Here is a 72,089-nt window from a genome sequence, read left to right as displayed (position 1 = left end):
TTTCATTTTGTCTGAGAAGGTGTTCAAAGGTCTCCTTGGTCATTTTCCCCGTGGATGTTTTGATGGGGAGGCGGATACATGTGAAGTCACAACCCGCTAGTACTTGCAGACGAGCCCTGGCCCGTATTATGAGCTGCGCCATCAGCTCTTGTGGCTTGGTGATACTTTTGGACTGTCAGTGGCCAAGGAACACCCACTCTATTATCAAGAGGGGGTCCTGTTGGCCCTTGTCCCACTGGAATATTATACCGTATAAATGGGGTAACTCACCGAAGATGATGAAGCGGAAAGGCAGCCCTGGTTGACAGCAATGGGCTTGCCTACTCGCGATGGTGGTTTGGACCTTCTCGAGTGCGGCTCTGGCCTCCCGGGTCAGGACTCTTGGGGAACTTAAACCCTCATCCCCCTCCCTTTCTGCTAACAAGTCAAAAAGAGGGGATAGTTCTCTCGTGGTGAGTCCCAGCCATGGCCTGATCCAATTTAGTGATCCACACAAGCGCTGGATGTCATTCAGCGTCTTGGGGTTGTTACTTATATGAATTTGTTGAGGCCTAATCGTTCGGTTATTAATTTCTAGGCCCAGGTACTTCCAGGGTGGCAGTAACTGTACCTTCTCTTTTTGTAGTTCGAATCCGGCCACCGACAAGGCCCTAACAGTGTCCTCCAGAGCTGCTTGTAGGACCTCGCTGTCAGGGGCACAAATCAGCACGTCATCCATGTAATGATAGAAAATACAGGATGTCCACTTGGCACGCATTGGGGACAGAACCCTGGCGACATACCACTGGCATATAGTGGGGGAACATTTTAGCCCCTGAGGTAGTACTGTCCAGTGGTAGCGCTTCATAGGGGCTTCCCTGTTGATGGAGGGTACAGAGAAGGCAAAACGGGGAGCATCATCCGGATGGAGCGGGATTTGAAAGAAGCAATCTTTAATGTCAATTACGGCTAAATTATAACTTTGGGGTAGCATAGATGGAGATGGCATACCCGGTTGGAGAGAGCCCAGATTTTCTATGGCTTCATTAATTTTCCTTAGGTCATGGAGGAGTCGCCACCTGTCCTTCCCTGGTTTTTTAATTACAAACACCGGAGAGTTCCAGGGGCTGTTAGTTTCGACTATATGTCCCTTTGCCAATTCCTCCTCCACTAGTTTTGTGAGCGCCTGTAGTTTTTGTTTACTTAGTGGCCACTGCTCCACCCAGACAGGCTTATCAGTGAGCCATGTTAATTTCTGTGTGGGGCGCTCCTCAGTGGCCGCACCTAAAAATGTTGGGGGGCTGGAAATTCCAATTTGGCTCCCCACTGGGACATGGCGTCTCTCCCCCATAGTGTAAATTTACAATCGATCACGAACGGACGTACTGAGGCTAGCAGTCCGTTCGGACCCTTAATTTGGATAATATTTTTTGATTGCTTTGCTGGCTGGGGCCCGCCTAGTCCTAAGACTGGCGTGGCCATGCTTTGCAGCTCCCAGTGTGACGGCCACTTATGTGGTGGGATGACCGTCACGTCTGCCCCTGTGTCCAACATCCCCTGAAGGTATGCAGAATGCCCCTCGCACTTGAGTTTACACCATACGAGGGGTTTTTCCTCTCCCAACTTCCCAGCATAAAAGACTGAGAGTTCCAGGTCATTACACAGAGCACGAGGAATAGGAATTGCCTGTGCAATAACCTGGCCCTTAGGCAGGAAGAAGGGGGGATGGACACAGCGTGCCACGAGATAGAAGAGCCTCGGATTAAGGGTGGAAATTACCAGAGGAACCTCTATCTCCAGTGGGGTGCTTTTTGTGTCTCCGACCACGAGGTACCTGCAGTTCAGAAGGTCCTCCTTCCTCCTGGTTTCACAGGGGCAGATGTGCGATAGAAGCTCTGCATCTGCTATGAAGAAATGCCAGTCCTGGGAACGAAAGTGGACAGAATTGGTGAGTCGGAGCCGATAAGGCTCCCTGATGTCAGTAGTTGAGAGGCAGCCGCTTATAGATGGGACTAGATGGTGTATCGCGGCTCCTCTTGCGGCACCACGACTTGCCTCATTTTTATCAGCACGCGAGGCAAGCGCGCGTTCCTTTCCTAGTTTTTTGGGATTGTGGGGTTCCCATCCCTCCTCCTTCCTCCCGCAGCCCCGGGTGGTATAGTCCTTAGAAATGGGCAGCGATCCTGAAAATGTCCTTCCTGATGGCAGTGGAAGCACCGGCGTGTGGATGGAAGTCGCTTCGGAGCTGAGTTCCTTGGAGGAGCAACAGCAGATGCGACCAGCTTGTCTTTAGGTCTCTTTGGGACCTCCTCCTCTATCAGGTGTGATTTCAGGGTGCACTCCTCGATGATCTGGTCGAGGGTTGGCGCTGGTGAGGCCGGCAGTGACAGGATGATTCTTTTGCACATGGTGTTGGCGTTCATGTGCACCACTTCTAGGACTAGCCCGTCTTGGTGTTCAGGTCTCTCCACCCGTCTCTCGACTGCTGCCCGGACCCGGTCTATGAAATCTACAAAAGGCTCTGCGACGCCTTGTTTGATCGCTGTATAGGGAACCATCGGGTCCTTGGTGGGCATGCCCAGGAACGCACGCTCTGCTGCACCCCTGGACATGTCCAGCACGGCCGTTGGAATTCCCCGAGCTTGAAGTTGCCCTTCACTCCATTCTCCTTCACCCACAAGATGGTCCAAAGTGATTGGTTCTTCCGCGAAATCCAGGCTGTAAGGCCCTTCTAGGATTTCGGGAAGCAGGTCTGCTGCCAGTTTCTTCCACCTCCTCTCCCACAGGCTGTATTCTGATGGGAGAAGGAGGCAGCTAAACAGACACTTAAGGTCTGCTGGCACTACGGTTCTAGATGTTAAAGTCGCTTTTAAAATGCCTTTAAAAAGGGGGCTTTTTTGTCCAAAATCACGTGATGTTTTGCAGACCCCTTTTATGGATTCATAGGGAAGGGGTGTCCATGTAGGGTTTTCCCCTCCCCTGGCGTAGGAGGCTGGAGTGCGGAGCGACTGCTCGACTTCATAGATTGGGCCCGGTCCCCTCCCCTCTCCCCTACCCCCCCCTCCCCCCCTGGGTATCCGAGGAGCGGGAAGATGTGGGGGCGCGGTACGTGGGACAGGGCGGGGAGAATCTTCTCCCTGGGACAGCGGGGCGGAGGTGACAAAGCCCTCCCTGTTGGGGGAGGGTGGGGCTGATGTTGTGGCAGGCAGGACATGGAAGAAGGGAGCGCCCACCCGAGGGGGAACAGGGGGAGGGGTGGCAACCCGATGCCTGGAGTGGGCTGTGCCCACACCCACAGGGAAGCAGGAAGGGGTGGGGTCAAAGGTGGGGATACAGGGAACAAAGGAGACAAAGGGATTATGGGAAGAAGAAACCTCTCCACGTGGCCGCCCTCCATCTTGGGAAGACAGAGGCCCTAGCCACGTGGCTGCGGCTTCCTCAGGGGGACAAAGGAAGGGATTCAGGGGAGCAGAGCAGCGCGGGGTAGCGCCAGAACTAGGATTTCTAACTGGGAAAAAGGGATTGGAAAAGGGGTTTGGGATTAGTTCCTCAGCAGAGTAGCTAATTCCACCAAGGCGGGGGTGCCAGGATGGCTCGGGGGAGCCAGGAGCACGGTCCACAACTGTGGAGCTGCCCTGCGCCTCAGAGCAGCGGAGCACTCCCCTCTGCCTACCCGGGTTAGGGGAAAAAGGGGTAGGAGAGGATGGGGAAATGGATTCAGGGGGAACAACAGTTTTGCCCGATGGCTCTTTCCTTTCCTTGGCCGCTTCTCGCGCGGACCTCGCTTTTACAACCTCCGAGATCAGCAAATGGAGCTTTGGGAAGCAATCTTTCACAGAGGGATCCCTGTCCATTCCCTCTGCTAACCTGGCTCCTACTTGCTCCCAGAACTCTGTTCTGTGAGCATCCTCCATGGTTACACGTGGAAAGGAAAAGCAGAGCCATCGTACAAACTGCTTGACTGAATTTTTGGGGTAGGGATGTTTTACTGATAAAATCCCCTTAATTTGGGTATAGAATTCCCTTTGTTGGGTAGATAGCGTGGTCCCCATGCTATTTCTACCCACAGCCTCACCCCTGGTGCAGAAAAGTCAAAAAAAAAAACCAAAAAACGCGAAAGACCCCGGCGGCCCACCGCACACGCTGCGCGCTGCGTGATCCGTACCCCCGGAAACGCGGCAGAGCCCACCCACGTGAAGTATCAGCCGGGTACCCCCCGCGGCTAATCACTCACCAAACCGGAATCTTCGCAAATAAAAGCTGCTACCAGGGTCTTCTTTCCCGGGAAGCGTCCGTTCTTCGGCTTTCCGTAGCCGTGAATGGTTGCACTTCCAGTCCCACGCGGGAAAACACAGCGTGTTTTCCTGTGGGTGGCAGAGACGTCACTGACTTACTTCGGGGGGGCACTTGCTCCCGTTTTCAGTCCGGCACGGAGCACTTTTCTGTTGTGGACCGCGACCCTGCGGTGGCAGCGGTGGTTTTCCGCGCGGATCGCGCTCGCTCGTCTCGGCAGCGGCGCTCGCTGGTCGGCGGCACGGCGCTCTCTCTGCGCGGTCCCGGGTGCTCTGTGGTGACTCTCTGCCTGCTCTGAAGCCTTGCGCTGGCCGTGGCCTGAACGTTGGGCGTCACTCGCGGCTGCTCTTTACTTTTGTCTGCCCCGGTCAGCTCCCGAATGCCCAGCTTGGGCTTCTCAGCTTTTCGTCGGGGACGGGGCTCGCCGCAGTTTCCGGGCGCTTTTGCTGTCGCGCTCCGGGGTGGGCTGTTGGCCGCGCTTTGCCGTCGGCGCGAGGGAAGAAACAAAGAGGCAGGGAATTAGTCCAAATCCGTCCGCGTGGCGGCTGGATGCTTTATTGGCTGCGAGAGCTGCGATGGAAAGGCTGCAGCCACTCCCAGCTTCGCACGGACACAAATGGCCTTGAGCATGCCGAGGAGTGGGATGAAATAGGGAAGGGACAGGGCGGACGGGGAGCCCTCCCGCCCAATGGGTACAGACATCGCGGTGATGACGTGTACTACAGCGACCAATGGGAACACGGCAGGGGCGGACACGAGACTTTGGGGTGAGTGGGACCACGAGAACGGGGAGACGGGCACGGAAACCACAGGAGTAGGGGAAAACCCGGGGGATGCACGAGGGTACAAAGAACTGGAAAACTAACAAAGAAAAAACCCATAATGTGAACCCAAACCTGGGATGCAACACACATGTCTACAAGCATAAGATTTGTTTGCATGTAGTGCTTTGAGCACACCAATGTATGCAGTGTTATACATATTAATACATGTATGTCTCACACAGAGCTATGTTCACACTAGCAGAACCTGTGCTTACTCACAAGCACAGAGCTGTGCACAGACCCACTCACACTTGAGAGTGTGTGATTTAACACACGTGTAAACAGCAGTGTACACATCGTGGGTATGCTTCAGTGTATCTATGTGAATAGTGCTGTGTACACCAGTATACATGCACATTGTGTAAAGCAGGACGTGCACACCCACATCTGGGCACACTAGAAAAACACATGTGCATACAGAGTTGTACACACTGGTACACACGTGTTCAGCACCCTATCAGAGCTCTCTTGGCTCTGACTGCCCTGTGGGTCTCCCGTGTCATGGCAAGGATGGGGACAGAAGAGGGGAGCTGCGACGTTGTGGTTTAGTTCAAAGATCACTTTCTGTGCCCTTGGGGCAGGAGCAGACAGGCCTGTCATCTCGGACCAAAGGAGAGAAAGGCATCTGTGTCCAAACCTCTGGGCACTTAACACTCTTCTCCTTGGCAATCACGAGATGAAAAGCTTGAAGACAAAGAAAAGCCCAGAGGTTCAGCAACCCAGAGGAGGGCAAGAGAAGAGGGAAGAGGATCCTCCCTTTCCCCCTGGGGACCCCCCAGTAGCAAACTACAGGTCCCCGCAGTAAGGCCCACCCTCTTAATTTGCTAGAAGGAGAGAGAATGAAAATAAATGAAGAAAGGAAGAGCTTACTCAGTTCTGCTCCTCTACGCTCCCTACAGTAGGGTGAGAACATTACTCAGAGACAGTTAGGTGTGTCCGTGCTCTTTGGTTATGCTGAAAAGTGAGGAAGACAAGGTGAAGAAGCAGGGCAGAGCTTGGGGGTTCTAGCCAGCTCCCTGACTGTCCAGGAGAGACTAGCTGTTACTTGCTAATCTTGGGTACTAAAGAGGAAGTAACAGCTAATTATTGCAGTGTTCAAATATCCTGCTAGCCAAGCCTGTGTGATCCTGCGTGGCTCTTGGTTGTCAGCCCACAACAGGACGTGTGCTCTCAGTACAGATGGGGTCTGGTCAGAGCTCAAGAGCTTGTGTGCTGCACTGAGGCAGATCATTGAGGCAGACCTCAGGGGAGGGTCCCCCTGCCCCAGCAAACAAAGAGACTTGTAGAAAAACACTGAGTAGATTTTGCCCAGGGAGGTTGTGGCTGCCTCATCCTTGGAATTGTTAAAGGTCAGGTTGGACAAGGCCTGGAGCACCCTGGGATAGAGGAAGGTGTCCCCGCCCATGGCAGAGTGTCCATGGTAGGAGGTGGAACAAGATAAGCTCCAAGGCCCCTTCCAACCCATACTATTCTGGGGTTCTGTGTGAAGGCATTAGCACAGAGGGGAGAGACTTCCCAGCACTATCACAGACAGACATGACTGAGTGGGGTACCCTTGTGCCTTGGGGAGCAAGAACCGGATGCAGCACAATCCTGGAATTGGGAAAGGAGCTATTCACTAGCTCTGTATTAGCCACAGGATGCTCTACCTGGAAAGACATCCCTTCTATCTAAGGCAGGATAGTCAGGGCTCAGGCTTTATCTCAAGCTGTGGTTTTACTGAATCAGAACAGCAGTTTGAATCACAAACAGGATAACAGCTATAAAACATCTCTGAGGGTTGTTAAATGTGAAAAATGCGTATTTTATGATTGTCTCTTCGCACATATTAAATTGAATACTATATGTATTATGGAGGGTTATTTTGTAATACTGTATTAATCCTTTTTAAGTAGTGTGTTAAATATAGTTTTAGGTTAAAACACAATGTTAAATAGAAACTCTGTGATATAAGGTATTTTTTACTAGCTCAGGAAAAGGGATAAGATAATCAAGAAACTCTTTGCACAGAGATAACAGCAACAGGAAATCTAAAGAATTACGGCCTTATCAGAAAAGACAAACATTCTTCTACCTTCTCTCGGTCTATATGGAACCACCAGGTTTAAGTGGAAGAAGTTGACAAAAACCATAAAAATTCTTAATTTGCAAGGAATTTATGAATATGCAACTGGCTATTGCTTTTAAGTGTTATTCCTTTGTTCACAAGGCATGTTTTTGGCAGCTTAGTGCCCAAAAACATCCAGACATCTGTAATTCTTTGCTTTTTATTGTCTTGTAGTGTCCTAATCCTCCTTGTCCAAATTTTTGTTACTCTAATTTTATTTTTATTTTATTACTAATAACCTTTTAAAACTTTAAAAAACAGGCGATTGGTGTTTTTCACAGGGCTTAATGTCGGCTAGATGTTAGCAGCCGCGGCCCAATCCAACCTCAGCCAGGGCCCCCCCCCCCCATCCCCCACAGCCTCCCCTCCCCCACCCAGCCACCGTGCCAGCAGGGGGGAGGGAGAACTTCTCTCTCTAAAAGCCAGAAGCAAGAGAGCTTTTCCCTGGCTTGTTTGGTTTAAAATGTGACTCTCACAGAGGTGGATCTAGCTTTCTTAGCAGTTTAAAAATGTGCCAGTTCTCAGAACCAGCCAGTGATTGGTTTTGCCCAGCACAGAGGAAGCTGCTAGCAGCTTCTCTTAGAAAATTACTTCTGTGGCTGACTTCTTCCCTCCTCGCTAAAAATCAACTAATGCAAAACCAGCCCAATGGGTCCACCCATGTTCAGCTGTCTTGACAGCTGTTTCTGTGGTCAGTAACACTTGGAAAGATCCATGCCACTTTGCCACCAGTGGTGCTTCTTTCTATTCCTAAATTAGGACCCAATCTCTTGGTGGGATGTTATGAACAGCAAAGTCCAAAGGCAGGGTCTGTGCCAGCTGAGCTTCCTGTCAAAGAGATTTCACAAGAGACAATATCCTGGCCACATATTGTTTTAAATATATATCACTTATTTCCACCCTCCCTCCCAGGTTGGGAATTTATAGTAAGAAATGCGGCAGACCCCGGATGCAGGGAAGAAATTATGCCTGGCTCCAGATCAGAAGGCTGAAGGATCTGCTTTATTTAAACTATACTATATTACATTAATACACTATTTAAAGAGATACTATACTATTCTACATACTTAGTTCTTACTTACTGTCCTAGGTTGACTGTATGATGCTTTTATCCCCAATCGTCTGTCCTGTTTATGCTGAATAATAACTTTTGCACCTTTAAGACTTGTTCCAGGATTGGAGGGAGGGAGAAGAAGCGCGGAGTTTGTTTCCAGAAACTGCACTCACTCCTCCACATTCCTTCTCCTGGACTGTGTTGTCTGCGGACGGACAGACAGCGACACAGAGCTCTCCTTTGCTTTTTAGTTAATTTTAGCTAGCTGAGGCAAATAAGTTCCCTGGACTGTGGCTTTTCCTTTTCTTTGGACCTGCTCAAACCTGCTCTGGACTGAACACCAAGAAGAGCACCGGCAGCTCGCACCTGTGGCCCAGCGAACCGGGCCTGGGCCGCGGCATTTCCAGTGCCAGAGGGACTGATAAGAGACTGAGTGAGCAGAGCTGCAGCCTTGGGGGGGGGGGGGGGGGGGGGGGGGTAAGATTTTTCTGAGTTTGTCCCTCTTTTGGAGTGGCAAGAAGTTTTTATTGTTTAATATTGTTTAGGTTTTCTTGTTTAATAAACAGTTTTTTCCACTTTTCTCCAAAGAAATACTTTTTTCCCGAACCCGGTGGGGGGAGGGGCCAATTGAATCTGCTTTCTAGAGGAACCCCTTTAGGGGTACTCTCCCAATTTTGCCCTGAACCAAGACACTTACCTATAAACCTAACTAACAACTCCTGACTCTCTGCTGAGAGTCCGAGACACAGCTCGATCTGATTGGTCATTGAACCCAAACAACCTTCACCAGAATCCAATCAAGCAATCACTTCAGGTAAACACTCTCCATACCACATTCCACATGGGGAAAACAAAGGAGCAGAGATAAAGATTGTTTTCTCTTCTTCTCTCTGTGCTTCTCCTGAGAGACAGAATTATGTCTCTCTGTCCAGAGAATGTGAATGTCACAGGAATTACAATGGTAAGTCATTCCAAACATCAATTCAAAGGGAGAAAATTTAATATCTCCTCTGAGTTTGGCGCTTATTCTTGTTAAAGCCAATGGTAAAAGTCGCACTCATGGCATCTTAGTTTCCATCACCAGCTTCAGAAGGTGCTGCTTTTATTTGTCCATTCATTCTTTCATCCTGGCCTGAGCTCTGGGGGTGCCAGGGGGTATGGAGGTTCCATTGTATTCCTAAAGCAGTCATAACCCCTTGAAGAATTTTCCTGTAAAATGAGTTCCCCTATTTGAGTCCATTGCTTCGTCAATTTCATATTTTGGAATTATTTGTTCCAAAAATACTTTAATAACTGATCCCATCGTTGCTGAAACAGTTGGAAATGCTTCTGGCCACCCTGTTAGCTGACATACTATTACCAGAAGATATTTAAGCTTTGCCACTCAGGGCATTTCATTAAAATCTACCTGGCATCTTTGGAAGGGACATATAGACCAAGGCCTCCCTCCCCTGGCAATTTTCTTTGAAACTCTGTTATTGGTTTTAGCACAAATAAAACAGTACTCATTAGTTCGCTTTGCCAGAGTAAAAAGACCCATAGCTGACATACATTTTGAGGAAGGTTTCTGCCAGTCCTCAAGAGCCTCAATGGCTTTCTTCAGGGAGTTGTTTTAATATCTGTAAGGCCAGAGCTTTTGGTATCCACTGTAATGAACAAAGTTTCCAGGTGTTCCCCAGAGAGGTGGGCAGGGACTTCCTAGTTCCCATGGTAACACTGGAATGGCTGCTGGCTCTAGCTGAGTACCGATATTGAAATGTTAATTAGCTAATTGCTCTGTTTTCTCTAAACTACCTGGAGATAACCTGCCCCCCCCCCCCACCACCACCACCACACTGACATTCTGGGACTAAAATGCAAATAAGAAAACCCCCTGGGATCATGGGAGTATTTTTAGGGGATAAAAACACCCCTAAATAAAGAACTAAACACAGTAGAGGGGCCTAGACAGATGCCCTAGCTGAGGAAGAGGGGGAAACACATCCCCTGATCGACTTTTGTCCGTCACCATCACCTAAAAAACACTTGACTAGAGTAGGCTAGGAGAGGGGGGAGCTGGAAAGACAGAGCCCCCTGGGGCTGCCACCAGGGAAGGAGCGGGGACAGCTGTTGTTCTGGACTTCAGCAACAGACTCTGCATGCCACATGGCCACCGGTTGTGCCACAGGGAAGAAGAAGGGACAGCTGCTGCTCTGGACTTCAGTGACAGACTCTGCACGCCTCCTTCCTTTCGGCCACCTCGGAAAGCTACGGGGGCGAGCTCCGTTCGGGCCCCCTGCCCAGCTGATCTTTTTAATAAGGGCATTAGCCCTGTTCATTTCATCCACTCCTTACCATCTGTAGTGGTACAGAGGACCAGGGAACAGAGGTCTTCTTCTTCTTCTCCTGGGGGCACAGGACTACTCTTCTCTCCTCCTTGGTTCAAACTTCTCATAGGATCACAGCTACTTTAACATCTGCTTACTTTGGCATTAAGGCCTTTGCTTGATATCAACTTAAACCCTTCATCTCCCCATGGCTTTCATGTGTTACAGGGAAACAGAGTCTTTTCTCCACAGCTCTACAAAAATACTTCAGCTCCAAGATCAAGGCATCTCCTCATCCCTCCCATCTGGGACTTGACTTCTTCACTGACCTCAATGTCTTCATGTTGCTCCTTTACATGCTTGCATCTTGTTCCTTTCTCTCACTTGAGGGAGGATTGAAGCACTGAAAGAGTTAACATCCCGCCCAGGGTTTGTTCTCTGTGTGTTCTCTGCATTCAATTCCAGCCTCAGGGCCACTCTGCACGGGCTGCAGGGCTGCCTCTGGTCTCAGCCGCATGATCTCTTGCTGCGCCTGCGCTGGGGGGAGGGGACTTGGTGGCAAAATGTTAATAGCCGCGGCCTGGCCCTGCCTCGGCCAGGGCCCTCATAGTCTCCCCTCCTTCCTGCCTGGCCCAGCCCGGCTGGGATGGGGCCCGATGGGCTCCCTGGAGAGGGGCCTGGCCCCTGCAGCAGAGCCTGCTCAGCCCAGCCAAGCAGAGAAAGGGGCCAGGCTGGCCTTGTTACCTGTTTCCAGGCCAGAAGGAAAACAGGAAGTTCCCAGGTTTCTTTCGTTTTTAACATGTGTTTTTCACAGAGGCGTGTCCAGCTTTCTAGTGGCTGGAAGCTTTGCATCACTTCCCTAAATGTCTCCCAGGCAAAACCATGACACCATCCCTTATAAACCAATTATCCCCTTTTTCCTCTGCCCCACTCTTTTTAATTATCTCAAGTTCCTCTGGTGGAAAAGACAGTTTCTCTGACAGTGGTGGGATTACTGGGAGCAAAAGGAGGATCTTAGAGATTTCTGGCAACAGTGCAGCTTTCTGAGCTTCTTCAGCAGCAAGTTGGTTACCTATTGCCTCCTCTGGTATCCTCTAACACGTATTATTGCCACCCCTTTTGGCAAATTCACTACCTCCAATAGGTGAGAAATTAAGCTTTCATGAGCTAATGTTTCTCCCCTGCAGGTTAATAAACCTCTTTTTTCCCATAATTTCTCAAATGCATGTATCACCCCATATGCATATTCATAATCAGTAAAAATATTCTCTATTTTGTCTTGATATAATTCACAGGCTCTTGCAAGCGCATACAGCTCCACTGTCTGAGCTGACCATGCGGGTGGCAACCTCCCCTTTTCCTTTAATTCCCTTCCATTAATGATAGCATATCCTGTAAATCCTTCCCTTCTATCACCCTTGAAGAGCCATTAAGAAACACATTTTCTCTCTCAGGCCAGGGAGTGTCTCGTGACCCTAGCCAGGGTCTGGAGAGCTCTCTCTTGAATGCATTCATGGGTTTCTTCCCAGCACCCCTCTTTCAGGACTGTTCAGAAAGGAGGCTGGGTTAAACCCTTCCCTACTTTTCAATTCTTCGTCCTCCTGTTTCATTAAATAAGATTCATACTGTAATAACCAAGTGCTGGTCATCCACTTAGAGGCTCTTTCAGTTTGCAAAGCTTTAACCTGATGTGAAACTAACAATCACATATCATCCTACTGTCAGTTTTTGGGTCTCAGTTACCATCAAAGCTGTGGCTGCACAGTTCTGTAGACAGTGAGGCCAGCCTCTGGCCACTAGGTCTAACAACTTGGAAAAATAAGCAACAGGCCACCCTGTTCCCACATGTTCTTGTGCCAAAATTCTTTTAGCATGGCCCTGTGTAACATCCACATATAATTCAAATTCCTTTTTCTGAATCTGGAAGAGCTAAGACTGGGGCATTAACCAATTGGTCTTTTAATTTTCTAAAGCTTTGCTCTCCTTCTGGTGTCCATACCACGACATTAGGACTGTCTTGGGTTAAAAAGTCATATAAGGGTCCGGCCAAAACAGAAAAATCTCTGATTCATGCTCTGCAGTACCCCACCAACCCTAAAAACTGCCGTAACTCCTTCTTTGTCTGGGGTAATGGTACATGTAAAATTCCTAGTATTATTTCTGGATCAAGACACCATAACCCTCCAGTCAATATGTGTCCCAAATATTTAACCTTTTTCTCTACCAACTGCACCTTCTTTTCAGGTACTCTATGTCCCTTTTTAGCAAGAAAATTAAGCAGCTTTGAAACAGGGACTAAAAATAAAAGGGTGGCTGGACAGGAACAAACGCAGATCCAAACCAATGTGGTTAATCTGACGTTCTCCCCTTACTGTTTACAGACAATAGTTTTTATACACTTCTAGATAGTTTACAATCGTGAGCACATTATCATTGGCAAGCAAACATTGTTTGTTCCTGTCTTAAGGTGGCTAAAGTTTCACACTGCAGACCTATGCTAATTCACACCTAGATAGCTTAGTACAATTGGTTATACCTTAACATAATTTCTGACTGCGCCACAAACTTATTCTTAACCGCGCCACAGGCTTTCAGGCCTCTGAGGCCCATATCTGAGGCCTAGGCTGGGGTGGTTCAACCTTCACTCTAAACATATAAATCACGCACATCCAGATCGTGACCCATTTCTCTCAGAAATTCCTCTACAATTCCCCTTTTTTCTTTTTGAGCTACCCAGACGGATTCAAAGGCGTGGCCAGTTACCTTTCGTACACATTATAATATGCACGGTATAAAGACTAAAATAAGTAAAACAGTAATAAAAATTATAATACCGAAACGCTCTAATTCCATGAACCACCCAGTGAAACCTAAGGAATTGAGCCAGTCAGTAAATGGAGAGGTTACAACAATTTTCTTCATATTGTCCCTCAGTTGTGTTAATTGTCTATAGATTGATCGAGAGTGGTCAGACAAATTCATGCAGCACATGCCTTCAAATTCTTCACACCCATGTCTTTGTGCTAAAAGAAGGAAATCAATGGCATCTCTGTTTTGCAGAACTGCATGATGAACGTCATTCATGTCAGTGGCAAGATCACTTAACATATTAGATGTGGTATTAATTTGCTCTGAGGTCCAGCAGGCCAGGGATCTTAATGGTGTGAGAGCTTGCGCTGACGCAATCCCGGGGGCGAAAATTGAGGCTATTACTACAGAGGCACGCCCCCAAAGTGATACATGGTTATTACAATGGGGTTCTATTTGGAGAGCACTTTGTTTGGTTCGTCAAGCCTTCTGGGGCAATCCTACAACTTGATGGATGGTGGGAGCAAACAGAGTGAATTTACCAAGGTAACATGGGCCTCCCGTAGCTTTGTGAGGCACTGCAGACCAGGCTCGATCCCCACAAATGAGGAAAGTTCCTGGTGGTAGTTTTCTTGCCACACCTTTCGAGGGCATCACGGATTGTATCTGATTATTACAATATTCTGAATAGTTATAATACAATTGGGATCTGGGAGACAACCAAGTGTTGCTATCATGTGGCTGATGTTCATTTGGTTTTGGTTTCATGGCATGAGGCCCAAATATCAAACAGTAATTTCCTGGGACAGAGCCCAAAAGATCAAATTCTTGAGGTGGGAGACTAATGAATGTAAGATTCTGCACAACTGCAGCAGCTTGCACTTCTAGAACACTTTTTGCGTCTATTTTGGCTTGGGTCCAATTTTTGAATTCTGCCATGGAACCCAGTGGAACTCCAATTAAACAAGTACGAAAAGGACTAGATGGCGTGTTTAAAGACAGGCAGAATGAATCCTGCCCTGTTTGATTGACCCACGTGACCCACGTGTTTTGTTTTTTGTTGATATCAGGGATTCCAGATACTTTAGTTACAAAGACACTACTTAACAAAAACACTGTGACCCACCACATATTTTTCCCGTTTGTGACTGTTCTGTTTAACATGAAGGAAACAAGCTTACTTCTAAACTTAATTCTAAATACAAACTATTCTTATACTAAACTTAATATTATACTGATAATTATTTTATTTAATTTCTAATACTCTAAAAAATTAATTTTCATTAGAACTGGACTTGTCATAGGATGTTCCAGGTAAGTCCTTGTCATCAGCGTTGTTATCACGGTTGGCTGGAATCTCTGCCTGTACACATGCACGGGTGAATTTGCTTGGTACCCAAACTGGACCAGTACCTGTTGAGACACACATATAACCTCTACCATTAAACAACACAGGACTTGGCCCTTGCCATTCACCTGTTTGCATGTCCTTGTGATAAACATAAAGTCCTGGAATTGCTTGTGGTCTTCCCTCTTTCACTGCTTGGTGGTGTATTACAACTGCAGGTTCTTCTCTACCTTCTGCTAAACACAAGTAATTTAAAGCAAACAATACTTTTGACAATCAGTTAAATACATCAATCTCATCATTCTGCTTTTGTTTTGCAAGATATTCTTTCAGGGTACGATTTGCTCTCTCTACAATAGCTTTACCTGTAGAGGAGTGAGGGATCCCTGTGGTATGTTTCACCTCCCACTTCTGCATAAGTGTGGCAATTTGTTGACTGACATATGATGGGGCATTGTCAGTCTTAATTTCTACAGGTACACCCATAACTGCAAAATAGGCAAACAAATGCCTTTTCACATGGAGAGTTTTTTCCCCTGTCTTTACTGTTGCCCAAATAAACTTTGAGTAGGTATCTACAGTGACATGGACATATTTCAGCCTCCCAAACTCTGGAATATGAGTGACATCCATCTGCCACAATTCTAAAGCTTTCAGACCCCTTGGATTCATGCCCAGTCCGAAGTCAGGCCTTGAGCATCAATCAGGGGGGTCTGGAATTGTCAAGACATGATTCTCGCATTGAACAGGTAAAAAAAAAAAAACACCCATTCAAGCAGAATTGTTGCTGAACCAGGTTGGGACTCCCCTTTTTTCTTTTGCCATTGAAAAACAATGGCAAGTGTGACATGTTGAACCAGGTTGCAAAAAATATTCTTTTTTTTTTTTTTTTCCTGAACCCCAAATCAGAAAATCAGAGCTCTTTGCTGTTCAGAGGTACGAACTTGAGGACTGTTGGCATCACTGCCATGAAGCCAAGGCAGAAATGCTTGGAGATCATCATTGAGGATTCTTTGACAAGACAGCTGCAATGATGTGTCCTTGCTGTTACATGGTGTCTTGAATGGCTGCGGTGAATGCTGCAGTTTGATTGCTTTGCATCTCATGCTACTCAGAGGAAGAGTCCTCTAACCGAGTCAGTTGAGCTGAGAGACTGGCAAGCCGGGCTATTTTTTGCGGTAAAGTCTTTGTTTTCGATGCTTTATGTTGTGATCACCTCCTGTTACGCTTATTAAAATTGGGACGGTCTGAATCTGATTCGTCTGTGTCAGAATTCGAGGGAAGCAGGCAATGTTGAGCCTCTGTGTGACGTGACCGGGCTGCTGCGGGCTGTACCTCTATTGTCTGCGTTGTGGCTCCTGCTGTCCCGCCATCGCGGCTAGATTCAAAGCCGTTCCCCCCCGTGCGTGTGTCTGCCGACAGCACTGGCGGCGGTGCGGCCCCCCCGCACGCACGGGTCTCTGATGGCAGCGCCGGCGGCGGTGTGGGCTCGCCGCGTGCGCGCACGCCAGCGGCAGTGGCTGAACCTCCTAGGGGGTGCAGGGATGGCACCGCCTCGCTCCCATCGCCGCCCTGGTCGCCCTGGTCTCCGCCCTGGTCGCCGCCCCCGTGTTCCGTCACCTGAGCCATCCCCGTTCTGTCATCAACTCCACCTGTTTCTTCAGGTTTCACCCCTCCCCGAGAGCGGGGCGGCTGGCTCCCTTCCTGTTGTCCCTCATTCTGCCTGGCAGCTGGCTGAGTCACTTCCGCTGCCTGCGCTCGCGTCCCCAGGCGAGCTACAACTTCCTGCATGGAGGTGCTGACCGGGGCTTTCTGTCCACACATTGGCCGCATATTATGAACACCAAAAAATTTCTCGAACCGAGACAGCTTCGGAATTTCTGATTTTTCCATGCCGGGTCCCTCAAACACCTGAATTGCTGCCTCGGCTGCCCTCTGTCTGGCGGGCATACTTTGCAAGGTTCGTAAGAAGACTTTCTTTACAACAGATCCGAACTCTAGAATGGACTTTTTGTCCTCTCTGCCCTCTACAGCCGAATTCCACAGTAGTTGCCCTATTTCTTTCCATTCTGTCTCGCTAAAGAGGAGTGAGGGCTTCTGTAATCTGCCCTTATCTCTCGCCCATAGGGCTAATTGCTCTAAGTCAGTGTCCTCTACTTTTTCACCTCTCTTTGAGAGGATATAAATCAGGAGTCACAAAGCCGCATGCCAATCCGTGTCCATTCTGACTGCCTTCCTCTATCTCGGCTCGCGGTTTACCTTCCAACCACTGCGGGGCGCTCCGTATCTTCCAAACGACACAGCCGCGACACCGCTCCAGCCACCCTGCTCAGGTCCCTCTACGTAGTGTACGTGGGTAAACTCCAGAGGCTACCAGCGATCGCCAGTTGCAAAACAAAAACAAAAACAAAAAGAAAAACAACCTGGAGACCTTTCACAGGAGGCTTCAGTGCTCCGGCATGCCGACCCCAGTCGCTTTTAAAAGCGATTTGGGATCTGAGACCCCCACCCCCGCCGCTCCCTCCTGCAAGCATTTTGGGGGCCATTCCCTGTCGCTATCACAGAAGCGACAGTCGTTATTAATTGAATGACTTTTTGGAACTCATCGGAGTCTTCCACTCCCTGTTCACAGGCACCAAGTGAAACAGGGACTAAAAATAAAAGGGTGGCTGGACAGGAACAAACGCAGATCCAAACCAATGTGGTTATTCTGACGTTCTCCCTTTATTGTTTACAGACAGTAGTTTTTATACACTTCTAGATAGTTTACAATCGTGAACACATTATCAGTGGCAAGCAAACATTGTTTGTTCCTGTCTTAAGGTGGCTAAAGTTTCACCCTGCAGACCTATGCTAATTCACACCTAGATAGCTTAGTACAATCGGTTATACCTTAACATAATTTCTGACTGCGCCACAAACTTATTCTTAACTGCGCCACAGACTTTCAGGCCTCTGAAGCCCACATCTGAGGCCTAGGCTGGGGTGGCTCAACCTTCACTCTAAACATATAAATCACGCACATCCAGATTGTGACCCATTTCTCTCAGAAATTCCTCTACACAGGTGCACAGTAGCTTCTTCAACCACCTTTTCCTGTTCCCCTGATAAAAGTAAATCACCAACATGCTGTGCGGCATTCAGTTTTTCTCTGCCCCAGTCCCGGGCAGCTGGGGGTGCCCGGCTAGTGGTGCTGCTTTTCGGCAAGGCCGGGGCTGCTGCGTGTGTGCGGAGCTCTAGGGCTGAGCCTCCGTGTGGGTCGTCCATTTTCGTAGCCAGACACTGAGGCAAGATAAAGAGCCAGAGAGAAGGCGCACTTCCCCCACGTAGCTGAAAGCTCTTTATTTCCTGCGTAGCTGCAGCGGTGGACAAAGCAGCTGTTTTTAAGCCCGCATGGGCAAAATGGCAGTTTAGACAAAGGGAATGGGGGTTAAATAGGGGGCAGGCTGACAGGGGCGGAAGCCCCTCTCGCCCAATGGGGACGGACAACAGGAGAGTGACGCGGAACATGGCATCACAGAGGTGGGGTGATTGATACAGAACTTTCTGAGGGGAAGAAGGGAGTGGTTACAAGATTGGCAGGTGAAAGCTCCTGTAGCAGACAGCCTGGAGCAAACCATTTTAAGGGGAAAATAGGGGTACATAGAACCGATCTAACATTTATTAAAATCCCTAACTGGACCAACCCGGCATGCAACAATACTGCAACAACCTAACTCCTGAGAGTGGAGTAAACTCTTTTAATATTTCCTGCAAGGCTTGCCCAAACAAAACTGGTGATTCTGTAGATCCCTGAGGGAGGACTGTCCATGTCAGTTGTTTTGCCATCTACCCTCCTTTTTACTTCTGCTCCCACTCAAAGGCAAAATACTGTTTACAGTCCTCAGTAATCAGACATCTCCAGAAAGCATCCTTCAAATCCAGTACTGAATAATGCTGATGTGAACAAGGGATTTGATTCAGGATGGTATAGGGATCTGGAACTGTGGGATGCCTTGGTTTGACAATTTCATTTATTATTCTTAGTTCTTGCACCATTCTGTAGGTTTTATCCTGTTTCTAAACCAGCAGGATAGGATTGTTATAGGGTGTGGTATTCACATATCCTTTGAACAGAGAGAGACACAGACTTTCCCAGGAAATCCTGGGGAAGGCTGTGAGAAAGCTCAGAGAAAGAAGAAAAACAATTCTTATCTTCCATTTGCTGAATCTGTTGTTTGGCACATGTGGAATGTTTTATGGAGATTGTTTACTGAAGAGGGATTTCTTATTTGGACTCTGGTGATGGTGTTTTGATTTCATTTGACCAATTGGAGCCACGCTGTGTTGGGACTGTCTGTAAGGGTCACGGGTTTTTCTTTAGTATAGTAGTAGTATAGTTTTTTTGTATAGTGTAATATAGTATAGCTTAATAAAGCTTTTGTTCAGCCTTCTGCAAACGTGGAGTGAATGCACATTATTCCCCGCAGTGGGAGTCGGCCACAATAATAGGGAGTCTTACATGGCTCTAAAAGACCTGCCTTTAGCAGGGACTCAATGACAGGCTGTAATGTCTTCCTTCCTTCCCTTGAAATAGGGTATTGCTTTTTAGACACCACTTGTCCTGGTTGCTTCAAAGTAATTTGGTGTGAGAAACAAGGCTCACTCTTGAAATTTTAAAAAGTTTAATAAGGGATAAAAGGGACTTTTACAGCACTGGGTGCATAGCCTTAGCTAGAGGTACACGGTTAACTATAGCAATTTTTCTTATATACCTTTTCATTGTATTGGTTAAATACATATTCATGAGGATTATACATATTCAAACATTCCTTTGAGTTTACATGTTCCAGGAATTCTTTTGGTTCGAACTTTGACTCATCTTCTTAAAGTATATGCCATACTGCAGATGAAATTTATATTTCTTCACAAGGCCTCTGCTCTGTGGTTGACAGTTCTTGATAAGCGGAGGGTCAGTGGTAAATTTCTCTTTGCATTCTTTCTTTCAATGTTTATTTTCCTGGTTCTTTTCAATGCTATCATAGAGATAAGATACTCCACAAGTACATTAAATCATTAGCTATTTTACAAAAATATCTGAGTTATTGTCACTATTGTCAGCTAGTTACGCAAATAAAGGCATTAGCTACTTTAACATTACATAGTCTCTATTTTAATATTTCGCAAAAGCCTAAGCTATAATATATGTGTATCACACTAATATATAAGCTACACCAGGCCAAGGCATTGGCCACAAAAGCTGACAAATTATCCTATATTAAAGCAGTTCAAAGTGATTAGAAATGGTAGTATATCAAAATCATTGTGATTAATAATATTTTGCAAAAGCCAATACATAATAGCAAAAACCATCAACTACGTAGTTGTTTATAACATTTGGAGTGGTTTTATATCTAATTTTCTGTATTTTTCTGGGGCTGCCCACACTTCTGGTTTTATTTCAACCTATGTCTTCTCAGACATTTTACACAGTTACCACAGTGTTAGCTTCTATATCGTTTTTCATAATATTAATTTGCATTCCCACTTTAGCTATTTAAGCCCTTCCCAGTAAATTACAATCACAATTAGGAACAAACAGAAATTCATGCATTTCAAACCTATCCCTCACATCTACTGGAAGCAGTTGAATAAAATGCACTCACTCATGTTTTCTACTCACCCCTTGAATAATCAATGAACTTTTTGACAATTTTCTTCCCTTAGGGATAAAATTCAAGGTGGCTCAAATGGCCCCTGTGTCTATCAGGAAACACTCTTCCTCTCAATCTGGACCCACCTTAAAAGTTATCATGGGCTCCAGTGTCGTGAGTCCCTGGTATAATAGGAGCCCCTGACACCCCTAACAATTCATCTCCATTATCCTCTGGACTTCCTCTTCCTGAGGATCCTACTGTCTCTGCAGACATTCCTGCTTCCAGTGTCCCTCTGCCCTGCAGATAGCACACTGATTCTTTCCCAACTGCTGTTTGGGTTGGCTCTCCCCTGCTGAGGAGGGAATACCTCTGCCACTTCCTTGTGGCTGACCCCATCCCTTCTATCCTGAGGGACCCCTTGGGTCCTGCAGTTTATCCCTCTTGGGCCATAAAAATTCTGCTATCAACTTTGCCTTTGCTTTTTCTTTATCCCTTCTTACAAACACTTGCTGTATCTTTCTAACAAGTTCATTCAGGGACTTATTCTGTCCTTCCTCTAGTCCCCCCCGCTACTGCCTGTGGGTACTCATTTTCCCACAGCTCAAAACCATTTGTTTTTCCAGTGAACCAAACAAAATTCTTAAAAGAAAATCTTAATCCTTCCACATAAAATCTGCATTTCTCAGATATGTCTTCCTCTTTGTGTGCGCTCTTTCTCACACACCACATACCAGAACTGGTCCCTGTCCTGCCACAGTGCCCAAACGGCTCTTCCCCGCCCCGGCTCTCCTGGTGGGTACAGTCAGCAGCATCACAGGCAGCCAGGCCGCCCCGCAGCCTCATGGGGGCCAGCAACCACTGCTGCCCCTGCCCGGGGGTGGCAGGGTTAGGCACTGCCTGGTGCTGAGACCCGGCTGCCCCACAGCCCCCACAGGCCCCCAGCCCATGCTCCTGGTCCCGAACCTCTGCACCTAGTCCTGCCACTCCTTGCCTGAACCATATCTCTCTACACTCTCTTTCAACTAATCTTTTCTCAACATATCAACACTATTTGCCCATCTCCTGTTGTCAAGACTCCTTCTTGACTCTCCTTATTTGTCGCTATTGAATAAGAAAGCGGCACAGACTCCAAGAAGGCTGGTTTGCACAACAGTAACTTTAATGCGAAAAACTCTCCTCTTTATACACTGACTCGACACATTCTACCTGATTGACTAATTAACAAAAACACTTTTCTCACAAACAATCCTTGAGAAGAACAGAAAAACAAAGAGCAGAAAAACACCACCTGCAGATTGTTTACAATAACAAGCTATCATCATTTCCTACAACTCCCTAAAAGTCTCACAAGTCCACCGTGAGAAAACTTATCTTGTTTTTTCGCTCTCTGACCAGGCTGTCACATCCACACTTATTGCCCTCCTGGGGATGGATTGTCAAGACTCTTTCTCAACTTTCCCTTATTGCCCTCTTTGGGCATCCATGTCTTTAATTACTTCTCGAAGAATGTGTAAATGAACTCCACATTCTTTCAAGGGATTGTCAGGAAAATTAATCCACAAAACCCAGAAGTTTATGTCCAAAAAGGAGACAGAGGAGTCCTAGTACTTTATTCGAATAAAGGGAGAGGCCATGGGGCCATGGGGCATTCACCTGGGGTCTCTTGAATTTTTGGAGGATGAAGCCTCCTTTTTATCCTAATTTTCCAGCTGCATGTCCCTCTCTCTTTTCCCATTGGCTGAGGTACTTGAGAGGTACAGACTTCCCAAAATGCCTAATATCTAAGACCCCCTTCTAATGTATATCCCCTGCCCTTTGTCTTTTCCTTGTGTCAGTTAGTAGAATGCCTTATGGAATTTATGGTTCTTCCCATTGTTTCGTTTATCTCTCAGTATCCAATTTTATTTATCAGCAGACCTACAGATTGTTTGTAAAGACAAATCTCTCATGCCTTTCAGGATTCTTCGGAGATATTTTGTGATCATCATTCCTTTTGTCGAAGCCCCTTCCCAGCTTTACCTTTGCAACCTTCCATGGGTGCCCTGTTTTACCTGTGCTACCCTCCATAGGTGCCCTCCCAGGTTTGCTCCCCGAAGATCCCATTTTACTCACTGGTGAGATTTTCAGTGGTCTTTCCCTCGTCTGTCTCTTGGACAGTCTCGGGAACCCAATCAATCTCCCGGTGCTGGCCACCACCAAGGGGAGCTGGACACCAAAACTGGGTGAGGTACACCTTCAGTTCTGCTTGCTGCCCGGGGCCCCCTTGATGGTGGAAATACCCCGGATAAGATTCCCCAGATTGTCAGGAAAATTAATCCACAAACAGCAGAGGTTTATGTCCAGAAAGGAGACAGAAGAGTCCTGTAACTTTATTCAGATAAAGGGAGAGGTCATGGGCATTTCCCATGGAATCTTTCAAACATGTAGAGGATGCAGCCTCCTTTTTGTGAGCAATGATGCTCACTTTTAAAATTTCAAAGGTTTATTAAATCTTAACAAAATACAACAAAAGACTGAATAAGGACAAAGAGCACCGTGGGGAGCAAAGGACTCAAACGCCATGTGCTCATCCACAAAATGGATGCTCCGCTTTTTATACCCATAGCCCCTCCCAAAGTCTTGTCAGTCAACTCCTTCTTCGACGTCCATTGGTGGAGATCACTTTCTTACATCTTGATCGGAGGTCAGGTGCTGCCACAGTAACAAGCCAACCCTCCCAAATGCCCTGACTACCAAGGCCATCCCGTGACAACCATACAAGGGGGAGGGGAAAGAGGACTATGGGAGGACATATTACAGTAACATAACTATACATCTACAAAACTTCTCCTAACATACACATAATATTCACCCCTTAATTATGAGAGACAGCCATCGCATTACTCATTTATAACACTTTTTATCCTAATTTCCCGACTGCATGTCCCTCTCTTTTTCCCTGTTGGCTGAGGTACTTGAGAGGTACAGATTTCCTGAATTGACTAATAGACCCCCTTTCCAATGTTTATACCCCCCCCCCTTTTTCTTTTTCCTCATGTCTCTGTTCTTTTTCTCTAAATCTAGAGATTTAGCACAGTCTTGAGTGAGTAACAGTCTGTGTCAATCAGTGGCATTCCTATGGGAATTTATGGCACCCTCCATTGCTTCTTTCACCTCTCTGTATCTGGCCTTATCTACCATCAGGCCCACAGTTTGTTTGTAAAGACACTTCCTTCTCATTCCTTTCAGTGCTAAGACTGAGTAAGTTCCACTAGAGATTGTCACATTTCTGTTGTCGTTCCTATGTTCATATTCATGTATGTTTATATAAGTTTATATATTTTTCTTAATGGTTTCCATAGTGGATGGGAAAGGTTCCTACCTCAATTTAGTTTTGGGAGCTCATATGGTTATGGAAACTAATTTATGTACCTTTTCCTATCTCCTCAGGGCAAAGTATGAAATTACCAAGGGAAACGTGCAGTAATGTTAAGAGATGTGTTACTGTGCAGAAGTGGCAGCTGGAAAGTTCTGTCCAGCTGCAAAAGTGACTAGAAGAAAGACTTTGGATTGGAGAATCACTGAAAGTTTTGGCTAAGTTGAAAAAGTTTATAGTCAGACATCAGGACCCTGAAAATGATATGCTGAGGAGATTGGAATGAGTTCTGGGGATCTGACTGAAGCCTAAAATTGTGCAAGAAAATAAAACTCTGTAGTCAGATGGCTACAGAGCAGGTATTTGTTTATTCAGCACTCAGATAGAGGGGCATCTCTCTGCCAAAAACTCACTCAATTTTATTTAGCCTTCAGTTACATTTTAAAAGTCCTTCCACACAATGTCACAATTACAACATATCATTAGCATACTCATATTTACATAAAGCTGTGTCATGGTTTTGCAACAGTTTGTTGCTTTTGTGCATGTGTCAGTTCCTTCTGTGGTGGTCTTTTGATGAAGGCTTCTGTAGTCTTCCTCAGGTTTGAACTTTTTACATCTATCTTCAGCGCATGTCTGGTGCTTCTTGTTTTTCAGTCTAACCTGTTTTTTAGCTAATTTTGCACTTTGCAAGTTCCATTAAAATTTGCTATCTTGCTTTTGATGGTGCTTGTTATCTCATTGGCTTTGCTATCTTGCATTCTTTGCTATCTTGCTTGTTTTACTTGCACATCTTGTTACAATGTTACTTGTGGTTAACCTTTTGTTGCATACCACTTAGGATTCACTCCCTGAAACCTGGCTGATGGGTGGAATAGGAGTAGTAACTTTGGGCATGTATATTTGTTTGTCTAACATCTGAGAATGCGAAACCCCACAGAAGGAAAATACTGCCTTCAAGAAATCACCACAAATCATGGACTGATCTGCTGAGCTCTGGGCACTGCAGCTGATAGATGCTTTTGAATTTCAAATAGCAGTCACTGTATATATGAATTCCAGTATGCTTTCCTCTTTCCTTTCTGCTCTGTTTGCTAGTGAGAGGAAAGATGCGTGCTAATGTCTTTACAAATAATTTGAATTGTGGATTTTCCTGGCACTAGAAATCCCACCAAAAGGGGAAAGGGACCCTGATTACCCAAGGGGAAAACGAACATAATGGTAGTCCTGGTTACTGTCTTGTGAAAGGAGTTGATCAATATTTAACTCATGTAAGCATGAGTTAACTATTAAGAGTCAGCAAATATTAATCACAAGCCTAAGAAGCAGGATGCACCGTAGCCTTTTCAAGATAAGAGAAACAGAATGCACCTCGCCAAGACAAAGAGAAACAAAACCTCTTGTCAGCAGAAAACACTGAACCAGCCAGCGAAGGATTGTGCATGTTTCAAGAAAGAAAGGTGAAAAGGGCATGTTATAGATACATATTATAATATTGGCTTTTCACAAATATTTAAATGGATTTTATGTGTAATGTTAAAGTAACTTTGTTATAAAGATATAGTTTTAATTTCTGTTGTTAATTGTGAAAAATGCATATGATTGGCTCTTTGCAAATATTAAAAGGAATACTATATGTGTTATGTTGGAAAGTTATATAGTATTAATTTCTTTGTAGTATTGTGTTAATCCTTTTTTAATTAATGTGGTAAATATAGTTTTCAGGCTATAGCATTATATTAAAATAGAAACTATGTGATGTAAGATACTTTTTGTAACTAGCTCAAGAAATGGATAAGATAACCAAGAAATTCTTCTCATACTGATAACAGCGACAAAGCACTAAAAATTCCAAGAGAGGAATTACGACCTCCTTATTGGGACTCTTTAGATTTCTTCCAGACTTCTAGGAGCCAAGAAATTGATTTACAAGATGAAGGGGGAGGCAGAAATTAAGCAGAGGACATCCTTTGTTCTAAAAGAATTGTTTGCATCATGTATGAGATATATGAATATGCAAAGATAAGTGTAGTCTTGGCTGAATGCCAAGATACACCCAGCCATAATAACCTTTGCTCTATAGTCCTTATATCCTATTGTCTTTTATTAAGCTTTTTAAATTTTCACAAGAGAGTAAACATGTTTTTCACAGGCAGAGTGAAGAAGACTGCTGGCCTCCATCAGAATGACCCCTGAGGAAGACTTGGAGCCTCCCTTGGTGCAACCACCAGAGTACACTGCACTTGCACATCACATATGCTAATGATATCAATGATTTCTGTGAAGTAATTTGTATAACCACTCCTATCCCAAGGAGTGTAATGAATATGCATGAATTTAACAATAAATTGTGCTGTGTAAAAGTGCTGAGTGTACGTGCTAGGAGGAGCAATCCCTCACGTACCCGGCACCGAATAAAGCAAATACCCACCTGTCATGGTTTGACACTGGCACAATGTCAGCGCCCCCATGAAAATGCACTTTCCCAACTAATTGCTGTGAGATGTGATCAGGAACAGAGCAGAGCAGGTCCAAGCTTGATAACAAAGGAAAAAAAAAACTTTATTAAACTACTACCACTATAAAAACTACAGACACTAAATCCAGGATGAAGACCTTCCAAAACACTCCTCCTCCTCCCACCTAATTTCCAAACAAACCCACAGTGAGACACCACCCAGGATCCTGATCAAGTTGCCACCCTTCAGATAATCAACACTCAGTCCATCAAGGGAGACAGGAGTCTCTCCTGTGCCACAGACCCCCCAGGAAACACAATTGCCACCCTTGTGTCTCCATGTCACACATGGCAAGCGCCCAAAGAAAATCTGCCAGTGTGACACTCTCCTTTCCATGTCACAGTGCTCTCACCACCATGCATGGACAGACTGCTCATAGGGCTCCTTTAAGGATGCTTTGCCAAGGACCAAAGAAAAACAACAGTTAAGTTTCTCATCATGGGACTACAGTCCCCCCCATTTTGCCCTGGGGCTGAGGGTCCAAGAACAGAGATCTTCTTCTTCTCTTCTTCTTCTCTGAAGACAGAGGGCCTCTCCACACCCTCTTCAGCTTTCCTCTGTTCTCTCCATTCCTCTGTTGGTAACCACTGAAACAGGTCTCTTCGCCCACCACCGCATCCCCCTAAATGCAGTCTCTGTTGCAGGAGAATTTGGTTCAGTCTATGGCTAACAAGAAAAGTCCAGCCACAAGCCACTCCATCATCTCCTTCCAACTCAAAAATTTCCTCTTCCAACATCTCGGATCCCAGACTGTCTCTCTTCTACTTCAAATCAAAGAGGAGTAATATTTTACAAAGTCTTCATTTCCCAGGAAAGGGTTAAAAGTTCAGACTCCCTGGACGGCTGAAATCTCTGCCCACAAGCTGATTCCCAAGGCCAAGGCTGGGCACCTTCCCCCCCCCCCCTTCTCCTCCACCGGCAAAGTTACAGGTGCCGTCCGGACTCTCTGTCTCTTCCCTCTGGGCGGGGGGGGGACGGCAACCAAGGCATCTCTGCTTCTCTCCACCCTTCCGTCCGAAGGAGCTGGCTTGGTTCCAGTCCTTCAGCCCCCTTGGCTCACCTCGACCAGGCCGCATGGCTTCCCCTCCCCCACCCAGCCCGTGGCTGGCAGGGGAGGTCTGCACAGTATTCTGACCAGAACCAAAGAGAGCGAGCTCTTGGGAGTTCTTGCTTTTAACGCCCTGTGTTCTCAGAGGCATGTCCACATCTTCAGTGGTCACTCCAGGTGCCAATATCCAAACCTGACCACTGACTGGTTTGACCCAACTTCCTGAAAAAATTCACTTCCATGTCAAACCACAACACCACCTCACTGAGTCAGTCTCTGAGGTGACTTTCAGCTCAGCGTTGGAGCGAATCACTTGAGCCATGGGATGGTTGCCAAAAACTGGAGAGATTGATGTCTCTGAGACACTTCAGGATGCCTGTGTGTGGGGGGGGAGGGGGGGGTCAGGCCTTGCCCTGGTGAGATAGTGAACTGCTCCTTACCCCACCCCCCAGAGCCAGCATCCCAACCCTGCAGATGTGCCAGTCAGAGACACAGCAAAGGGAGTTCTCCATTTTCCCTATACCCAGCTCCAGAGAAATCAAATAAACAGAAATCCCACTGGGGAGGGAAGGCCCAGGAAGGTCAAGGGAATTAACATTCCTCTTAGAATTTCTATATGGGTGGTTTTCTATATATTTTCTTTCTTTCCCTCTCCTTCTTCTTCAAAAATTTTAATTAGTGTTGTAGATGAGTAATGCGACGGTTGACTCTCACAGTTAAGGGGCAAATGTTAAGTATATGTTAAGAGAAGTTTTGTAGATGTATAGTTATGTTTCCCCTCCCCCTCCCACGCCCTGCCACAAGTTGGGCGGTTTGATCGGACTCTCCCAGGACCAGCAGTGGTTGCAGGTCAAAACCCCGAGGACACCAGGAGACTGAATAACAAAAAAAGAAGGGGAAGGTGAGTACCATCCTCATAACTATTTTGGCCAGATTGTTATTCTGTAATCTGGGTGTACAAACGTCAGCTTCAAACAAGTAATACATGGAACCCGTCCTCGTCTGTTGAAGCTTCAGGATAGTGGACGGTCAGAAATAAAGGGCGGGACGCGTGGAAGAGGAAAGCGGGGACCCCGTGGAAAGCCATAACCTCCCTGGGCAATATCTATTCAGTGATTTTCTAGAAGTCTCCTCATTTGCCTGGGGAGACCCTCCCCTGAGGGCTGCCGCAATGATCTGACTCAGTGCAGCACACAAGCTCCTGAGCTCTGACTAGACCCCATCTACACTAGGAGCCCTAGTCCTGTTGTGGGCTGACAGCCAAGAGCCATACAGGAGCACACTGACTTAGCTAGCAGAATATTTGCAACTCATAGAGATGTTGACTCTAGTTCTAAACACTGACTAAAGCTAGTAAACCCAGGCCCTGTTTCTAGTCCCAACATTAACACTACAGTATTTGGCTGTTACTTCCACTTTAGTACCCGAGATTGACAAGTAACAGCTGGTTCCTCCTGGGCAGTCATGGAGCTGGCTGGAACCCCCAATCTCTGCCCTGCTGTTCCACCTTGTCTTCCTCACTTTTCAGCATAACCAGAGAGTACAGACATGCCTGAGTGCCTCTAAGCAATGCCCTCACCATGCTGTGGGGCAGGTAGAAGAGCAGAGCTGAGTACAGCCAACCCCTGAGCTCTTCCTTTCTCCACTTGTTTTCGTTCTTTCTCCTTCTAGCTAATTAAGAAGGTGAGCCTTATGGAAAGGACCTGTAGTTTGCTAATTAAAGTGTCCCCAAGGGGAAAGGGAGGATCCTCTCCCCCCTTCCCTTGCCCTTCTGTGGGCTACTAAACTGCTGAGCTTTTCTTTTTCCTTAGTCTTCAGACTTTTCATCTAGTAGTTGCCAAAGAGAAGAACTGAAGTGTCAAAAGCTTAGACACCAATACCTTTCTCCCCTTCTGTCTGAGATGACAGGCCTGTCTGCTCCCACCCCAAAGGCAGAGAAGGTGTTCTTTAAACTGAACCACAATGTCCCATCCACACTCCCCTCTCCTATCCCCATTCTTGCCATGACATGGGAGACCCACGGGGTGTTGGAACCAGGAGAGCTCTGACAGTTTCCTTAAGAAGCCACAAGTCAATTAAAACAAAAAAACAAAGGGCAAGACCGGGTTGGCCCCTGTATTCACCACCGAGAAGATTATAGCCCTGCTGCGGGTAGCAACCCCGCAGGCATGGTAAGGTGGGAACAAGAAAACCATACCAGATCTCTATCATTCCTCAGTTGTCTCTTAATCCAACAAAGACTAAAGGGCAAGACTGAGTTAGCCTCTCTACTCACCACTAAGAGAATAAAAAGGCCATACCAGAGCTCTGTAATCCCATTTTGTCCATTTCCAAATAATTTTTTTCCTGTTCCCACTGTCCTCGCCCACATCAACAGATGCTAGTAAAGTTTTTTTTTATTTCTTTTTTGAGAAGGGTAAAATATCCAAATCAAAAATAAGAGTTAATTTTTCGAGCCAAATGTCTTATAGAAAAGGAAAAGTGGGGTTTGTTATAGATAAGTAATGTAATAGTTGGCTCTCACAATTAAGAGATTGATATTATGTAGATGTATAGTAATGTTATTGTAATATGTCATCCCATAGTCCTCTTTCTCCTCCCCTTTTGTAATAGCCTTAGTAGTCAAGACATTTAAAGGAGGATGGCTTGTTACCAGGAGGTGCCGCATAATAACACCTGACCTCCAATCAAGATGCAAGAAAGTAATCTCCATCAATAGATGGCAGAAAAAGAGTTGACTGATAAAACTTTGGGAGGGGCTAAGGATATAAAATATCCATTTTGTAGATAAGCACGTGGCTGGTAGTCACGGAGACTCCCAGCACTGAAAATTTTTCCTTATTCAGTTATTTGTTGTAATTTTCATTAAGGCTTAATAAACCTTTTATATTTTAAAAGTGAACAGTCATTTCTCACATATGTTTTTCACACAATTATTTATATAAGGTATATGGTGCATACATAAGCTGACAGATTATATTATACCAAAAAGCAGTTAAAAGGAATTACAAATAGTACCATATCAAAATCTTTGCGATCAATAATAACTTACAAAAGCCAATACATAAATGTGAAAGCCAATATTATATTGTCATTTATAACACATTCCAAACACAGCACTCCTGATATTTCTATACCCTGTGCGTCACAATTTTCTACTTATAATAATAGCTAACCCGTCTATAAGATTTAATTGATTATTTGATCAAAATATTAATAACACTATTGAAAGGAATGAGGAGGAGGTGTCTTAACAAACAAACTGTGGGCCTCATGGTAGATAAGGCCAAATACAGAGAGGTGAAAGAAGCAATGGGGGAAACCATAAATTCCATAGTGTTATGTGGAAGGGGCTAACAGTGGGCCTGTTAGCTAAAGGAGGGAGAAGAAGCTGAGAAGCAAGAAGAAGCTGATAAGGAGCTCTCTTTAAGGCTGTTACCAAGGAGACCAAGAGAAGAGAGGAATTGAAGAAAGATAAGGAGGGAACTTTGCAGCTGGACAAGAAAGTTAGCTGAAGTCACTGTTACTTTTCACCAATGGTGTTATGTTGAATTATTGTGGCCAATAGTTAGGGTAGAAGAAGTATAAAGAATTAGAAAGTGTATAAAAGGTCAGCCATTTCCATAATAAAGAGTTGCCATCAGAAGACTGCTTAATGCCTCTGCTTTGTGTCGTGACTGCCTCAACAACGACATCTGGTGATCACCGAGTGGAACAACAGGCTTAACAACATATTCGGTTTGGACCCACACGAGGTCCTAGCAATTGGCAATTGTGACCCACTGGGGAGTAGTGGGGGAGGCGGCGTTGGTGCAGCTGAGAGTGGTGTGTGGAAGCCACAGGGAGGTCCGGACCTGAATTTCTTCTATCAAGATACCTGGAAGCAGGTGAGCCACCAACTAGTAATAATGGGAAATAACTTATCTAAAGAGGAAGAGACTGTTTTGGCTACATAAGAAGTTTTGTTAAGAAATAAGGGAATTAGTATTCAAGATTATGCCCTTCATAGCATGTTGCTGTGGGCTAAATCACAAGATTTTTTCACTGATCCTGACACGGCATTTAGCGTTAAAGCATGGAAAAAAGTCGGGGACAGACTGTGGGAAGTCATCCGAGCGGGAGATAAAACTGTTGTCAATTTAGCTGTTACTTGGGGATATCTTTTTGAGGCATTAAAGGAATGTAAAACAAAGCAAGAACAAGCAGAGCGTGGCACGGATGAGGAATCGGGCTTGATAACAGAGACTGGCAGGGAGGATGATTTAGATGGGGCCTCTGATGGGGAACTTGTTGAATCCATCTTTGAAGAAGGTGCAGGTGTCATGGAAGTTACCTGGCAGGCTCCCAAAGCTTCTGGGGAAAGCTGCCAGAGCTTCTAGGCCGGCTGCCAAAGCTTCTGGGAAAGCTGCCAAGGCTTCTAGGAAAGCTGCCAAAGCTTCTGGGCAAGCTACCAAGGCTTCTGGGAAAGCTGCCGAAGCTTCCGGGCTGACTGACAAAGTATCTCCTTATCAGACTCCTAAACCTCTTTATCTCACACCTGCACAGCAGCTCTCTATGGTGCCTGTGAAAAATGCATATTATATGGCTCTACACAGATATTTACTATATGTATTATGCTAGGTTGGAAAGTTAACATTTTAATAATATAGTAAATGTAGTTTTGTAATTGAAATTAAGCTTTAGTAGTTAAAATAGAAAATATGTGTGTGTGGTATTCTTTTTGCTCAAGAGAAGGAGAAGATAATCAAGAAATTCTTCACACAGAGATAACAATTACAAAAACCCCTAAATCTTCCAGAGGAAAGGAATTTATGGCTTTCTTTATCAACAAAAAACCGAACTTCTCCAAACTCGACTTAGACTTCAAGGAGCCTGGGATTAACAGGAATTCCTCAACAAGTACCGGACAAACTTCTTGTTTTAAATAAATATATGCATATTCATGAAGTGATTTGTGTATGCAACAGGTTACCCCTCTTAAGGAGGGAATTCTTTTTTATTGGGGTCCTTCTCCTGGCTCACTTTTGGTCCAGAGAGAGGTACCCAGCCCGGGCTGTAACTTTTTGCTGTTATTGTCTCTTTAATTGTCCTAACTCTAATTGTTTAATCTTTATTACTATACTTGTATTAATTTTTTTCCATTTTATTTTTAGTAAACTTTTATAAATTTTTAAAACAAGTGATTGGCGTTTATAACAGTGCCTGTATACACTACACAGTTGCGTCAGCTAGCTGAAATGTCTTTAGCAGAGAGAGAAACCCAGCCATCTGCCCCCCCCGTTTCCATCTCCTCTAGCCCAGCCATCTGCCCCCCCCCCCCTCCACTCCCCTCTGAACTGCATGAACAACCTGTGAAGTCATATCCTCCGTTGCCCGACAGTGATAGTGAGTCAAGTGAAGAGTCACCCGCGATAACACCTGAGCTGGGGCAGAGAACTGCTGACGGTTCATCTTCTGATATATCTAGCTCTACTGCCCCATGGACTTTGCCTCCATGTCAAGTAACTGTGCTTCCTCGACAGCCTCAGCAGTTTTGGGAATTTGTTAGGGAAAAAGTGGCTGAAGAAAAGAATTGGGACATAATAGAAAGATTAGATGCCCTGAAACTACCTCAGGAGCAGAGTGCTAATTCAAATGTTGCTTGTGATAACCCTATGGCTTTTCCAGTTTTTAAAGCAGTTCCTGGAACAGGGCAGAATGATAGTCATCACGTCTTTGCCTGGAAGGTTGTGCAAGATCTCCAATCAAAATTGGCTCCGTTTGGTATTAATTCCTCAGAGGTAATGCAATTGATACGTGTAATTAATGCAGATATGCTTGCACCTTATGACATCATACATCTTGCTACAATTTTATTCCAACCAGTACAGTATGGCATTTTTCAAGAAACTTGGACACGAGGGGCTGAACGTACAGCTTTAATAAATATGCAGCTGCCTCAACATGACCCTCATCATGCTGTGGGTGTTGATGCCTTATTGGGCACTGGGCATTTTGTCAACCCAGATTTACAGGCAAGGTGGGATCCTTCAATTTTGACACAAGCTCAGCAAATAGGCATGAGTGCTTTAATTAAAACAATGGAAATGGCAGCTCCAAAACAGAGATACGTTACTATACAACAAGGAATGAGAGAACCATTTTTGCAATTTGTGGAAAAGCTTGCTGCAGCTACTGAAAAACAGGTAGATGATGAACCTTTGTGACACAGATTGTGTATACAATTGGCAAAAGGAAATGCAAACCCAGACTGCTGAAATATTATTGATACCTTACCTGGGGAACCCACATTGCCTGAAATGGTTACTGCTTGCTCAAATGTTGGTTCAGTAGAGCATAAAATGGCAGCTCTTGCTGCAGTTCTAAGGCCTCCATCAAAATGTTATAATTGTGGACAGCAAGGGCACGTAAGGGCACAGTGCAATAACTAGAAAATAACATCTAAGTCAAATGCAAGCAGCAATGTTACGTGCAATCGTTGTGCAAAAGTTGGGCACTCATGCTAAACAATGTAGGAGTAAATATCATGCAAATGGTCAGCTGTTGCAGGGAAACGGGAAGAAGAGCACGAAGGGGTGCATGGGGACACAAATACCCCGACAACCACAACAACAATTACGGGCCTTACGGTACTGCAAAACTACCCATTTGCAAACAATACACTGGGTCAACAAGTGGGTCCGCAGGGATTGATATACCCACCGCCGACACAGTAACTATTTTGACAAAAGAAATATACAAAGTGCCCCTTGATGCCTATGGCCCAATAGGACAGGGATTAAGTGCATTTTTGATAAGAAGATCAAGTACTACACTTAAAGGTATTCATGTGCATTTAGGGCTTATTGATGCTGATTATTTAGGACAGATTCATGCTATGGTATCAATTGATGGCCCCCCTGTCACCATTCAGAAAGGAACTTGCATTGCTCAACTCGTACCTTTTGTGAGTTCTGTTCCCAATACAGTGGACCAAAGTCACGGCACAGGAAGTTTTGGATCAACAGGAGTACCTCAAGTATTCTGGACTGAGAAAGTAACGGAAAACCATCCAGAAAAGACGTGCATCCTCACAGCCAGTGGATATCGTCCAGGAACCATATCGGTAAAAGGTTTGATTGACGCTGGAGCAGATGTTACAATACTTTCACGACTTTGTTGGCCTCAGTCATGGCATCTCACTCATGCAAGTTTTGAACTCATGGGGTTGGGTGGTGCTACAACAGGTGGCTTGTCAGCCACCCCAATTAATGTGAAACATCCCGATGGCCAACAAGCTAACATTAGACTCTATGTTGACAAGGCTCTTCAAAGTTTGTGGGGACGAGATTGCTTATTTCAATGGGGTGTCAAAATTACAACGGATTTTTTTATACACTCAAAGTTGCATCAGCCACATTAATATTCATAAGCAGTTCTTATATGTCCTCCCAGCACCTCCCACAGTCTGTGGCTTTACTTGGCTCCTCCTAGGGTCCATGGCCTCATCCTTATAAGTAGATTTGGCTCCTCCCAAGGTCTGTCAGTTATTCTTCTGTGCCTTTTTGTTGGTGGAGCCCCTCCCGCATCTTGATTGGTGGTGAGAGGCTTACCCTGCCAAGCAACAAGTGTCCCCTCACTCCCTGCCGTCTCTTGAAAGGGCAAATATATGCCCTCCCACACTTGTTTTGACAGTTCTGTCGCCAGAGCTGCCAGGCTGCAAACACACAAGGGGAAGGGAAGGATTGAAGGGAGAACAGAAAAGGGTTCAAAACCAAACTGAGACAACTGAAGTACATGTCAAAAGATCTATAAACCTTAACAGAACTTCTTCCCACCATACTTAATAACTCCTCCTAATTTGCATGAGCCAATCACTACACCTTATTAATAACACGTAAGAATTCCATTAATTGACACAGATTGTTACTCACTCAAGACTGTGCTAAATCTCTGGATTTAGAGAAAAGAACTGAGACACAAGGAAAAAGAAAAACAGGGGGGATATACATTAGAAGGGAGTCTTAGGTATTAGGCATTTCAGGAAGTCTGTATCTCTCAAGTACCTAAGCCAATGGTAAAGAGAGAGGGACATGCAGCCGGGAAATTAGGATAAAAAGGAGGCTGTCTCCCTCTAAAAATTTTGAGAGACCCCATAGGGAAATGCCCCATAGCCTCTCCCTTTATTAGAATAAAGTTGCAGAACTCCTCTGTCTCCTTCTTGGACATAAACCTCTGGTGTTTGTGGATTAATTTTCCTGACACTATGATGAGAATTTTATGCGAATTGGATGTTGCATTTAATCTTTTGCCAAAGTTCCTTGATTTTTTATATTTTGCCAGTAAACCTGTGTACTTTTGACCTCTTGAGAATATCTGGTCGCTATTTCTCCCATGCGTCTAACCCAGAGTAAAGGAACCTTGGTAAACCCCTTGCATTTAAATGCCTTAGGGTGTTACATTTTAAATATGCATTGTTGCCCTGGGTTTGATGAAGACGTATTTTGTTTGGAGATGTGAGAAACTATGATCACTTTTAAAATTTCAAAGGTTTATTAAACCTTAACAAAAATACACCAGAAGACTGAATAAGGAAAAATTACAGCACTGGGAGTCTCCATGACCAGCAGCCATATGCCTGTCTACAGAATGGATGCTCTGCTTTTTATACTCTTGGCCCCTCCCAAAGTCTCATCAGTCAGCTCCTTCTCTGCCATCCATTGGTGGAGATCACTTTCTTACAACTTGATTTGAGGTCAGGTGTTGCCATACTGTACCTCCTAGTAACAAGCTTGCCCTCCCCTAAATGCCCCAACTAGTGACTACAATACAAGGGGGGGGAAGAGGACTATGGGGAGAACATAAAAAATAACATAACTATACATCTATAAAACTTCTCTTAACGTACACATAATATTAATCTCTTAATTGTGAGAGCCAACCATCACATTACCCATTTATAACAGGAGAGAGCTGCCAGCTGCAGAATAAGGAGAGACAGTTTTCAGTTAAAACCAATATTCTCCAGCAAAAATGATTATGGAATCCCAGGTATAGAAGCCTAACCAGAATTTGCTTTCAACTAGTAGTTGGAAGCTTGTAAAGCCTGATCAGACCCAGATATGGTTTGAGAAAAACTGGCCCACCCACAGTTGGTAGCAGAGAAAATTGGAACTTTGGCAAAAGAAGAAAAAAGCCCCTTTGGTAAGAGAATCACATGGGAGTCTGAAATGGCTGCCCAGAAAGAGATACATGTTTTGGGACAGCCAGAGAAAGAGCTGATTAAGTTGCCAACTGCCTTGGAGGATGAAATAATTGCTCGCTTCAGAGCAGAACAAGAACTAATGGCCCAAAAACACCTAGCCCAAAACCTGAGAAACCTGTTAAAGAAGTCTGTGCAAAGCCAAAGGGCTTTAGAGAGGCAAATTAACATCACTGGGGAAAGTGTGAATGTCAGCCTGGGAGAGGAGTTAGGCCTCCTCCAACATGATCTCACCCCTCTCAGCCTTGGGGAAGAGTTTAATGCACCAAAGCCAAACCCCTCCCCACACCCTAAACTCCACCCTCCTGTAAAAAGGAGTAGGTGGAGGCAGCACTCCCAGAGCATATCACTGATGTCACCTCACTTCACTCCTTGGAGGAGGGGTTTGACTCCCCTTTTCCCCTCACCAGAAGCCCGGCTCTCTTGTTAAGACAGAATTTGCATATCAAGAGACAGAGCTGATGGTGATGATATCACACCCTGCAACAGAATTGGTTAAGTTGCAAGGTAATATTAGCAATCATACCAAAGAAAATTACTCTTTTGAAAATTTTACTAATGCGGGGAAATAAAATAAAGGTTTCCCTAAAGGAAGTACATGGGAAAGAGCTCTGGTCTTTTGACCAAGAAGCAAACTGTTGTGTGAAAAGTTTAAACTTGTTGGAGGGGGAGAACTCATCCCTCTCCCCACTCCAACATGTGGTAAAATTACTGGGAGAATGTGGGAGGCAGCAGGCTTCCAACCAATGCCTGAGAATCAGCTGGTACCTCGTCTGCCTTCTCCTAGGTTATTATTATTTATTCCAAAATTTAAGAGTGGATATTGAGCCTTGCCTGCCACCAGAGGTGGGGATGGAACTGCTGCTGCAGAATCTGTCACCTTTTCAGGAAAAATACTTTTATCACTGTGCAAGTTTGTTGTTTTAGTATATTGTCTCCAGCCAAAAGACTAGGTGCACATTCAGATGAGAATAAAGTCAGCTACAGACAAAGAAGAATACAGAGGAACCATACTGGAAATCTGCCGCAGATTAAGCTGCAACAAAACGTAAAACTCTAAAATAAAATACATTAAATGGTTTATGCTTTTGTATTTCCAGAACAGTGTTCCCAGCATGCCATCACTGTTAATTCTTCTTTGATTAGTCAACCATCCTAGCAGGGCCTTGTAACAACTGTGATAGCAAATGCCAGAGGAGCAAGTGCGCAAGAAAGGAGTGGTGTCCTTTTCACTAAGGATCACTCTAACATCACACACATAGAACAAGTACTACACTGACAGTAGAACAAATACTACATTTATAGATGGTTATTTGACAAATTAAAAGTGAAAAGGTATCAAAAGGTGGATGGCTACTCTAACTTTTTTACCTACATGTGGCTGAGAATACTCAACAACATTGTGAAGATACTAGATAACTTCAGTTTCATAAGTGATTGTTGCACTTTTGACTGTTATTATTATGTTTATATTCACATATGTTTACATAGATTTGTTGCTTGCAATATTTTAAGATGCTAATATTTTCTCTCTGGTTGCCACAGTTGGTGGAAAAGGTTCATCCCTCAATTTAGTTTTGTGAACTCACAGATAGGATTTCAAATGATCATGGAAACTAAATTGTGTACCTCTTCCTATCTCCTCAGAGCAGAGTGTAAAATTACCAAGGAAGGCACATGCACTAATGGTAAGAAAGATTTTGGGTTGGAGAACCACTGAAGGGTTTGATAAAGTTGAAAAGGTATTTGGTCAAAATGCAGGACCCTGACTAAAATGATATGCTGAGGAGATTGGAAGGACTGAGTGTTGTTATATCTTTGACTCCCACCCCTGAGGCAATCTAGATTATTTTAGGTAGTAGAATTGTACTGAATGTTTTTTCCCATGGTGCCCACTTACCTTTTCCTCTTTCCCTGAGAACAGGTGTTGCCATAGAGCAGGACGGGAACGAGATGACTCCAAGTCAAAGGCTAGAGAATGAACTCTGATTTATTTCAAATGCACCGCTCTATATATAGAGAACATCGTGCGGACTAATTTAATTGGTCTTAGAGTAAAAACATCTCACACCATTGGCGTGCAGTGAATGACGCACGGTGGCAGAACATATCTATAAACAATGTGAATAACAATACAGATTAGAGAATTATTTTCATTCTTTCCCAACTGTCTCCCAGGCTCTCGCCTGGTCAGAAAACCTTCTCTTTTTCTCTCTGACTGAACTGAGAATATCCACATTTCCTCTGTTTTGTTTACAAAAAAGAAAAAAAAATAAAAAGGCGGTGTTTGTGCCCTCCTGCAGGGCCCTTGCAGGGAAGAGAACAAACACAGCTCGAGAGTTTTATCAACTCCAATCAATGAAAATCTCAATTTGGATATTGGCTCAGAACGGTCGAAGAGATTCCAAACTCTTATTATAAATTTCAAGAAATCAGTTACTAACTCTAGGATAGTAACAATTCATTGTCAGTCTGCCAAAGGACTGGCAGTCCAACTTGTCAAAACCCATTTCCCAGTGTGAGCAGATGCCCACATGACAGAAAAGAAGGTATTAACAAACATGTGCACATACCCAAATCAGCCAAATTAGGAACCTGGCAAGATGAGTAACATCTGTTTGCCACAGATGCAAAGCCTTTAGGCCTCTGGGATTTATCCCAAATAGTAAGGTGCAGCAGGTCAAGCCTTGGTTGGCATTCATCAAATTGCTTTTGCAAGGTGTGTGCACTTGATAGAAGAATCATGCAAGGCTTTTGGCCCATGCAGTCATGTCCTCAATGAACAACTTGAGTGACAAATTTGAAATCAGGTCCAAATTGCATCCTCAAAGCTTTCAAAGCAATTGAGTGAAATTGACCCAATTCAGAAATTGACCAAATTCAGAAACACTTGAGAAATCTCTGAAATGCCATGAAATCTCTGAAATGCCATGACCACAGCCCTTAATTCTATCACTTGGGCCGAGGCTGTCGTGGCTTTCCAGTACTTTTGAGCTGCCAGTAAAACACAGCTCTTTCCGCCTTTTTTTTTTCTTCCAAAAGATCCAGCAGCACCTGCGGGCTCTAGGACCCTGCGGTGCTCGGCGAGACGGAAGACCCGGTCCAGGGGGCCGGGCCAAGCGTCCCAAACCCGGCCGGCGGGGCGGAGAGCCCAGGCTCTCTGCCGAGCCAAGATCCACGCGGCTCGGTCCCTCCCCCCAGCTTCTCATTGGTATCACTTGGGGCCCCTGAATCTGGGGTCCCTGGGATACTCCATGGCCACCCGCAAATGGGCGACCCATTCCAACCTTATATTTCGGTGCACGCCCCCACCAGGCTGCGAGAATCCCAGTAATTCCTCCGGCTTTTCGCCCTCCCCCCGCCCCACTCGGCCATGGATCAAGCCACAGCTTCTCGCGAGCCCGTTCCTCCCGCTCTGAAAACAGGAGCAGGACGCGCGGGGCGCGGGCAGGGGAGGTTTTCCCGGGAATATAAAATTCCACCCTGGTTTTAGGGACCTTGGCACTGCCCATGCCTGTCCAGTACAAGGGGCTGCTCTTCGCTCCCGGTGTGTTTGCGCTGCCCCGCGATACAATGGACTGGATCGCGGCCCGATCCCCAGCCACGGTAGCAGCAGCAGGGACGCTGCTGCGGACCAAGCCGGTGCTCCCTCCCGCTGCCTCTGCCTCTGTCTCAGTGGGACAGAGCTCGGGGCAGTCTGGGGGAAGCAGAGGGAGTGGTGGGCTGGATGCAGGCTCTGAAACAAACAGGCTGGATGTGTTGTCCAGCACAGGGCTGCCTGCCGTTGCCGGCGCGAATCACAGAGAGAAGTCGCTGCTGATGAGTCGGCTTCAGGCGGCGCGGTGGCGGGAGCCGCGGCGCCCTGCGGGTGCTCCTCGCCCGCAGCAAGCGGCGCGGGGGGTGCAGTCTCCCCCACGCCGTGGCACGCTGCCAGCCCAAGCGGAGCGGGCGGCGCGGCTTCGGCGGCGTCTCTCGGCGCTGGCGGTCGCGGCGGCGGCTGCGGACAACTCCGCCGGTCCCGGGGTCGGCGGCGGCGGTCGGTTCGGCGCCGGCGGCGTTGTCGGTCCCGGGGTGGGGGACCGCGGCGGCGGCGGCGTCTCTCTCAGGAGTGGCGCTGGTGACTGCGGCGGCGCGGCGGCATTTCTCAGCCCCGGCGGCGGCGGGCTCGCTCCGAGCGGAACGGAGAGTGGAGCGAAAGGCAAGGCTGCTGCTGCCGCTGAAACGGTGGGCGGAGCGGCGGGCGGGCCGGCGAACCCCGCTGCCGGCAGGAGTGGCGCCATGGCAGGCGGGGCGGGGAGGTCAGCCCCCGCCCCCGGCGCGGGAGCCAGTCCCACAGAGGGCAGGACGGAGAACGACATGGTGGTCCCGCCCAGGATTTGCTGCTGCACAACTGACGCTGGTATTACAAAGGATATAAAATCCGCCGGTCCGCACGGCGCGCAGGGAGGCGGACCGGGAGGCAGTTGCGCCTGTCCCGTTGGCAAAGCAGAAGCCCCCGCGTGTGGCGGAGTGCGTGCCAGGGGATGGATCAGAGGCTCCATTGCCGGTCCCAGCAGTACGAGAGGGCAGGACCCGTACATCTGCGCAGGCTCCATTAGCGAAGGAGTCGGGGGGGCTCCAGCCCCCGCTGCGCCATGGACTGCGGGCGGCGCCAGCCCCCCCGCGAATGCAGTTCGGAAAGGGGGGGGCTGCGGAGCCGCGAGCGGTGGCGGCGGACGCCGGTCCGGGCCCCCCCCGTGCAGTCCTTGCAATATCGGGTGTGCCGAAGCTGATAGTTGCGGCAAAGGCACCCCGGCTGCCGCCTGGAAGGCGGATGATGTCACCGACACCTCGCTCAAGGCGAGGTGCGTCTGCCCGGCCGGCTGCGGCGCGGGCTGCGGCGCGGTCTATGTCCGGAATCCTGAAATGTCCTGGTCGGGACTGCTGCCTCTCTGGGTCTTGCCACGCAAGGCCGTGTAGATGAACCCCCAGACTGCAAACAGTACGGACGCTGTAGCATCTCATTTGTGCATCTCCTTCAGGAGGCATCGGCCCAAGTCGCGCCAGAGTTTACGATCAAAGGCACGTTCAGGGTCCGCAGGGAATCCATGGTCCCGAGCCCAACCCAAGAGTGTGACGAGCTCATCATCAGAGACCTGGACCCCTATGTGAGGGGCATAACTCCACCAAGCGGACAAGAACAACCGTTCAGCCGTAGATGACTGGTTCCCCATTGTTAGGAAACCCTCCCTTAGCAGATGTCCACTTCAAGAGACAGACAGTCCACTACTTCAGGGAAAACCGTCCGGCTCAGTACTCGGCTTCTAAGAGCCGATCCGCAGTCCAGACAGGACCAAGCCTCCTCCAGAAGGCACACGGTTTCAGCGTTACCTCTCTCAGGAGGGTAAAGGTGTCCGGCCAGCGCCTCCAGGCTACTGGCGAGCAGCCGCGGCCGCAGAGTGACCCCTGCAAGACGCCGGGGCTCGGGTCCTCGGCCAAGGCTGCAGTAACAGTCGGGGTTCACCAGACCCTGTTCCTTCAGGGTAGGTGCAGTTCACGATGGGTGTCACCAGATGTTGCCGTAGAGCAGGACAGGAACGAGATGACTCCAAGTCAAAGGCTAGAGAATGAACTCTGATTTATTTCAAATGCACCGCTCTATATATAGAGAACATCGTGTGGACTAATTTAATTGGTCTTAGAGTAAAAACATCTCACACCATTGGCGTGCAGTGAATGACGCACGGTGGCAGAACATATCTATAAACAATGTGAACAACAAGATAGATTAGAGAATTATTTTCATTCTTTCCCAACTGTCTCCCAGGCTCTCGCCTGGTTAGAAAACCTTCTCTTTTTCTCTCTGACTGAACTGAGAATATCCACAAACAGGTTCTGGGAATCTCCCTAAAACCTGGTTGGTGGTGATGCCTCAAGTTTTAGCTTTTATATTTTTCAGATTCTGTACTGCTTTAGTGTGTACTTCTGAGCTTCATATTAGGGGATAGTAAGCTGTCTTCACAGAGTAGGTAGACAAAACAATTCCTTCTCTAGATGGGGACCAAGGACAATCGATCCAAATCTCAGGCCGAAGAGCATAAACAACGGTGGACTGAAGAGAGAAAAACAAGAAGGATGGGACTTCATAAGCTAAAGCTATAACTAGACAATTAACCTCAATATGCAAATGGACCACAACTTATAAAAGTGTGAGACCCTGTGACCGGTCGTGCATTTTGTGACCATTTAGGGTTCATCTTGGGTGTAGCCCTGGCTGGGCTCTTGTGCTACCCAAGGTGTATCCACTGAGGCCTTCTAATAAATACCTACTTTATTCTTTAGCTCCGTCTAGTCTCTGTTCTAGGTCAGCCTTCACAAGGCATCAGTGGGAGGGATAAGGGTGGCAATGTGGGACTTGTATATTTGTTTGGGTTGTGGGGATACCTGGACTTGTAAAATCATAGACTCCAAAAGGCAAGGTGGACAAACTATTGATCCTTAGAGTTGGACAATATACTACACTATCAATAAGCAATAGAGAACCCTAAATTGAACTCACCAAGCTATTTTGGAGCCCAGCTTACAAGTCCAACAAGTATAAAAAAATAATTGTATAAAATTGTATATAACTGTCTTGGGGTGATTTTATAACAATACTGTATTCCCCTATCATCTGCTTTATGCTCAGAAATGGGTCCTACAGCTTTATGCTGGGCCCAGGGGAAAGGGGGAGGCCACAGGAATTCTTTCAGAGGTTTGTGTTCAAGCTTACACACATTCTCCAGTGCTTCTCTGAGAGTACTTTCTTTGCTTTTAGCTAGCTTCTTTTTGTTAGCTGAGGCAAGAAGTTTTTCTGAGACTGCAATAGCAATTTCTCTGGTGATTTCTGTGGCTTCTGGAGCTGTTCAGCTTAGCTCCGGTCCAAAACTCACACCATCGCCAGGAGCTGGCATGGAGGCCCCGGGACACCGCATCCCGGCTCCAGACCTCGAGAGGAGCCGAGCCACAGCTACAGAAAGAACTCTGAATCCACCAGCTTTCTCTGCAGTGAGAAGGTTCAATATTAACAGTTATTATTTTTTTCCCATTACTGTGAGCACTCTGATTGTTAAAAAGACAGTTTTTTTCACTTTTGTCCAAGAAATTCCTTTCATATCGGTGGGGGAAGGAGTGCCAAAACCTGCCTTCTTTAAAGGAGACATTCATTTCAGGACATTTCCTCCTAAACTTGTCTCAAACCGAGACAATAACATTCAACAATGCTGAAACTCATGGAAGAAGAAGAGTACTATCTCTAGGAACACAAAGGAAATCATGGACCGAGCTGCTGGACTCTGGGTGCTGAAAGAAAGACCGGTTCATGAACTCTCCCTCTGGATCCTGATTTGAATTGAACCTTGCCTGCAATTTTAGAGACTCACGGGGGGGGGGGGGGGGGGGGGGGGGAAGATGAACTGCATAGAAGGATATTAACTAGACTACACTTTGATTATTCGAATAGCAATTGCCCATTATAAGACTTCCAGTATACTTTCCTCTTCTTTCCTTTCTGCTCTGTCTGCTAGATTAGACCGTGAGAGGAAAGGTACCATTACCGTGGTCCTGGTCTATAGCAGTCAGAGGCCTTGTAAGGCCTCCCTGGCGGTCACTTGCCTAAGATAAGAAATGCCTAGTCATGATGACTGGACCAAAGAAGCCCCTCTTCCGCATTCGGACCCTTGTTATCTCTCTGTAAGACTATAGGTCATATTTGACCCAAGCCTGGCTATTGGACAATTTCCAACACCCCTGTACCCTTTATAAAACCCCATTTCTGCCCAGTTTGGCAGAAGAGCTGTCACTGAGACCCTTCGCAGGAACTGCCAATAAAGACACAGCTGTGGAACCTCATACAGCCTTTTCCTGTCTCTCCCTGCGTCTGCCGAAGCACTTAGGTGTTGGGGAAGATGAAATAGGAAAACCTTATAAATATGATTACCTGGCAAAAGATTTGGAAAATACAGACATTGAGATGAGAACTAGATTTGAAATAACAAACCTTGACTACTGAATAACTAGAAAACAATAGTATAGCCAGGCTGAAAGCAATCCCCCTTTCTGATTAAACAATGCCCTTTACCTGCAGATAGGTCCAAAGGTCAGATGGAATGCTCTGTCTCACCCCCCAATGTATGGTTCATCCCACACCTGTGGCCCTCCCCTGAAGTATCAGGTATCTGTGACCCCATTGGCCCAAGTCCTGCTCCAGCCCACCTTGAAGCCCCCTGATGAGGTGTGCCCGAGGGACCGGACGCTCTCTTGGTTCCTGTTCTCCCCTCTCTCTCTTGGTTCCTGTTCTCCCCCCTCTCTCTTGGTTCCTGTTCCCCCCCCCTCTCTCTTGGTCCCTGCTCCCTGCCCTGGCTCCTCTGTCCCGCTCCCCCATCCTTCTCTCTCCCTCTCCCCCTGGGCCTGCCACGAGCTGCAGCTGGCAGCTCCAAGCAGGGCCCTTGCACCCACGCCCTTTCTAATAAACAGCATATATCAACCCGACTTCAGAGATCTCTATCTTCAACCGTCCTGGACACCACCGATCCCCGCACTTAGGGAGCAGTGAGCTGAAATCACTGAAGAGCTGAATGCACCAAAGAGCTGATCTCACTTAAGAGCTGCGCCGCTTGCCAAGATTGCCCGCGGCTGGGAGCTAGCCTGAGGGACCCAGACAGGTTGTGCTTATCAGCCCAGTGCTATCCGGGATACCTACGGCTGCCTGGGGTCGGATTGGAGGCTAATTCTGGCCCCTGAGAGAGCAGCATTCCTTGTGAATAGTCACTACCTCGCTTCGCTACAACCTCCTGAAGATAAGTTCTCCGTTATAGAAGAAGTTATCTGAAGAGGCGTCTAACGAACCTGCATATTGACATCTGGGACGAAGTCCTCAGGAGCTGGACGGCAGACCACCCACCCAGCAGTTCCTTGACCCACATTTGGCTGAAGAAGTGTAAGTTTTAAACAGCCTTTTTGCGCACTTTTACCTTGGGTCCTTTTTTGGAGTTTTTTTCCTTTTTTTTTCTTCTTTTTACTGCTGGGGGGGGAAAGGGACTATACTGGAATGGGATCAAAATCTAGTAAATTTAAACAATCCCAGAACGAGAGAGTCTCATATTTGCAAATCCTAGAAATCCTATCTGTTATAAACGCCAATCACTTGTTTTAAAAATTTATAAAAGTTTACTAAAAATAAAATGGAAAAAAATTAATACAAGTATAGTAATAAAGATTAAACAATTAGAGTTAGGACAATTAAAGAGACAATAACAGCAAAAAGTTACAGCCCGGGCTGGGTACCTCTCTCTGGACAAAAGTGAGCCAGGAGAAGGACCCCGATAAAAAAGAATTCCCTCCTTAAGAGGGGTAACCTGTTGCATATACAAAACACTTTATGAATATGCATATATTTTATTTAAAACAAGAAATCCATCTGGTACGTGTCAAAAATTTTCTATAATCCCCAGGTGCCTTCCAGTCTAAGTCCAGCTTGAAAAAGTTCGTTTCCGTTGATAAGGAAAACCATAAACTCCTCTCCTTTGGAAAATTTATGGGTTTCTGTAAATATCTGCGTAGAGCCATATAATATGCATTTTTCACAATCCTTCCTCTTTCTTTTTATAATTACTTTGGCTCGAGCAATATTTACTGCTTTCTAGCCTTCATTTTTCGTTCATTTTCTTCATAAATCAATCTAGCTTCCTGAAAGGGGTCTTCTTTATTTTGTTTCTTTAATACCATAATCCTTTGCACCGTTTTTGTTGTATCCAATTTTTGATCCATGGTCACTATTTGCATGCTTTGAACTACACTGGTGATGAGTCGAATGAAACAGGGGATCAAACAAGGAAGGAATATTAGACCAGCTGTAGCGCATAACAAGAAGAAGCCTAGCTTTTTCCACCACTCTATTCCTAACATGTTATCCCACCAGCTAGTATTCAGCATTGATTCCCACTTTTGAACTGGTACATGGGCTATTTTTCTGATATCATTGACTATATCTAGGACAGCATCCCCGTTATCATCTATTTTCAAACAGCAATCTGATGTATTGAATTTGCCACAAACACCCCCTTCTTCAGCTAATAGATAATCCAAAGCCAACCTATTCTGATACACGGCTGCTCTGATTTGGGTCTGTTGTCTTGACATTAATGCCATTGCCCGACCAGTTTTGTTTGTTATTATCTCTACAGCAGCTTGGAGTCTTATAATACGATTTAACATATAAATTGGGGTTCGATATCCCCAACTCCCATCTTGTGCCCAGGTGGCTGGCCCATATGTTTCCAATATACGTTCAGGGGGCCATTCCTCGTCTCCCCATTTTTGGAATCCTCCAATTAAGTCTCTCTTGTTTCTTTTTAGATCTTCATAAACTGGTATCCCTAAGTGATCCCCTTCAGACCCTGGCAAAAGAAAAAATCCTGGCTGTATGACTCCCAGAGTACAGCTCCCTTTCCATTGAGAGGGGAGTTTTGGGTATGCCTTTTTTCCACATATCCAGAATAAGCCATCTGGGGCTTTCCAATAATCAAATTTTTGCTCATCTATATTCTCCCAAAATTTAGAAATCTCTGGGATGCCAACGTAAGGATTTTTTCCTGTGTCATTACACTGAAAAAGTCTGATTTTATTATTATACTTACAATTTCCTTTTTTTACTTTTTCTTGGGTCCAATACATGGTGGGTTCTTCTGGGAGCCACCATACAGAAGTTCCATTACTGACTTTATATCTTTTACAGGGAGTTTTTCCTAGTTCATGAAGGAACTTTTTCCCATTTCGCCAAAGACATTCTTCCCCTATGACTACTGAACTCAAAACCCACCCCTCTGGTCGGTTTTCTCCCCTTATACTTGTCTGGTTCCACTTAAGGAGCTCAATTGGGCCTAAGCTGCTGCCTTTCCATGGCCATTCTTCTGACATCAGGGCCCCTCCACAGACCCAACAATTGGTTATGTTAAGTTCCTTACTTATTCTTTCTCCCAATTCTACAAACTGATTTTTACCCATCCTTGAAATATATATTTCTTTTTCTAATTGTTGTTCCAGTTTTGTATACAAATTGTCAAGTGAAATTGGTACAGGTTTAGGTGGTGGTGCCGGCTTAGCTTTTTTATTTATCAATTGCTCTTTTACCAAATCCTGGGCTTTATTCCCAATAGCGTATGTGAAACAAATCCATTTCTCCCCTTTTGGGCATTCACTTCCCATCCTCTTACCACTTATTCCTAGATTCTCAGTAATCCAGTACTTTTGTCCATTGTGCATGCAGTTTCCTAATTTGGATGGGTTATAACAGTGACTGTTGACATGAGTGTGAGAGATAAAGAAGGAACCTCGGTGTCTTTCCATATACAGCTTCTGGTAACACCTGTAGCATGGCTTTGTCAATGTCCCAAAAAGGAAAAGACAGAAAATGAGTGACAGAAAAAGGAGAGGTCCAGTATGGCTTATACTCCCACCTCCCATGCCTATGGGGTTGCAACCCACAGCAGGTGTATATGATCTTCTTGGTGGCGATTACAGAGGCCAATCTGGTCTTGCCCTCTCTTCTCTTGTCACTTTCTCTTAGCTAATTTCCAGGGAAATCGTTTTTGACACTCCTTAACGGTGGTCTCCCACTGTTCCTCAGCTATTTCCCATTCAACAGGCACTAATAATTCCCATCCACAAAACAAAGTTATTATTTCAGTTGTTTCGAGCTCTACTTGGATAGGGGATCTAGTTGGCACTCGACACTTCCTGCAACTAGGGCGTCGCTTGTGTGAACTACAATACCAGTTTTTCCCACAATTCAAACATTTGCATTTAACCCAACTAACGTGTCCAGTATTTGGATGAATCAAACAGGGTATATTACGTGGCACTGATTGAGATTGTAATTCACCCTCCTCTTTGTATAAATCACAGGCTAAGGCCAAAATACAGGTGTTTTCTGTCCGAAACAGTCCTGATCCACCTGTCTGTGGTGGCAGTATTCCTTCCCAAGGAGGATATCGGAGGCGCCTCAAAGTTTGTCCACACGGTATTTGAAACCACTGATGTAAACTCGGTCTTACTCCCCAGTCAGGTGTGATCCTGTGTATATTTCTTGGATCATTTGGGTCTTCCCAGTTCATTACCACTCATTCCCCGTTTAAGAGTCAATTTTATATCACCCGGTTCAGAGGTTATCGTCCACTCCTTAGGTTCTTCCACAGGTCCTTTGATTCTGCTGGCGTGGATCCACCCTCGTTCCCTGGTCCGGATCGCAGCCTCGGTCGTCAGCAATACCTGAAAAGGACCTTCCCATTGTGGAGTTAAAGATTGTTCTTTCCATGTTTTTACCAACACCCATTCCCCTGGATGAATATTATGGATTTTAAAGTCCAAGGGTGTGGTTTGGGGGATTATTCCTTTTAACCTTAAATTTTCAAGAGTTTTTGCAATAGTGTTCACATATTTTTTAACATTTTCTTCCCCTACCTCATGGGTAGCATTTTCATGTAGAGTAGTGAAAAAAGGTAATCCAAACATCATTTCATAAGGTGACACTCCCAGGTCTGTCCTGGGTTGTGTTCGAATCCTCAGTAAGGCTAAAGGTAGGCATTGTACCCATGACATTTGGGTTTCAACTATTAATTTAGTTAAAGTTCTTTTTAAAGTCTGGTTCATTCTCTCTACTCGGCCAGAACTCTGTGGATGCCATGGGGTGTGTAATTCCCATTTTATCCCCAAGGTCTGAATTAATTGTTGTAATACTTTTGACGTAAAATGTGTTCCTCTGTCTGAGTCTATCCTATTAACCATTCCATATCTTGGAATAATTTGTTCCAAAAGGGTTTTACTTACTATGTTGGCTGTAGCCGTGTCAGTGGGAATCGCTTCTACCCAATGAGTCAAATGGTCTGTTATTACTAATAAATACTTCCATTTTTGAACTTGGGGGAGTTCAGTAAAATCTACTTGAATACTTTGAAATGGCCTAAGAGCTAATTCCCGACCTCCCAATGTGGTTTTCCTCATTACCTTTTTATTTATTCTTTGGCAAGTTATACATTTTTCAGTAACCTTCTTTGCTATCCCAAAAATCCCAATATACCCATAGTTCCTTAGAAAGTGATCACACAGAGCCTGAGTACCCCAGTGAGTTTTCTGATGCATGTCTTCTAATATCCTTCTAGTAAGTATTTTATTAAGTAATTGTCTTCCATAAGGAAGTTTCCATTTCCCTGATTCATCTTGTTCACCTCCTATCTCTTTTAATTCTTTTTCCTCAGCTTCACTAAATTTTGGAATTTCCAATTTCTCCTCATTTGGAGTTAATATTAGCATAACTCTTTCAGCTCCATTTTCTGCTGCATCCTTATCTTCCTGGTCTGCCAAATTATTTCCTCTTACTTCTGGAGTCGCTCCCTTTTGGTGACCTTTAATATGTACTACAGCTATCTCTTCTGGTAATCTTAATGCTTCTAAAACCTCTAAAATGAGCCCCTCATGTACTAATCCTTTTCCTCTTGAATTAAGCAATCCTCTTTCTTCCCAAATTTTCCCAAAGGTATGTACTACTCCAAAGGCATACCTTGAATCAGTATATATAGTTCCCTTTTTGTGTGCTAAATATTCCAGTGCCCTTTTTAGAGCATATAATTCACAGGTTTGAGCTGACCAGTTTGAAGGTAATTTCCCTTTTTCAATAGTTTGCATGTTTTTCCCATCAACTACTGCATACCCTGACATTCTTTTTCCTTGTAGACACCTGGAGGAACCATCCACAAAAATTATCTCCCCTTCTGAAAGGGCTTGTTCTTCAAGATCTTCTCGAACCTTTGTTTGGTATTGGATAATTTCTAGACAATCATGTATTAGATTATCTGTTGGTTCCCCATATAAAAATTGAGCTGGATTCAAACTTCTGTTTACTTCTAGTGTTAAGTCATCACTGTCTATCAAGATTGCTTCATATTTTAACATCCTAGAGTCTGTCAACCATTTTTCAGCCTTTTGATTTAACACATTTCGTACTGCATGAGGTGTGCACACAATTAGTTTGCCCCCAAAAGTCAGTTTACGACTTTCTTCCACCAGGATTGCAGTAGCTGCTATAGCCTGAATACATACTGGCCAGCCATGACTCACTGGATCTAACATCTTTGATAAATAAGCCACTGGTCTCTTTACTCCCCCCCACTCCTGAACCAGAACTCCATGAGCCACCCCCTTTTCTGCATTCACATACAGATGAAAGGGTTTTTCTAGTGAAGGTAAGCTTAAAGCAGGTATTGAGGCCAGTTTTAACTTCAGTTCTCCTAATTTATCATCATCTTCCTTGGTCCATTTTATATCATCTCCCTCTGTTAATTTTTCATACAAAAACTTTACTGCCTGTGTGTATCCCTCAATCCATAATCTACAATATCCCAATAACCCAAGTAGTTTTCTGATCTCCCTCTTGGAAGAGGGAGGGGGAAGGGATAAAATTCCAGCAATTCTTTCTGGGTTAAGCTTCCGACTACCTTTACTTATTAAGTGTCCAAGATATTTTACCTCTGGTTCCACAAATTGCAGCTTCCCTTTTGACACCCTTAATCCTTTTTCCCCAAGAAAATTCAAAAGTTTTATAGTAGCCTCCCTGACTTCAGCTTCAACTTCCCCCGATAGTAAAAGATCATCCACATATTGGAGAATTTGTATCTCAGGGGGAGTGGGGAAAGCTTGTAATATTGTTTCTAAGGCTTGTCCAAATAAGTTCGGGGACTCTGTAAAGCCTTGTGGTAATTTCGTCCATCTTAATTGCTGCTTTCTCCCAGTTTGTGGATCCTCCCATTCAAAGGCAAAGATATCTCGGCTCTCTTTGGCTAATGGGCAAGCCCAAAAAGCATCTTTAAGATCCACCACAATAAACCACTGATGCTGGGGAGGGACCTTACTTAGGAGAGTATAGGGATTTGGTACCACTGGGTAGCGAGTCCGAGTTCTTTTGTTTACCTCCCTTAAATCTTGTACCAGTCTGTAACTCCCATCAGACTTCTTTACTGGGAGAATAGGGGTATTGTGAGGAGACATACAAGGTTCTAATGTCCCATCCTTTATTAGCCCTTCTATTACTGGCTTCAAACCTTCCCGTCCTTCTAATGAGATAGGATACTGACGCACACGTATGGGACAATCTTCTCTCTCAATTGTAACTTTTATAGGATCGATATTTAATCCTCCCCTATTTCCTTCACCAGCCCAAACTTCCTTTTTAATTTTCTTTTCATCCTCCTGGTCTAATTTTAGCACTTTAGCTGTCATCCTCCCATCTTCTGGTATAACTCCTATCCCTAATTTCACTTGAAAATCTCGTCCCAATAAATTACTACCTGCTCCTGGGACTAACAAGACATCCCCCATCCAAAATCTAGTTTCTCCCTCAATTACCACATTTTTGATGACAGGAACAGTGAAACTCTCTCCTTTTGCTCCTGTTACTTTTACAGTATCTTTACTTACACTATAACCTTTTGGAATATTTAACAAACAGGTTCTTTCTGCTCCTGTATCTACCACAAATTCCAATTCTTCTTCTTGGGGACCTACTTTTAAAGTTATCACAGGCTCCAGATGGTATCTGTCCCCTAGAAAATAGAGCCTTGGACACCCCTATTCTTCCTCTGTGCTCATCTCTTTGAAGATTTTCAGATCTTTTGCCCGCTTAGGACAGTCCCTCCTATAATGTCCTTCGCCCTGACAGTAAAAACAGACATTCCTAAAATGCTCCTGAGGTTTGGTTTGTATTGGGGTTTTATTCTTTTCTTTTCCTCTGTCTCTATGACCGTTAGGAGTAGAGTCTGTGTGTTTTTGATTTTTCTTGCACTTGTTTTTTCTCATGGTGACTGCCATAATTTTTGCCTTCAGTTTAGCTTTTTCTTCATCTCTCCGGACATAAACTTTCTGAGCTTCCTTCAATAAATCATCTAATGGTTTATCATGCCAATCCTCATTTTTTTCTAATTTCTTTCTAATATCTGGCCAAGCGTTTGTAACAAAGTTAATCCTTAACAAAGCTTTCCCCACATCAGTTTCAGGATCTATTCCTGAATATTGTTTTATATTTTTCCTAAGTCTGTCTAACCATTCAGTTGGAGTCTCTTCTTTCCCCTGCTGTGTCTCAAAAGCCTTTTTATCATTTTGCCCTCGAGGTGCCGCCCCTTTTATTCCCTTGATTATTGTATTGCGATAGTCATTCATAAGTTTTCTCCCCTCCTCACTATTTTGACTCCACCCCGGAGGTTCAGTTGGCATTATGTCTTCTCCAGAGGGCCCCTGTGGATGTTCCTTATTCCAGGCTTTTATGCCTGCAACTCTTATAATTTCCCTTTCTTCCTGAGAAAATAGTATCTTCATTATAGACTGCATTTCTTCCCAGGTATAAACGTTTGGACCTAAAAATTGGTCAAGTTGTTCAGCTGTGCCGATGGGATCCTCTAAAATCCCTTTGATTTCTTTTTTAAAATTTCTGACTTCAGAAGAAGTCAGGGGAGCATTCACAAATCCAGTCCAACCCTCTCCCATCGGGACCTCTCTCAGTGGAAATAGACCAATTTCTTTCTCCCCGTATTTTTCTGTAGCCTTATTTTCGTGTGGTGAGGAAAAATCAGGAGAAAGCTGCCTCTTAACTGCACCTCTAGTATTTTTATAAGGAGCATCTTCCAGGGACAGGGAGTTCCTTGGAACTGGACCTGCGGTTTCCAAGGGAACGGAGCTCCGGGCAGGAATGGCGGTGTGAGGAGGACATACCATAGAGGCCAGGTCCTCCAGAGGCGGAACACGGGCGGGGTTTGCTGCCGGAGCTGCTGAAGGGGGGAGCATGTCCGGGAAGTGGCCGGCAGCGCGGTCAGCCTCCACGTGGCTCACGGCGGCTGAGCCGGCCGCTCCCAGCAGAGGCAGGGCAGCGGCGGCAGCGCCCAATGTAGCCGGAACGGGCAAAACCGCGGGGGATGGGGCCGAGAAAACTGCTGCGGGAGAAGCGGCCAGAGACGGGACAGCCGGGACTAACGGGAGCCCGCCGGGCGCGGCCAGCGGACCAGCCGCGGACAAACCGGGCAGGATGGGGGAGGGGGCCGGTCGGGCAGCCGCGAGCAGCGAGGCGGGGGCCGGTACCGAAGCGGTAGGCGGCGAAACAGGGACCGGGAGGGCCGCCGCAGGCAGCGGGACGGGAACCCGCAGAGCCGCCGCCGCGGGCACGGGAACCGGGGCAGGAACACGCGGCGAGCCAGAACCCGGGGTGGGCGCAGGCACCGGCACCGGCACCGGGGCCGGCGGAGCTGAGGGGAGCAGCTCGATGGGACCCGAAACCGGTGCTGGGGCCGCAGGCGGTGCAGGCGCGAATGGGAAGGGAGGAGGTAACATTTCTAAAGGATCGCATTCTTTTTCTTTTCCTCTTTTTTTCTCTTGCTCCCCTCCCTTTTCTTTCCCTCTTTTCTTTTCTTGTTTTGTTTCGGGGATTTCTGATACATTAAAGATTTTTATTTTCCTAAAATCCCCTGTCCAGCACGTGGCATATTCTCTTTCTTCTAAATTAAACGATTCCTTTGAGTTGACAAATACATTTAGAGCCTGACAAATCCATCTCTCAAAAGAACCATATCTAGGCCAATAAACGTGGTCAGATCTTATTTCCTTTGTTGGCCATTCAAGCATACAAAATTGTATCATCTTTACTTTGTCCTTTTTTCTTGTACAAGGGTTTTTTTCCCAGTTGGCTAACATAACTCCCAGGGGACTATCTTGGGGTATCTCTGTTGATAATTTCTTACTGGATTTCTGTCCCATTTTTCAAGATTTTATCTACTCAACCCCTGCCTCTGTTCCACCTTCCTCCCCCTACCCAAATACCACTTTTCCCTCGACTACACTCTCAAAAAAAAAACCCTCCTTTTTCTCTCACCACCCCTCAACACAACACACTTTCCTCCAAGGAACTACAACAAAGCTTAAAATAAACAATCTTTGCATTACGTATACTTTCATTCGTCCCCATTCGCTCAAGTTTATTTTTCACTTACTCACACACACAACAAAACAACCACAACAACAAGGTACCTTTTATTTTTCAACACACCTATTACACGTTTAGGTGTCCCTGGCCAGTCCTGGTGTTCTTGGATACCCCTCAATCTGGCTGAGTTGTTCCCAACCCCAGATTCTCTCGGGTGTACCCTCACTCCGGCAAAATTTTACTCAGTCCTGGGTGCTCTCGAAAACTAATATCTCAACCCAGCAGACTTTTATTCAACCCTGGGTGCTCTTGAGGATTAATATCTCAACCCAGCAGCAACCCTTGGTGCTCTTGAATATTAACCCCTCAATCCAGCCCATTCAATTCAACCTCCCCGGGGGGATTCTCTCACTCTTTTATCATTCGCTTCGTCTCTGTACTGGCCGCTTTTCTCCCGAAAAAGACGGAAACGCAGCATGGGAGACTACCGCTCTCACTTAGCAGGTCTGGGGTAACCAGCCCGCCTCTCATTCACACACATTCATCCCCCCTTATCCACCCCATCCCAACAAATACTTACCTATCCCTTGTCCTTGGGTCTTTGTTCTTCGTGTACACTTTGGTCTTAGGGGCTAATTACCGCGGTTTTAGGGAATCCTTTCCCTTTTCTTTGCTTTATTGTCTCCTTTTGTCCATCGGATCGTAACCTGCATCTGTCGGCAGCACCAGGGGAGCAGAGCGAGGCTGCCTAATCAGGGCAGGACGCGTCTTCTCACTCTGACTCTCCTAAGGCACCGGCAGAGAGGTGTTAGTAACCATCCTCTGCTACCATTTGTTATAAACGCCAATCACTTGTTTTAAAAATTTATAAAAGTTTACTAAAAATAAAATGGAAAAAAATAATACAAGTATAGTAATAAAGATTAAACAATTAGAGTTAGGACAATTAAAGAGACAATAACAGCAAAAAGTGACAGCCCGGGCTGGGTACCTCTCTCTGGACAAAAGTGAGCCAGGAGAAGGACCCCGATAAAAAAGAATTCCCTCCTTAAGAGGGGTAACCTGTTGCATATACAAAACACTTTATGAATATGCATATATTTTATTTAAAACAAGAAATCCATCTGGTACGTGTCAAAAATTTTCTATAATCCCCAGGTGCCTTCCAGTCTAAGTCCAGCTTGAAAAAGTTCGTTTCCGTTGATAAGGAAAACCATAAACTCCTCTCCTTTGGAAAATTTATGGGTTTCTGTAAATATCTCCGTAGAGCCATATAATATGCATTTTTCACACTATCTGCTAAGAGCTTCTCTTTCTCTAAAGGCAATCTTTCAAAAACTAACTTGAAAAAAATTATAAAATAGATTGTTTCCCAGTTTCCAGACACTAACACACACACACTCGGATTAGATTCCTTTTGGGATACAGTAGGGACAAGAATATACGCTCTCCAAACTAATGAAGACTTTTCTGTAACTAGGTTTCTACCTGTCTTTCACTCTATAACTAAAGTAGTCGAAAAGACTAATATAAAGAGCCAATTGCTCTGCAGACTTCCCCTGCTGAGGGCATTCCATCCTTATCTCCCTCACCAGACACTGTCTCTTCAAATGCTCATTTGCCAGATAACATTCCTCTCTCAGCCTCTGAATCCTATTCTCCACTTTCTCTGGGTCCTAATGCCTGCCCTGGGACCGCTCTACGCCTTCCTGGTACGGGGAACACAGAAATCGCGCTGCGCCCCCCCCACGTCCCCATGCCCGCGGGTCCGTGGAGCCCGCCCATCCCTCAGCTTCCCCCCCCCCCGATGCGGACAGAGCGGATTCCGCTCCCCCGGTTATGCAATATACGGCACACTGCTTGCACGGCCCCCCCCCTCCCCCCCCCATCGCTCCATGTTCGGGTGTAACTGCGCAAAGACAACAAACCAAAAGCCATCCAGACCCAACCACGCATCATCCCAGGAGATTCCAGGCCACATGGAGAGGATCCAATCTACAGAGCAATACAGATGGGAACACGGTGCCAGTTGGTAACTGCTTTATCCATTGACTTTAATAATAAGGATGTTTATCGTGTTCCCACAGGCAAGCATGGGCCAAAAGATGGCCCTTTTGACATTTTAATTATCGGTGACTCTCTCCATGGCCCAGAGGAAATCTTTGTTGTTCCAGAGGTACAAACAGTGCACCCAGGACAAGAAATCTCTCTCCAGCTGTGCTGCATGGACTCACCATTTTTCCTTTCACGGGAAACTCCTATCACACAAGCCTTTCTACTCCCAAAGAATCACAGGGAACAGCTTCATCTCAACCCTACAACAATGTGGGCACAAGTTGTGGGACCAAGTAAGCCTACCATCAAGTGTGGTCTATCCTGCAGAGGAGAAAAGATCCACCTACCAGGGATGCTGGACACCGGTACGGACGTGACCATCATCACTTGCTCAGAATGGCCAGCACACTGGGAACTACAACCGGTAGCAGGCATGATTTCAGGGATTGGTGGAGCCACAGTGTCCATGCGAAGCAAGCACAACATCTTCATCGAAGTGCCTGAAGACAAGTTGGCAACCATCCGCCCATTTGTGGTAAGGGCCCCCATCACCTTTTGGGGCAGGGATGTTCTATCCCAGTGGGGAGCTTCCCTATGTATTCCCAGTCAGGATTTCTGACTGGGGCCACTGAGGAGCGTGCACTACCAGATACCCCGTGGCTTACCTGGAAATGCCAAGACCCGATCTGGATCGACCAGTGGCCCCTCTCTAAAGCAAAACTGCATGCACTACAAGCCCTTGTGGAAGAACAGCTCGCCAAAGGTCACATCGTCGAGACCACCAGCCCTTGAAACTCCCCAGTCTTTGTACTGCAAAAACCTGGAATGGACAGGTGGAGGCTCCTCCACATGACCTTCGCAAAATCAATGAGATCATCAAAGACATGGGCCCCCTCCAGCCTGGCCTGCCTTCACCATCGATGCTGCCTCGAGACTGGACACTTGCCATCACAGATATTAAAGACTGTTTCTTCAGCATTCCGCTGCACCCCCAGGATGCTCCATGGTTTGCTTTCTTTGTTCCCTCTCTTAACAGAGAGGCTCCACTCAAAAGATATCATTGGTGTTATCTTCCCCAAGGACTAAAAGTCTCGCCGACTATATGCCAGTGGTACATCGCTCACATCCTGTCTCCTGTTCGGAATCTATTTCCAGAGGCAATCATCTACCACCATATGGATGATATCCTGGTCTGTGCATCAGAAAAAACTTACTTAGAAAAAGCAGTCAAAGGGACAATCGAAACGATAGAAAAAGCAGGATTCGAGATTCGTGAGGACAAAATACAGTACACCAACCCATGGACTTATCTTGAATTCCAGATCCGAGAAAGGACAATTGTACCCCAGCAGCTTGCCATCTGAGATGACCCAAAAACTTTGAGAGACTTACACAGTTTGTGCGGACCCATCAACTGGGTGCATCCCCTCCTCGGAATTACAACAGAAAACCTAGCTCCCCTGTTCAACCTTCTCTGTGGCAACGAAGACCTAGACTCTCCACACACGTTCACAAAAGAAGCCCAAGACACCATCACCAAGGTCCAAGAAGCCCTGTCTTCACGCCAAGCCCATCACTTCGAGCCCAACTTTCCAGTTCGTCATTCTCAGAAAAGCACCCCGGCTCTACAGACTGATTTTCCAATGGGATCTTCAACTTCGAGACCGTTTATTGATACTGGAATGGATCTTTACAAACAACCAACCTTCAAAGACAATTACCCCCTTCCAGGAAATCATGGGACATTTAATAAAAAAATCCAGAACTCGCCTCCACTCCCTTGCAGGGTGTGAGTTCGCATGCATATACTTGCCACTGACCACTGGGGACCTGGAGCATTTGCTCCAGATCAATGAAAATCTCCAATTCGCCCTAGACAGCTATACAGGCCAAATTTCCATTAATATCCCAAAACATAAACTTTTTAATGCAGCCTTTAATCTGACCCCAAAATTAGTCCAAAGTAAAACACCTCTCAAAGCTCTAACAATTTTTACAGATGGCTCAGGGTCATCCCACAAGTCTGTAATTATTTGGAAGGACCCTAAGACCCAAAATTGGGAATCTGACATCCAAATACTGGAGGGATCTCCACAGATTGCAGAGTTAGCAGCTGTTGTCAAAGCCTTTGAGAAATTCAAAGACAAACCCTTTAACCTGGTCACAGATTCAGCATATGTTGCAGGTATAGCTTTGAGAGCAGAACACGCTCTTCTCAAAGAGTTTTCCAGTCCAAACTTACACCAATTGATTTTGGCCCTAACCCGCTCAATCTCTCACAGAACGCAACCTTACCATATAATGCATGTGAGGTCACACACTGACCTCCCAGGTTTCATCACAGAAGGGAACAGGAAAGCGGACTCATTGGCTATGGCAATAGAAACTGCTAACGTCCCCAACATCTTTGCCCAGGCAAAGTTGTCACACACATTTTATCATCAAAATGTACTTGCCCTTATCAGAATGTTTAAGCTTTCAGAAGATCAAGCAAAAGCCATTGTCGCCACATGCCCGAACTGTCAAAATTACCAGATACCCTCTATGGGGACAGGAGTCAATCCCCGAGGACTGAACAACTCCCAGCTGTGGCAGACAGACATAACTCACTTCCCACCTTTTGGAAGATAAAATACGTACACATATCGGTTGATGCGTTTTCGGGAGCAATATTTGCATCAGCTCATCCAGGAGAAACTACACAGCACACCATAAAGCACTTCCTCTTTGCATTCACTACTCTGGGAGTACCAAAACAAATCAAAACAGACAATGGACCTGCCTATAACTCTCGAAAGTTAAAAGAGTTCTTCAGTGAATGGGGAATAGAACACAAGAAAGGCATACCAGCAAATCCCACCGGACAATCAGTCGTAGAGAGGACACATCAAACCCTCAAAAGAGTCCTCAATCAGCAGCAAAGAGAAACAAAAATCGTATTGTAGAGGAATTTCTGAGAGAAATGGGTCGCAATCTGGATGTGCGTGATTTATATGTTTAGAGTGAAGGTTGAGCCACCCCAGCCTAGGCCTCAGATGTGGGCCTCAGAGGCCTGAAAGCCTGTGGCGCAGTTAAGAATAAGTTTGTGGCGCAGTCAGAAATTATGTTAAGGTATAACAGAAAGTACTGAGCTATCTAGGTGTGAATTAGTATAGGTCTGCAGTGTGAAACTTTAGCCACCTTAAGACAGGAACAAACAATGTTTGCTTGCCACTGATAATGTGTTCACGATTGTAAACTATCTAGAAGTGTATAAAAACTACTGTCTGTAAACAATAAGGGGAGAACGTCAGATTAACCACATTGGTTTGGATCTGCGTTTGTTCCTGTCCAGCCACCCTTTTATTTTTAGTCCCTGTTTCACTTGGCGCCTGAACAGTAACAAGAAAACTCCGATGAGTTCCAAAAAGTCGCTCAATTAATAACGACTGTCGCTTCTGTGATAGCGACGGGGAACGGCCCCCAAAACGCTTGCAGGAGGGAGCGGCGGGGGGGGTCTCAGATCTCAAATCGCTTTTAAAAGCGACTGGGGTTGGCATGCCGGAGCACTGAAGCCTCCTGTGAAAGGTCTCCAGGTTGTTTTTCTTTTTGTTTTTGTTTTGCAACTGGCGATCGCTGGTAGCCTCAGGAGTTTACGCAGTGCCCGCGTGGCAGAGGTGGAATACCCTATGTGGCAGAGGTAGACGAACCAGAGGAGGGAAACCTGGATGGCTGGAGGCTGTGTCGTTTGGAAGATACGGAGCGGAAGGTAAACCGCGAGCCGAGATAGAGGAAGGCAGTCAGAAAGGATACAGATTGTCATGCGGCTTTGCGACTCCTGATTTATATCCTCTCAAAGAGTGGTGAAAAACTAGAGGACACTGACTTAGAGCAATTAGCCCTATGGGCGAGAGATAAGGGCAATTTACAGAAGCCCTCACTCCTCTTTAGCGAGAAAGAATGGCAGGAAATGGGGTAACTATTGTGACATTCGGCTGTAGAGGGCGGAGAGGACAAAAAGTCCGTTCTAGGGTTCGGAGCTGTTGTAAAGAAAGTCTTACGAACCTTGCAGAGTATGTCCACCGGACGGAGGGCAGCCGAGGCAGAAATTCAGGCGTTTGAGGGATCCGGCATTAAAAAGACAGAAATCCCGATGCCATCTCGGGTCGAGAAATTTTTTGGTGTTCATAATATGCGGCCAATGTGCGGTCAGAAAGCCCTGGTCAGCACCTCCATGCAGGAAGTTGTAGCTTGCCTGGGGACGCGAGCGCAGGCAGCGGAAGTGACTCAGCCAGCTGCCAGGCAGAATGAGGGACAATAGGAAGGGAGCCAACCGCCCCACTCCCGGGCGGGGTGAAACCCGAAGAAACAGGCGGAGTTGATGACAGAACGGGGCTGGCTCAGGTGACGGAACACGGGGGCGGCGACCAGGGCGGAGACCAGGGCGACCAGGGCGGCGATGGGAGCGAGGCGGTGCCATCCCTGCACCCCCTAGGAGGTTCAGCCACTGCCGCTGGTGCGCGCACGCGGCGAGCCCACACCGCCGCCGGCGCTGCCATCAGAGACCCGTGCGTGCGGGGATGCCGCACCACCGCCAGTGCTGTCGGCAGACACACGCACGGGGGGGAACGGCTTTGAATCTAGCCGCGATGGCGGGACAGCAGGAGCCACAACGCAGACAATAGAGGTACAGCCCGCAGCAGCCCGGTCACGTCACACAGAGGCTCAACATTGCCTGCTTCCCTCGAATTCTGACACAGACGAATCAGATTCAGACCGTCCCAATTTTAATAAGCGTAACAGGAGGCGATCACAACATAAAGCATCGAAAACAAAGACTTTACAGCAAAAAATAGCCCGGCTTGCCAGTCTCTCAGCTCAACTGACTCGGTTAGAGGACTCTTCCTCTGAGTAGCATGAGATGCAAAGCAATCAAACTGCAGCATTCACCGCAGCCATTCAAGACACCATGTAACAGCAAGGACACATCATTGCAGCTGTCTTGTCAAAGAATCCCCAATGATGATCTCCAAGCATTTCTGCCTTGGCTTCATGGCAGTGATGCCAACAGTCCTCAAGTTCGTACCTCTGAACAGCAAAGAGCTCTGATTTTCTGATTTGGGGTTCAGGAAAAAAAAAAAAAAGAATATTTTTTGCAACCTGGTTCAACATGTCACACTTGCCATTGTTTTTCAATGGCAAAAGAAAAAAGGGGAGTCCCAACCTGGTTCAGCAACAATTCTGCTTGAATGGGTGTTGTTTTTTTTTTACCTGTTCAATGCGAGAATCATGTCTTGACAATTCCAGACCCCCCTGATTGATGCTCAAGGCCTGACTTCGGACTGGGCATGAATCCAAGGGGTCTGAAAGCTTTAGAATTGTGGCAGATGGATGTCACTCATATTCCAGAGTTTGGGAGGCTGAAATATGTCCATGTCACTGTAGATACCTACTCAAAGTTTATTTGGGCAACAGTAAAGACAGGGGAAAAAACTCTCCATGTGAAAAGGCATTTGTTTGCCTATTTTGCAGTTATGGGTGTACCTGTAGAAATTAAGACTGACAATGCCCCATCATATGTCAGTCAACAAATTGCCACACTTATGCAGAAGTGGGGGGTGAAACATACCACAGGGATCCCTCACTCCTCTACAGGTAAAGCTATTGTAGAGAGAGCAAATCGTACCCTGAAAGAATATCTAGCAAAACAAAAGCAGAATGATGAGATTGATGTATTTAACTGATTGTCAAAAGTATTGTTTGCTTTAAATTACTTGTGTTTAGCAGAAGGTAGAGAAGAACCTGCAGTTGTAATACACCACCAAGCAGTGAAAGAGGGAAGACCACAAGCAATTCCAGGACTTTATGTTTATCACAAGGACATGCAAACAGGTGAATGGCAAGGGCCGAGTCCTGTGTTGTTTAATGGTAGAGGTTATATGTGTGTTTCAACAGGTACTGGTCCAGTTTGGGTACCAAGCAAATTCACCCGTGCATGTGTACAGGCAGAGATTCCAGCCAACCGTGATAACAACGCTGATGACAAGGACTTACCTGGAACATCCTATGACAAGTCCAGTTCTAATGAAAATTAATTTTTTAGAGTATTAGAAATTAAATAAAATAATTATCAGTATAATATTAAGTTTAGTATAAGAATAGTTTGTATTTAGAATTAAGTTTAGAAGTAAGCTTGTTTCCTTCATGTTAAACAGAACAGTCACAAATGGGAAAAATATGTGGTGGGTCACAGTGTTTTTGTTAAGTAGTGTCTTTGTAACTAAAGTATCTGGAATCCCTGATATCAACAAAAAACAAAACACGTGGGTCACGTGGGCCAATCAAACAGGGCAGGATTCATTCTGCCTGTCTTTAAACACGCCATCTAGTCCTTTTCGTACTTGTTTAATTGGAGTTCCACTGGGTTCCATGGCAGAATTCAAAAATTGGACCCAAGCCAAAATAGACGCAAAAAGTGTTCTAGAAGTGCAAGCTGCTGCAGTTGTGCAGAATCTTACATTCATTAGTCTCCCACCTCAAGAATTTGATCTTTTGGGCTCTGTCCCAGGAAATTACTGTTTGATATTTGGGCCTCATGCCATGAAACCAAAACCAAATGAACATCAGCCACATGATAGCAACACTTGGTTGTCTCCCAGATCCCAACTGTATTATAACTATTCAGAATATTGTAATAATCAGATACAATCCGTGATGCCCTCGAAAGGTGTGGCAAGAAAACTACCACCAGGAACTTTCCTCATTTGTGGGGATCGAGCCTGGTCTGCAGTGCCTCACAAAGCTATGGGAGGCCCATGTTACCTTGGTAAATTTACTCTGTTTGCTCCCACCATCCATCAAGTTGTAGGATTGCCCCAGAAGGCTTGACGAACCAAACAAAGTACTCTCCAAATAGAACCCCATTGTAATAACCATGTATCACTTTGGGGGCGTGCCTCTGTAGTAATAGCCTCAATTTTCGCCCCCGGGGTTGCGTCAGCGCAAGCTCTCACACCATTAAGATCCCTGGCCTGCTGGACCTCAGAGCAAATTAATACCACATCTAATATGTTAAGTGATCTTGCCACTGACATGAATGACGTTCATCATGCAGTTCTGCAAAACAGAGATGCCATTGATTTCCTTCTTTTAGCACAAAGACATGGGTGTGAAGAATTTGAAGGCATGTGCTGCATGAATTTGTCTGACCACTCTCGATCAATCTATAGACAATTAACACAACTGAGGGACAATATGAAGAAAATTGTTGTAACCTCTCCGTTTACTGACTGGCTCAATTCCTTAGGTTTCACTGGGTGGTTCATGGAATTAGAGCGTTTCGGTATTATAATTTTTATTACTATTATACTTATTTTAGTCTTTATACCATGCATATTACAATGTGTACGAAAGGTAACTGGCCACGCCTTTGAATCCATCTGGGTAGCTCAAAAAGAAAAAAGGGGAATTGTAGAGGAATTTCTGAGAGAAATGGGTCACGATCTGGATGTGCGTGATTTATATGTTTAGAGTGAAGGTTGAGCCACCCCAGCCTAGGCCTCAGATGTGGGCCTCAGAGGCCTGAAAGCCTGTGGCGCAGTTAAGAATAAGTTTGTGGCGCAGTCAGAAATTATGTTAAGGTATAACCGAATGTACTGAGCTATTGTCGTGGTTTGACGTGGAAGTGAATTTATTCAGGAAGTTGGGTCAAACCAATCAGTGGTCAGGTTTGGATATTGGCACCTGGAGTGACCACTGAAGGTATGGACATGTCTCTGAGAACACAGGGGGTTAAAAGCATGAGGTTAAAAGGGAGTTAAAGAACTCCCAGGAGCTCGCTCTCTTTGGTTCCGGTCAGAGTGCAGTGCAGACCGCCCCTGCCCAGCCCATGGTGGGGGAAGGGGAAGCCATGTGGCCTGGTTGAGGTGAGCCGAGGGGTAGAAGGACTGGAACCGAGCCAGTTCCTGTGGACGGAAAGGTGGAGAGAAGCGGAGAGGCCTTTGTCGTCCCCCCGAAGAGGGAAGAGACAGAGAGTCCGGACAGCACCTGTAACTTTGACCGGCATGGAGGAGAAGGAGAAGGGGGGGGATGTGCCCAGCCTTGGCCTTGGGAATCGGATTCTGGGCAGAAATTTCAGCTGTCCAGGGAGTCTGAACTTTTAACCCCTTCCTGGGAAATGAAGGCTTTGTAAAATAGTACTCCTCCTTGATTTGAAGTAGAAGCGAGACAGTCTGGGTTCCAAGATGATGGAAGAGGAAATTTTTGAGTGGGAGGAGATGATGGAGTGGCTTGTGGCTGGACTTTTCTTGTTAGCCATAGACTGAACCAAATTCTCCTGCAACAGAGCCTGCATTTAGGGGGATGCGGTGGTGGGCGAAGAGACCTGTTTCAGTGGTTACCAACAGAGGAATGGAGAGAACAGAGGAAAGCTGAAGAGGGTGTGGAGAGGCCCTCTGTCTTCAGAGAAAAAGAAGAGAAGAAGAAGATCTCTGTTCTTGGACCCTCGGCCCCAGGGCAAAATGGGGGGGACTGTAGTCCCAAAAAGGAGAAGCTGTTGGACCCTCGGCCCCAGGGGGAAATGGGGGGGGGGGGGGGGGCTGTGGTCCCAAAATGAGAAACTGAACTGTTGTTTTTCTTTGGTCCTTGGCAAAGCATCCTTGAAAAGAAACCCTATGAGCAGTCTGTCCATGCATGGTGGTGAGAGCACTGTGACATGGAAAGGAGAGTGTCACGCTGGCAGATTTTCTTTGGGCGGTTGCCATGTGTGACATGGAGACACCGGAGGTCGCAGCTGTGTTTCCTGGGGGTCTGTGGCACAGGAGAGACTCCTGTCTCCCTTGATGGACTGAGTGTTGATTATCTGAAGGGTGGCAACTGATCAGGATCTTGGGTGGTGTCTCACTGTGCGTTTGTTTGGAAATTGGGGGGGAGGAGGAGGAGTGTTTTGGAAGGTCTTCATCCTGGATTTAGTGTCTGTGTTTTTTATAGTAGTAGTAGTTTAATAAAGTTTTTTTCCTTTATTATTAAGCTTGGGCTTGCTCTGCTCTGTTCCTGCTCACATCTCACAGCAATTATGTAGAAAGGTGCATTTTCATGGGGGCGCTGGCATTGCGCCAGTGTCAAACCATGACATCTATCTAGGTGTGAATTAGTATAGGTCTGCATGGTGAAACTTTAGCCACCTTAAGAAAGGAACAAGTAATGTTTACTTGCCAATTAGAGTGTGCTCACGAGTGTAAACTATATAGAAGTGTATAAAAACTACTGTCTGTAAACAACAAAGGGAGAACGTCAGAATAACCACATTGGTTTGGATCTGCGTTTGTTCCTGTCCAGCCACCCTTTTATTTTTAGTCCCTGTTTCATCGTATCTCCAGTTGAAAGACTTTGCAAGGCTCCCTACATCAACAGCTTCCTAAATTGTACAACATTAGAGCCTGACCCCCCAATACTTCGCCACTTTGCAAATACCACCCAAGCAAAGCTCGCTGAGAAACTACCTGTGCTATTGAAGGACCCAGAAACACATCAAATTTCTGGGCCTTTCCAGTTGATTACTTGGGGTAGAGGGCATGTGTGTGTTCTACTACCATCTGGTCCAAGATGATACCCAGGAAAAAACATAAAACCATACCTGGGCACTGCAAACACTACTCCCACAAACAGTGACAAGAATTGCCCTGAGTCAAATACAAGACCTCCTCAAAACCAGACAAGTTCTGCCTGGAGATGAAGGTGTCGCTGAATGTCCACATACTGAAGAAAAGACCATCCCATCACGCGACAGCAGACAAAACAGAAAGTGGGCAACATTCTGCTGTAGCAGTCAAGCCATAAGCTAGACACAGCCTGAACACAAATTGTTCTCTGAATTACATGTTATTAGCCCTTTGTTTACCCTAAAAAATCCTACTGTTCTCCTTTCTTAACTCTTACCAAAGACCCTTAACCTTATACCCACTCCCCCGTCCTTAGCTTATAGAAAAAAAAGAAAAAAAAAAAAGAAGGGGGGGCAAGGAAAGGAGGAAAGGAACAAGGGAGAAAACCCTCTCCTCCCACCATAAAGATAACAAATTTTGCTTATATTCCCTATCAGAAGCCCCATCCTTGTCCAAAGATGAAAATTATCTCCGTTGGTGCTGTCCCTACTGCTGCCTGGATGCTCCTCACCATACTGTATGCCTTCGGCTGGATTAGCCCACAGCCTAGCCACAATGTTTGGGTAACCTTAGCGAAAACATTAAAACAGGATAACATGTGCTTATCCATGGGAAGCATTGATAACCCACTTTCCACATGTTTGGTAGGGATTCCATTCGTAGCAGATTACTGGCCCATCTATAATTCGGAGCTCCTCTGCACCACAGGTAAGAGACCCAATATGGTAGATACTTGGGATGAGTGGACAAAAATGTTGCCCAATGCTCAAGAGGAACACCGAGAATTGGACCTGTTGGGGTCCTCCAAGGCAACACACTGTGTCAAATTTTACTTTAGACGTCCAAAGAACAATTTGCCAGAAATTGACCAGACAAAAAACACATACAGAAAAGACATATCACCCATTAACAAAGCCATAACTATCCGGATTGGTGCAATTACACCACTCGGGTGATCTCTGTATCCTCTCTCCACCCCAAAGTATTACCCAAGGGAACGTTTCTCATCTGTGGTAACAGAGTATGGGCTGGGATCCCCTCCCATCTCCAGGGAGGTCCCTGTAGCCTTGGAAAATTTTCTACCCTCACTCCAAATATCACCTTGTCACATAATTGGAAAAAAAAAAAGCGCTAATTAAAACGCCACAAAAGATCCAACACGGAATTTGATGAAAATTGCAATCCCAAATTATGTGATTGGAACAAACCAAAAAAGATTGCGGTCACCCTATTCCTACCATGGGTAGCTGCAGCTAAAGCCCTTGGTGAAATAAATCACTTAGGGTGCTGGCTCAGTAAGCAAGCCAAGGCTACCTCTGCTGCCCTAAGCAATCTTTTAAAGGAAGAAGAAACCGTGAGTCATGCATCACTTCAAAATCGAGCAGCGATCGACTTCCTACTGCTAGGCCATGGACATGGCTGCCAAGACTTTGAAGGGATGTGTTGCTTCAATCTCTCTTCACGCTCAGAATCCATCCACGCAAACATCCAGAAACTGAAGGAACTTGTGAAGGACTTAAAAGTAGAAAACAACCCAGACTGGGTCAATGAACTTTTTGGTCAATGGGGACTAACAGGATGGATTGCATCTTTGGTTTAGGGAATTTTGTGGATTTTTATTGCAATTGTAATTGTCTTAGCTATGTTCTCATGCCTTGTCCACTGTTTTAAAAGAACTATTGGGCACGCCTTTTTACTAAATAGAGAAAGTGGAGTTGTAGCAGTCAGAGGCCCTGTAAGGCCTCCCTGGCGGTCACTTGCCTAAGATAAGAAATGCCTAGTCATGATGACTGGACCAAAGAAGCCTCTCTTCCGCATTCGGACCCTTGTTACCTCTCTGTAAGACTATAGGTCATATCTGACCCAAGCCTGGCTATTGGACAATTTCCAACACCCCTGTACCCTTTATAAAACCCCATTTCTGCCCAGTTTGGCAGAAGAGCTGTCACTGAGACCCTTCGCAGAAGCTGCCAATAAAGACACCACTGTGGAACCTCATACAGCCTTCTCCTCTCTCTCTCCCTGCATCTGCCGAGGCACTTAGCAAGCAATGAGCTGAAATCACTAAGAGCTGAATGCAACAAAGAGCTGATCTCACTTAAGAGCTGCTTGCTAAGATTGCCTGCAGCTGGGAGCTAGCCTGAGGGACCCGGACAGGCTGTGCTTATCAGCCCAGTGCTATCCGGGACACCTACGGCTGCCTGGGGTCAGACGGCCCCGGGGACCCTAGGCTGCATTACCAGTCAATGTCTTGAGCCACAGGGTGGTTGTCAGAGACTGGAGAGACTGATGTCTGGAGACATTTTGGAATGCTTGTGTGTGTGGGAGAGAGCGGGTCAGGCCTTGATGTAGGGAGACAGTGCCCTGCCCCCACACCCCCAGCCCCGCAGTGTCTGTCAATCAGGGCACACCAGAGGCAGTGCCCAAGTCTTGCCTAAACCAGCTCCTGAGTGGCCCAGTGACCAGATGTCCCACATCCCACAAGATGTGCAGGTCAACAAGCAAGATAGCAAAGAATGCAAGATAGCAAACATAGTGAGTTAACAAGCACCATCAAGAGCAAGATAGCAAATTTTAATGGAACTTGCAAAGTGCAAAATTAGCTAAAAACAGGTTAGACTGAAAAACAAGAAGCACCGGACATGCACTGAAGATAAAGGTAAAAAGTTCAAATGTGAGGAAGACTACAGAAACCTTCATCAAAAGACCACCAGAAAGCTGACGACCACCACAGAAGGAACTGACGCATGCACAAAAGCAACAAACTGTTGTAAAACCATGACACAGCTTTATGCAAATATGAGTATGCTAATGATATGTTGACATTGTGACATTGTGTGGAAGGACTTTTAAAATGTAACTGAAGACTGAGTGAGTTTTTGGTAGAGAGATGCCCCTCTATCTGAGTGCTGAATAAACAAATACCTGCTCTGTAGCCATCTGACTATAGAGTTTTATTTTCTTGCCCAGTTTTGGGCTTCAGGGGCTATGGAGGCCCAGGGGTTTAAAAGGCTGACAATGAGGTGAGCATATATTTTGACCTTGCCCCCTCTTGGAGTCTAGCCTGGAATGCAGGGGTTGGTAGATATGTGTGTTTTTCTATATATTTTTTGTCTTTGTTACTGTCTCCCGTGTGTCTAACACAGAAAAGGGAACCTTGGAAAACCCCTTGCATTTTTAAATGATTTGGGATGTTACAGTGCATTGGTACAGAGGCACTTCCGTTGGGCTGTCGGCCACATCACTTTTTTGGACAAGGATCAAGCCCCAATTTCTTTGTGGCATTTCTCAAGTATTACCCTCTTGGTTCCTGATACATCAGAAGCCCCTGGCCCTTCTCTGTTGCTCAAAACTCCATCCCCTTTCACTGCTGAGTTTCATTTAAAGCCCTCCTTGTAAGTCTGGCCAGTTTGCTGGTGAAGACCTGTGGTAGTCTGTTATTTTACAGTTTGCTCTTATGTTGTATGTTTTGATATTCCTTGTTATAAGTTTGTAATGGTTCATTCTATGTACCCCATTTGGCTTCCCTGATGGTTCAGTCCTGAGTTGTTTATCACAGTTTTCCCCACCAAAATATATGTCAATCCACCTGTATACCTTCCTTGTTCCCTTGTCATACCCCTGTCTGTCAAAGATAGCACACTCCTTTGGTTTTGATGTGTTCCCTGTCTTTCATCCCTTCTTCAAGGCAGAATTGGGTTGTAAGGTTTGCTCCTTTCCCATGTTGGCTTCTATTGGGGAGCCCTTACCCTGCACCCCTCCCCTAATGCCCTCCTATTGGTCAATGCTTGTGTCCTCCCCATGTTCCCTCTACCCTATAAAAGTAGTCTGTTCAGGTTCAGATTTGTCACTTGCTCTGCCCGACTTCGAGATTAAACTATTCGAGATTCAGACAAGTGTCCTTCCCTTATTCCTTTGCCTCGGTTTCCTCGTGCTCTGTGCCTCTGCTGTGCTAGCCACACCGCAGCAATCACCGCCACCCTCAACAGTCTCGGCAGAGACTTGAGGGTGGCCACTTGCATGTCTGCCTTCTGGCCACAAGCGGGACAGCTAGTCGGCAAACCTCCATCTCGTGGCTGCTGAAAGCCAGGCGCAAAAACCCTCTTGCCCCACTTGTTCGTGTGAATCCCATCAGCTCCCAACAGACCTGGCTTCTTAAAGGTAGCTCCATTATCATAGAAGCCAAAACTTTGCGTATGGTACCAGCTACACAGCCTGGCATTCAGCTGTTCCGTTCGTCTCCTCCTTCCTGGATCACTTCCTCAGAATGGAGACTGATAGAGGAGACCAACATCACTTGTGATCCTGATCCTTTTAACATCGGTCCTACAGGCATTACTCTCCTGGGAGGGTTCTAAATTGCTTTATCAGATGCTACAAATAGTAGGAGCAGTATTACGGCCGGGGGTTCCCGGGGTCTATCCGACCCTAGCTGCCGTAGGTGTCCCGGATAGCACTGGGCAGCTAAGCACAACCTGTCCGGGTCCCTCAGGCTAGCTCCCAGCCGCAGGCAATCTTAGCAAGTAGCTCAGCTCTTAAGTGAGATCAGCTCTTTGGTGAATTCAGCTCTTCAGTGATTTCAGCTCTTTGCTTGGTAAAATGCCCCGGGCAGACACAGGGAGAGAGAGGAGAAGGCTGTATGAGGTTCCACAGAGATGTCTTTATTGGCAGCTTCTGCGAAGGGTTTCAGTGACAACTCTTCTGCCGAAATGGGCAGAAATGAGGGTTTATAAAGGGTATGTGGGTTTTGGCAAATGGTCCAAACTTTGCTTTTCAGAGCCAGTCTTGAAGGCACAGAACATAATATCCAGCATAAACAGAACAGACGACTGGGGCTACAAGCATCATAACATCACTCTAGGATAGGGGTATAGCAACTTTCCTGGTCATCATGTTTCTCGGTGTATTCACGTGCATGTTGTGCCCTGTACATGTTTCTGCATAGGGGGAAGTATTTGCCCATCATGATGCTCTCTTTACGATCAGGAGAGGAATCAAAATTGCTTTGCTGATTTACTGCGTTTATGGCATGATAACATCAGAGGCAATGAGTTTCATTTGGAATGTGTATTAAGTCTTGTTTGCCTGTCCTAGTCTGGTCGGCTACCTCTGGGGCCTCATTAATAATGGCACCCAGCCTGATGCCTTGGAGTGGCTACCTGGAACAGAGGCTAGGCAATGTTTAAGAGAATAAAAGTAGGTATTTATTAAAGGCCTTCAAAAGGTACACCTTGGGCAGTCAGAAGCCTCAGAGGTTGCACCCAAGATGGACGATGGTCACGAGTTTTCCAGGCAGATATAAGTTTGGTCCATTTACATATCAGGGGTTAATCCTCCAATTACAGCTTCAGGTAATGAAGTCATATGTCCCCAGTTTGCTCCCCTCCCCCAGTTATTAATTCGGCTTGATCATTTTTTACTTATAATGTAATAAAAATAAACCGAAAATAAAAATTCACCATATAAATACCCATATCCTCAAAAATAAAGCTAAATAAAAAAATAAAATTAAAATAAAGCTAAAATAAAACACCAAAACAATCAACAAATAAATCAAACTTCAAAAATAAAAATATCAAAAATGAACTTACATTAACAACACAAAAAGAAAACTATTCCTAACTAAATAAACTCGTAATACCTCAAATCTTCAAAATAAAAATACTAACTATAAATAAACACAAAACCATAAAATAAGTTTAACTATAAACAATATTTCACAAATTATCCGTAACTATAAAACATATACTGTAATCGAACAAACCAAACAACTAAAACCCCTTTAATATAATAAATAGTAATCCAAATATAACTAAAAAAAACCCAAAACCCCACCAAATTTATTGCATCACACTACCCCAAACACACCAAAATAAGCACTTTATACTCACAATAATAAAAAAC

General features: G+C 45.8%; 4 long non-coding RNA genes across 4 annotated transcripts; 1 reads left to right on the top strand and 3 right to left on the bottom strand.

Moving 5' to 3' along the window:
* Positions 1 to 37,876: 37,876 nt before the first annotated feature.
* On the top strand, positions 37,877 to 43,410 carry LOC137464257 (uncharacterized). Its single transcript, XR_010994135.1, has 2 exons — positions 37,877 to 38,442; positions 42,390 to 43,410. It is a non-coding gene; the product is annotated as an uncharacterized lncRNA (long non-coding RNA).
* Positions 43,411 to 45,081: 1,671 nt separating this feature from the next.
* LOC137464265 (uncharacterized) lies at positions 45,082 to 63,986 on the bottom strand. The gene is made up of 2 exons (XR_010994142.1): positions 60,592 to 63,986; positions 45,082 to 48,803 (listed from the first exon to the last, which is right to left on the bottom strand). It is a non-coding gene; the product is annotated as an uncharacterized lncRNA (long non-coding RNA).
* On the bottom strand, positions 57,020 to 58,737 carry LOC137464263 (uncharacterized). The gene is made up of 2 exons (XR_010994140.1): positions 57,213 to 58,737; positions 57,020 to 57,099 (listed from the first exon to the last, which is right to left on the bottom strand). It is a non-coding gene; the product is annotated as an uncharacterized lncRNA (long non-coding RNA).
* A 4,752-nt stretch (positions 63,987 to 68,738) lies between the features above and the next one.
* On the bottom strand, positions 68,739 to 70,590 carry LOC137464289 (uncharacterized). Its single transcript, XR_010994154.1, has 2 exons — positions 70,286 to 70,590; positions 68,739 to 69,609 (listed from the first exon to the last, which is right to left on the bottom strand). It is a non-coding gene; the product is annotated as an uncharacterized lncRNA (long non-coding RNA).
* Positions 70,591 to 72,089: the final 1,499 nt, after the last annotated feature.

Source organism: Anomalospiza imberbis, chromosome W (assembly GCF_031753505.1).
Source record: "Anomalospiza imberbis isolate Cuckoo-Finch-1a 21T00152 chromosome W, ASM3175350v1, whole genome shotgun sequence".
Lineage (NCBI taxonomy): Eukaryota > Metazoa > Chordata > Aves > Passeriformes > Viduidae > Anomalospiza > Anomalospiza imberbis.
The sequence above is the reverse complement of the archived record's forward strand: the minus strand, read 5'-3'. Positions and strand labels throughout refer to the sequence as shown.